The 60,948-nt window shown below is 40.5% G+C and overlaps 4 protein-coding genes across 8 annotated transcripts; 2 read left to right on the top strand and 2 right to left on the bottom strand.

The window, feature by feature from the left end:
- Window positions 1-6,962: 6,962 nt before the first annotated feature.
- selenoi (selenoprotein I) lies at window positions 6,963-19,835 on the bottom strand. The gene is made up of 11 exons (XM_085431362.1): window positions 19,761-19,835; window positions 19,402-19,676; window positions 17,071-17,139; window positions 16,550-16,658; window positions 15,874-15,948; window positions 12,601-12,863; window positions 12,405-12,513; window positions 12,268-12,316; window positions 11,992-12,172; window positions 10,930-11,109; window positions 6,963-10,421 (listed from the first exon to the last, which is right to left on the bottom strand). Exons 2-11 carry the CDS (start codon window positions 19,456-19,458, stop codon window positions 10,314-10,316), a joined length of 1,200 nt encoding a protein of 399 aa, XP_085287488.1. The 5' UTR covers window positions 19,459-19,676; window positions 19,761-19,835; the 3' UTR covers window positions 6,963-10,313.
- Window positions 19,836-19,896: 61 nt separating this feature from the next.
- Window positions 19,897-21,338, top strand: ost4 (oligosaccharyltransferase complex subunit 4 (non-catalytic)). Of its 2 annotated transcripts, none has more exons than XM_085431364.1 (3): window positions 19,897-19,979; window positions 20,600-20,746; window positions 21,210-21,338. In XM_085431364.1, the coding sequence occupies exon 2, from the start codon at window positions 20,601-20,603 to the stop codon at window positions 20,712-20,714; it is 114 nt and encodes a 37-aa protein (XP_085287490.1). In that variant the 5' UTR covers window positions 19,897-19,979; window position 20,600; the 3' UTR covers window positions 20,715-20,746; window positions 21,210-21,338. The 2 variants fall into 2 exon arrangements, with proteins under 2 accessions (XP_085287490.1, XP_085287489.1); XM_085431363.1 differs by having other exon boundaries at window positions 19,898-19,979; window positions 20,600-20,737.
- A 488-nt stretch (window positions 21,339-21,826) lies between these two features.
- On the bottom strand, window positions 21,827-39,868 carry agbl5 (AGBL carboxypeptidase 5). Of its 3 annotated transcripts, none has more exons than XM_085431357.1 (17): window positions 39,810-39,868; window positions 37,494-37,778; window positions 37,236-37,407; window positions 36,936-37,102; window positions 36,625-36,802; window positions 35,715-35,893; window positions 32,851-33,382; window positions 32,495-32,664; window positions 32,113-32,248; window positions 31,077-31,294; window positions 30,785-30,978; window positions 28,409-28,588; window positions 24,829-24,971; window positions 24,655-24,707; window positions 24,293-24,480; window positions 22,642-22,775; window positions 21,827-22,532 (listed from the first exon to the last, which is right to left on the bottom strand). In XM_085431357.1, the coding sequence occupies exons 2-17, from the start codon at window positions 37,706-37,708 to the stop codon at window positions 22,458-22,460; spliced, it is 2,934 nt and encodes a 977-aa protein (XP_085287483.1). In that variant the 5' UTR covers window positions 37,709-37,778; window positions 39,810-39,868; the 3' UTR covers window positions 21,827-22,457. The 3 variants fall into 3 exon arrangements, with proteins under 3 accessions (XP_085287483.1, XP_085287482.1, XP_085287485.1); XM_085431356.1 differs by lacking the exon at window positions 39,810-39,868 and adding an exon at window positions 38,519-38,674; XM_085431359.1 differs by lacking the exons at window positions 28,409-28,588; window positions 39,810-39,868 and adding an exon at window positions 38,519-38,673.
- Window positions 39,869-39,912: 44 nt separating this feature from the next.
- On the top strand, window positions 39,913-48,961 carry LOC146691534 (poly(A) polymerase type 3-like). 2 transcript variants are annotated; one of them, XM_085431361.1, is made up of 18 exons: window positions 39,913-39,971; window positions 40,224-40,385; window positions 40,513-40,579; window positions 40,684-40,765; window positions 40,932-41,041; window positions 41,125-41,178; window positions 41,306-41,390; window positions 41,513-41,602; window positions 41,982-42,120; window positions 42,228-42,300; window positions 42,405-42,525; window positions 42,737-42,821; window positions 44,406-44,459; window positions 44,628-44,747; window positions 44,840-44,946; window positions 45,021-45,250; window positions 45,818-45,915; window positions 48,880-48,961. In XM_085431361.1, exons 1-18 carry the CDS (start codon window positions 39,964-39,966, stop codon window positions 48,890-48,892), a joined length of 1,698 nt encoding a protein of 565 aa, XP_085287487.1. In that variant the 5' UTR covers window positions 39,913-39,963; the 3' UTR covers window positions 48,893-48,961. The 2 variants fall into 2 exon arrangements, with proteins under 2 accessions (XP_085287487.1, XP_085287486.1); XM_085431360.1 differs by having other exon boundaries at window positions 41,276-41,390.
- Window positions 48,962-60,948: the final 11,987 nt, after the last annotated feature.

The raw sequence follows: 60,948 nt of genomic DNA, 5'->3' as shown, positions 1-60,948 counted from the left end.
ATGTGAAGCGAAATCTGAAGCGCAGTTTTGGATCGTCTTTGGCTGCTGGTTCAATCAGTTTTGGTTGGAGAGTGATAAAACCTGCAGCTTCAGACTCGAGCACAAAAAAGTCGTAAACACAAAGCGCGAACCCGCCGACGCATCAGAATCAGTGAGCTGTCGGCCCCGACGGCGTGTCCGTGTACCTGCCGTCGGGTGAGAAAGCGTCGGGTCCGCGCTTTGTGTTTACGTCTGATTACGTCTGACACCCGATTTAGCTGTTTAGTGGTTGTCGAAATTTAGTGAGGTTTAACCTGAGATTCTCGTGTTTCGGGCAAAATAAATGTATATTTAAAAAGTCAGCAATGTTTTCTCCCCAAATCTCTGGCTTGTGCCACCCCAAGTCTAGGATCTGCGGATCATTAATATTCAGGACAAAGATGTAGAAGAATCTGGTTGCTGCTTGGTGGCTCTCAATAATTCAGGGACCGTCATCTGATACTTTTGTTTGCGAGTGTGTGTATTGGTGAGGTGGATGTTCTGTGTGTGCCCACTATGGACAGATTGAACCCACTGAGCTGGATACATTTCGAACTCCAGTTACCTCTCTGGCTACTTAACAGTGATATGAACCAGTAAGCTCTGATACTGTTATCAGACATGAGCACACATTCAAGCTGTACAATAGTAGAGTAACAGTAAAGCTGCCAAGTAAAGTAAGCCTATGTAAATAAAGGTGCATAACATTGAAAACAAAATATGTTATTTCAGTATAACTCTATAATGAAACTATATTAGCTCTTTGGATTAAATTAACATAAAAAGATCCATAATGCTTGTTTTGGATGCTGGAAATGTTGGTGTGAGTAAACAAGCATTGGTAACCCTCACCCGTTTAGAAATGACTTCAGTCACACTGATTCTGAATAAACCATGCGCACAACAATTTGGATGAACGTGGTATGGAAATTCAATTAAAAATGCATGCTGCACCTACAGATGTATCCATAGCTACTGGAACGTTGCATTTGCATGCATGCCACAGGAAATGTCATGTGATGAGCATCATGCCATTAACAAAGGCTTTCAAAGATGTTAGAGAACATAGAGTTCAAGCTCTACTGGCTTCATGCAGGAAAAGTTAGACTTTCCACAACCAGTGGTATAAAAGGGTCCATTTAGGTCAGAATGACATCCGAGGGTCAACGTGAAGCTCTGTGAGGTCTTTTGCACTAACTACACACACTTTCTGAAAGTGGAATGGGAAATAGTAAAAGATCAGGATTATACATGCTTTATGGACAGCTGTAATATAAGGTCTCTGAGACATTTACATCTGTTGGATACGGTGGCCCGGAGAGGCCAAACAGACTGCAACTTAATAAAACACCAGCAATAAGAAAAACGCTGCAAAAGCACACAAAACACAACGGAAATAGGGAAAAACAGATTGCCAATAGCACAAGGGAAGTGTTTATGGGGAAACAATAACCCGACGGACCAGTTGCAGGAACCAAAATATGCTAAGAATTGCGCTGGGAGACACTTAAAAGAAGTGGAGGATCTATCACTCTTGTGAGGAAAGAAAAGATGAGAGGTAAGTGTGTTAGCCTAACTATTAGCCTAAAAATCCATCATCAGTATTTTATGAATCATGATAAAACACACCTACCATGTTTTGGGTTCCTGCAATTGCTCCGTCGGGTTATTGTCTCCCCAGAAACACTTCCCTAGTGTTTTTTCCTATTTCTGTTTTCGTTTTTCCAATTTCCGTTGTGTTTTGTGTGCTTTTGCAGCGTTTTTCTTATTGCTGGTGTCTTAAGTTGCAGTCCGTTTGGCCTCTCAGGGCCACCGGACCCAAGCAGATGCTTACATACTGCTGATGAAGAGGGTGAGTACCCACAAAAAGATGCTATTCAGCTGCTGTTCAGTGATATTTAAAGCTGTCTGTAAACACATCTGCAAGCACAGTCGTGAGAACAAGAACGTTTTCTCAGGACTCTGTGCAGTCCCAAGAAAAGTAAAATCCATGATTCAATAACTTGTAGAACCACCTTTAGCAGCGATTGCTGAGATGCAGCTCCTGAGTTTTTAAAAAGCATTGCATAATCTGACCTTGAAGTGAGTTTGCTGGGACGTCCAATCCTGGGAATATCTGAGATAACACACACCTGAAGGTTATGGCCCATTTGGTAAGATGCTATAGGGATGGTTGCTTGTGGTCAAGGGCAGTTAGTCATGTGTGCTCATTTAGTTAAAATTGTTCAGACATCAAACATGCCTGGACTTGTCTCCCTGCAACTTCTTTTGATGTTTGCTGTTTTTTGTTAAGTTAGTTAAATATTAGAGAAGCATTAGAAACAGCAGCCGTGAGCTTTCTGAACCCAGCAGATGTGTCTTAAATCTTTTTTTCACTCATTATTTCCCTCCAGTCTCCCTTCTTTCCTCATTTGTCTTTGTACCCATTTATAAAGTCATTGTAAATTTCTTGTCTTAACTAGCATTTGTTCACACCACCCTCTGTGGATCAGTGTCTTTGTCTTTACTAAATTGCTATGCAACAATGTGGTCTCGTTAGATTGCTTTTGATTGTCTGTGCACAAAAAGTTGTCTCCGTGCAGACTAATCCTGAGGGAGAATCGTGTATTTAAAAGCTGCAGAAAAGAGCCCACAAAAAAACCTAACGTACCCTGATTGTACTTGTAAGCTGAAGCCTTCATGTCTGCGTATGTGTGTGCGCCTGCGTGCGCCTGCGTGCGCGTACACTGTGAACGCATAATGCCACCGTCTACAGTCTACAGCTCAGTTCATCTGTTAATGACTGATGAGAGATGTCCCCAGATGATCCCAGAACAAATGCAGGATTAAGAGCTGATACAAAACCACAAATATGTACAATAGACAAGAATATTGTATCGCTATCATGTATGAAAGAGAAGAACTCATCCACTCAGCTACCCCCCCTCGAATATCATGATATGACACAGATTTTTAAATTGCTAGTAACGATGACACTGATATGGAAAATACTAACTGGTGGTGAGCTGGAGGCCACAGGGGTTACAGGTGCAGTGCTTATGGAATGAAATGGATGGTGTTACTCCATTAGCACTTCAATAGTCTTGGGTGTCTCTGAGCATAATCGCTGTGTCCATCACGGTGTTTGCGTGCGCGCCTGTGTGTGCCAGTCTGGGTAACCCTGTGTTCCGGCGTGTCTAGTTTCTAATGATGGTCATCCATAATTGAGAGTCACCTCGCAGTGGAGGGCCGGGAACAGTCCAGGGTGGCGCGGTGGTTAACTGGGCTCCAGCTGCTCACCGTGAGCGTCCGTATATGAGTCACGGGGGGTCAGCGGTGCACAAAACGCCCAGCACCGCAGGGCAGTAACCTGAGCCCAGGGCAGTTTAATTGATGCCACCTCTGATTAACTGTCAGTTGGGCATCAACACCAGCTAATTCACTAAAGGACGTCCTGACCAGAGACGTTTTAACCTCGGCGCGTGGGAGCCGCCCTCAGCTTAAACACACGTCGACTTTCAAAGCGCGGTAGATCATCGGAGAATGGGGAGAAAATCCTGTTTGTCCATGAAGCACATCAAAATCCTACAGTACAGCACTGTAAAAGTTTAAGGTCAGGGATGGATGGACAGACACCTTTAATATCTGAATTGGGTTCAGTGAGAATCACTTCAGTCTTTTAACTTCTCTCTGCCATGTAAAGCTTCGCTTATCTTTCCTGCAATGAAAATAAAGGCTAATGAAATCTTTTTACTAAAGTGTCTCATCATCTACATAACAAAACATGACATGAAAAAAGCTTCCTCTCTAGAGGTCGTCATTTACATTTATATTCACTAAACATTCAAACTTACTAACATTTTATCACATCTAAGCCAATAAAAACAATATTTTAAGTGAACTGTTCATTATAAAATATTATTGGCACTCATAAACAGTAAGAGATGCCGCTACAGGTGCACAGTTTATGTCAACCTAGTAAAAGTCCATACATTTGTTTCTAATAAGCAGACAGTTAAAATTAGTCAGTTATCTGTTTTACATGTTCCTGGGTGGATTTGAGAACAATCAAGTGTGCAGTTGTAATTGTTACTCATTCATTAGCAAATATAATTAAAGACAAAGTTTTTTCCACCTGGTCCCACAGAAGCTGTGCTGTTTAATGGATTAGAGCTCAGCTCAGTCTAAAAGAATTCTTCACTGAAAATGATTTTAAAATTCATGGCTTCAGAAAGTGGCCCCAAGGACTCACGTTTTGACAATATTAATAATGTGACTGGAAGACTGAGCACATGGATCGACCCAGCAGAAGTCCCCTGCTTTAGGATTAGGTTCAGGAAACTAAAGCTTCTTTCTTTGTGACTTCTTGGTCTTTTTTGGGGCGATTGTGGCTCAAGAGTTGGGAGTTCGCCTTGTAATCGGAAGGTTGCCGGTTCGAGCCCCGGCTCGGACAGTCTCGGTCGTTGTGTCCTTGGGCAAGACACTTCACCCGTTGCCTACTGGTGGTGGTCAGAGGGCCCGGTGGCGCCAGTGTCCGGCAGCCTCGCCTCTGTCAGTGCGCCCCAGGGTGGCTGTGGCTACAATGTAGCTTGCCATCACCAGTGTGTGAATGTGTGTGTGAATGGGTGGATGACTGGATATGTAAAGCGCTTTGGGGTCCTTAGGGACTAGTAAAGCGCTATATAAATACAGGCCATTTACCATTTCAGTTTGCTAATGCTGTGAATCCACCACAGCTATCAAAGAGGCCAGCTTTAAACTTTTTTAGCATTTCAAGCAAAAAGACTGTGAGATTTTAAAGGATTAATATATTTCTCCATAAAGTGTGGAACTCGTTTGGTGCACAGATGTTAATAGGTATAAATGATCGACTGAAAATGAGTGATCATCTGTAATTTATTCCCCCCCACTCTTCTGTAACACTTCTGCAACCAGGCCGTTGTTCCCAGACAATCAAGTTGATCTCGTGTTTAATGTGCCAACAGTCCCCCGGCTTGCTCTTTGTTTGAATGAATCATTGCTTCGTGAAAAAGATCTTGGGGAGCTGCCAGCTGTTTTGACAGGCAGGACTCAGCACCTATGCACAATGGAGAGGCCGGCCCGACGCGCCTCCACATTCAAACATACAGCTCTGTGAGCTACAAGCATTTATTAAAGGCAAACTTGCCACAGACTCTGCCTCTTTGATGTTCTCTGGCAGCTGCCCTAATGACTTGAAGCATTTCAGATTTCTCTTTGTTTGAAAGTTTTCATTCATTTTCAATCAGTACTCTGCCTCTTAAACTTCCCCGTGAGATTTATTTTTACAGTCTTTCTGTGAGCGCAAAGCTGATAAAAACCAAAAACACACAAACTTTTTGCTATCAGACAAACTTGCATGCAAGGACACATCAATTACTAATGAAGTCTGTTAGAGAGAGCAGAGCCACATAAGTCAGGGGTGTTGAGTTCGGCACATTTTGTTCATACTACGAAGAAGACTTTAAAATGCCAACGTGTGAAGCTCATTTTGTGGAGAACTGTGTGCTGAAACAATTCTTTTATAGTTCTCAACTGTCTGGTCCACTCTACGCAAGTAAAACTGCAACATCTGCTGAGCTACAGCGCCATCTGCTGGATGAGCTGCATAATGCACAAGGATGGGCCAGTTCCTACCTTTGATATTTCATCTCTGAGGCACACACAGCGCTAGAAATGTGCAATGAATTGAACTCACTTGAACAGCATAGCTCCCAGGTATTAACCAGGGTATGTTTAATTGTTTTCCTTATTCCACTCAAATGTAATTGTGTTGCAGATTGTCGGAGTTCATTCGACCACAGTTTGACTGGAGAACAGCTGCAGACATGTTGAATTCATTGCATGGGCAAAACTGTGGATGATTTAATCCACATATTAGTTCATTCCACTTCTTAACTTTTAGTTTCACTATTTTTCTTTCCACATGTGACTCAGCAGTGTAGCGATTTACACATCTGCCTGTCAAGCGACCGATCGCTGGTTTAATCCAAGGAGGAGATGCAGATTTCTTGGGCGTTGTGTCAAAAAAAAAGCATGTGGTATAAAAATCTGCCACGCATGTGCTGTGGTGACCCCTTGCGACAAAGGGAGCGACTAAAAGTAGCTTCTTCCGTTCGTGTAAATAGGTTCAACAGTATATTCCATTTTAAAGCAATTTCATTATTTAAATGAGTGAAACTGAAATAAATGATGTGGTAAAATGCTCATTTTAATGTGGCGCAATAATGGAAGCATTTTTCTACAACTGAGGTCTTGTTAGATTTTTATTTATATTTTCTTATTTTAGCATAAGACACTTGAATATCAGTAATTATCAATTTTAGTAGTGTATTTTTTTTTTGTCAGATTAGATCTGTTGCAAAGGTCAAGTGCTTCCCATTTCTGATAATATATACTATATATACTATGAAATGCAGATATATTTTTCTAAAGTTACAATATATACTACCCTAAGTTGTGAAAATTGGAGTGTGCAGTTTGCCCTTAAAAAGTTCAGGGAACTGGACAACTGGAGCACTAAATGACTGCTACGCCTAAAAAGATATCTACAGCATCTGAAAGTCATGTCTTTAAGAAAACATGTCACTTTGTTCCACCATACAATACGTTCTGCAAAGACCGATTGCCAGTTCCTTCATTTTTCAGCATGACAATGATCCCAAACACGCTGCCAATGCACTAAAAGCATCTTGATTGAAAAACACACAGTGGAACATTGTGAGACATGGATTGGCCTCCACCAGAGCCCGGACCTCAGCATTGCTGAAGCAGTGTGGGAGCATTTTGACAGAGAACAGACCAAAAGGCAGAAACGTCCAAAGAAGAGCTTTGAATGTCCTTCAAGAAGCCTGGAGAACTATTCCTGAATACTTAAACAAAAGACAAGAAGGCTCGACTGGTGAAGAAAAAAAAGCACTCACACCAAATATTGAGTTCCAAGCTCATTAAAATTGTACAAAGTCTTTTTTTGCTTCAATAAATCATAGCAACTATTTCCATTTTCCTAACAAAATATAAAGAAATGACCGGTGGTCTGAGACTCTTGCACACTACTGTGTGCAAAGAGGATTGGCACATATATTAAAACAACAGTGTATGAGGTGCTGCTCAAATCTGTTAGATGGGTCAGCTGTAATATTCACTGCTTTTAACCAATCAAACTTGCGCTGACACCCAAAAGCTTCAAAGACAACAGTCGGGATACTGTGGAAAGTTTCTCTGAATATTCTGCATGCAGCTAATAACATAGTGCTGTATGTAATCACAGTGCAGCACTCTTACTACACGAGGTGAGTGAATGCTGCTCTCTGCTACCCTCAGGAGGACACTTAAGAAATGACAGGCTTCCAAGCCCTGAAGTTCAAACCTCAGTCAACAGCAAAATGTTAAAGAAATCTATTTTTATTTGTTTCCGTACAGTCCTTCTTCTACTGGTTAAGTACAACATCACAAGAAGCCACACTGAGGCTCTGGAGCGTTTGCCAGAGCAGCATTATACAACAGCTTGGTTCATCTGAGGGTGGGTGGTTAAGACTTGCTAAGGAAGCAGCATGACAATTTTTTGTTTCCTTCTTTAAATAATAATTTTAAAAAATCCCAGATAACATTTTCTCTGATATGAATTCCCTGTTTGGATTGAGTTTGTAGTGTCTGCAACCTGGAGAGGAAATCCTACTGCTCCTTTCCACAGGATCCCAAAGACCTGGAGGTGATCTCATCAGCTGGTAAAGCAGCACACATAAAAAAAAATAAAATCCTACAATTGTTAAAAACAAACAAACAAAACCAAAAAACCTTAACATTGACACATTTAAACACTGTTCCATAGACCATTTTGTGTTTTGTGCTGCTGACTGGCATCACACCCCATCACGAACTGTCAGACAGTCAACAATCCCACTTAGTTTTAAAAAAAAAAAAAGGAAGAAGAAATAATAATATGTATTTACAGAGATATTCACACATACAGCGTATACACCCATACTTAAACAGACATGTACTCATGGAGCTGTACATACCCAGACAGTGCACAAACCCACCAGAGACACAGTTAGCTCACTGTGCCGGGCTTAAATCAGTCACAGTTGTTGCCATATTACTACAATCTACTTCATGAAGCGGGGCTCCATAAACATCATTTATTAAAACAAAAACTGTCCTATCAGTGTCAACTGTTATAATGCGATAATGACTGAAAAACAGGTACTGCGAATCACAATCACCTACTTAGCTGTCCATGTTCCTCCCAGCCATACAGGGACAGTAACTAGGTTGTGTTGTGGTCTCAGTGTTCAGTGATGCTCAGTAACAGTTTACGTACAAAACTTCTGCACAAGTGGTAAAACTGCAGAGATGATACCAGCGTTGTTTATATATCCCCAGTGCATGTTACCTATGTATCCTTAAAATAAAGAAGACTGTATAAAGAGATGATGCTTACTATGACTGTAAATCGTATTCAGTCAGATAACAAACAAACATTAACTCCTGACCGGCCTGACTGTTCCTGAGCCCAGTCCAAGGTTTTCCTATAATTCTTATTCAGTGTTGAGTTTTGTCCTTTTATTTTCAGCTTATTGGTTCTTCCTGTCCCACCTTTCAATAAAGACTGAGGTACCCCAAGTAAACAAGAACTTTACATACATACTGGTTTTCTTCTGGTTTGGCTGGTTTTCAAAAACGGTGAAGCTCAAACTGGTGAAACTAACAACCTGAGCTGAACTACAACAAGCCTGCCCTTCTTCTCTCGGCATGCTTTAAAAACCAGTTTGATGAAAATCCAAGTACCGAGGCCATGACTGAATGGCTATCACACTGGATCCATAGTTACAATCACAAGAGAGGAACAGTGTTTTACAGGACCGGAAAAAGCAACGAGAAGTTATCAGACACACTGCTGAGAAAAAACAAAAATAGAGGCGCTGACAGTATCAGTGCGAGGAGGGACCACGGAGCCAGGCGGTGCTGTGGAGTTCGCGGTGTCCCGTGCGACGACTTGTTCCCTCAGAGTGAGCCCGCTCCGTTAGCGGTTTTTGGACCCACTCTTCATTCAAGTGCTGCGCAACTTTACCACACACCATTGCCATAGCAACAGTTGAATCAACCCCCCCCCCAAAAGACGTGATGTATGTTAAAAAATGTTAAAAACTACAACCAAAACACAGTTTTAAAAAAAGTGTTTAAAAAAAAGAAGAAGAAAAGAACGAATCAGCATGAAGACACGACACCTCAGATAGTAGGTAGAGTTGGGAAGCCAGTGCTCAGAGGTCAAAGTGGAAAGTTAGTAAAAGTCACCTGGGTTTGCTCTATAGTCAACTCTGTTCTAAGACGACAGCGCAGACAGTGAACTTCAGAGGGAAATTTGTACAATGTTTTACAGTTTCATTTAAGTTAGAAAAAAAGGATGCCCCAAATCCCCCTGACACATACCATTTATATATATATAAGTCATCTCATTAAAAAAAAAAGGTGACAGAACCTTAAACACTGGACCCAGCTGTGAAGCCACATGTGGCCAGAGTTTGATGGTTTGGTCACGTTCAAGAACAACACTACTTGAGGCATTCCTGTTAATATAATAAAACTGAAATGGCATTTCCCCAAGGCATACGATACATTCATAATACTTTTAAGAGTACACGTGTGTGTGTTTGTGGCTGTGTCTATAATCAAATATCTGCCACAAAGTATTTATTCATCTGCATTAAAACAGAATAATGCATCTTCCTGTGTCAATTAGCTTGTACATCTATCTTATAAGTGAGGGGAATTTCTGCCTTTCCTCACTTTGAGTCGGAACTTAGAAGACAGGCTGTGTGAGGTGGAGGCCTGGAGTAGAAACGTGTGCGGTTAAGGGTTAGGCATTGACTTGTTATGGACAATATAAGAGGGGGGCGGTCTGGGCACTGCGCTGGGACAATGAGGGCCCTCACGAAAGATAGCAGAACAAACGATGCGAGTGTTTATCTTTGCATGGCTCGTCTGGGCTCCTGTCCTCGCGACTGAAGCACATTTCCGTAGGAAACAATTGCACCTCATTGGCTCAACCAAGTTGGCCAATCATCAGTGACGGAAGCCAGAGCCCCTGGGCCCACCACACCGCTGACACCAGAGTTTGGTTGGTGGATAGGTTAGGGGAAGTGTGAGCGTGCGTGCTCAGAGTGACTGTGTGTTTTTGAAGACACTGGAAAAAGAAAACCCTAGTCCTTTCCACTTGCAGTGTTGTCATGGATGGAGGGGATGCAGTTTCCGCGGTGATGAAAGTGAAGTGTCGGTAAGCAGAGGAGGAGAGAAGCTTAAACCTCTGCTCCTTTCAAGCCGATTCGTTCCTCCTCCTGTCAGTCGCTGTTGGGCTTCTTGAGGGAGAAGGCAAAGATGTTGAAGTGGTTACTGAGCTGTTTTACCTAGCAACGAAAAAGGTAAAAACAGCAGTTAATTCAAATTCAAAGGCCTTCATATATTCTGTTTCAGTTCAGTTTTGCATTGAATGCAAAGTTTAGGAACAGGAAAATTACTGGTCTCCTCAGGGTTCAGGTTTTGGGCCATTGCTCTTTAACATGCACATTTTCTCTCCAAGTTAAATCATATAGGACAGAAGCATTATTCATTACAGCTATACAGGCCATGCAGTAAGATGTATTATGTATAAAATGGCTACATAAATGAAGACCTTTTGGAATTTGGTGGTTTAACGTCTATAAGTTTTGATCTAAATGAACACAATCACTGTTTTGGGGGGCTTTTTAAGTGTCTTCTTAGCCTCAGTTGGCTGCGTGTTACTGGCACTGCTGCAGTGCTGGTAATCAGGATAAAGGCAGAGCTACAGCAACAAACACATCTTTGTCTTTGGAACAGCTGCAGCCTCTTTGCACAGCAGGGAATCAAACATGTTCTTTGCATATGTGCTCTTACCACAGACACGCCGTAGTGTATGTGCGCTAATACGACAGCAGCTGTCCACAAATAAAGCAGAAGCGTCTCGTTGGTGAAGACCCTGGTGATGGCTAACACCACCACCGCTGTCATGGGCAGTAACAGTATGCTCAGTGGCTGGCAGCGTGTGTTACTCATTTGACACACAATCAACTTACACTGAAAGACAAACACATTCACAAAAAACACGTGAAAAAGCATTAACTATGTACTTCATCAAAAGTAATATGTATGGCATGTTTTGATTTCCAAAAACACGATAGTACCCGTTTGTTTTTTGATTTTCTAAAATAGATACTCAGCATCTTACAGACCGACGCCCTTCTATTTCTGAGGAATTCCATGAGGTCAGTAAAGCTACTGTTTCACCAACACTCAAGTATTAAACATAAATGTTAACCAGGCTGACATACACATTACTGTTAGCCTATATACTGTTTTAACAGTCACATTAAACCATAACTTAACAGATGGCTAAGGCAACAGCTAGTAACTGTGGCTACTTGATAAAAGGATAACATTATTGTGGGAGTTAGGCAGCAAATGCTATTAGTCTTGCCCCTCTGTGAGGTTAACAGACAGCATTACTTAACAGAAAAACACAATAAGGGTCTAAAAAGTGTTGTGTTGCTCCTAAAGTCTCACACTGAAGTTGAAAAGTCCTGAGTTGAAGTTCACCAGCAGCTAAACAGAAACAGTGGCAGGCCACCTTAACAACTCATTTTAGAAAGAAAAATACGGTGCCAAGTAGGGGTGGGCGATACATCGAATAAACTCGATGTATCTCAAGTTTTTCCACGTACGATGGTTAAAATGGCTTTATTGTAACCATCCAGTATAAGTCGCCATGGAATTATTAAGCTGTCTGAATGTAACTCACTCTAAATTTTCTTTTCTCCCACATGCTGCGAATGCATCAGTACAGAGTTTGAAATTCTAGTGAGAAATTCTGACTGAGGAAACTACATTGCAGAGATGAAGGAAAAAAACAACACACAAAAAAAAAAGAAAAAGAAAGAAAAAGAAAAATCACACACTTACCGTGACGTTGGCAAAAGCTGTCCCCACCATGAGGTAGAAGATCCTGGGCTGCAGCACCAGGATGTTGGATGGAGAGTAGATCACCCAAATGGTGGACAGGACAAACAGAAGAAACGGCGAGAGGAAAGGCAGTAAACCTTCATACAGGCTGCTGTGCTTCAGTGTGTTATTCCTGTAACCCCTGCAAAAGCACCGTGGGAAAACAGTTAAGAACAGAATTAGCAATGGCAAGAGAAAAAAGAAAATATGATCTAAACTGATATAAGTTGTGCTTACTTGAGGACGTTGTAGAGGCTCATAGGTAAGGTCACAGTGAAGGAACAAGCTGGAAATCAGCAGAAATTAGTTTCAGTTTCACTGCTTTGGCTAATGAATGAACATATTTAGTAACTGAGTAATTAAACACAGCTCACCAATGATCATAAAGGTGAAGAGGTCTCTGTAGAGAAGGTGAAAAATAACTGGCTGGTACCAGGTTTCCACACCCACAGCAGCAGTAACCAAGTAAACAAGGGAGATTGTCTGCAAGGAGACAGGACACAAGACAGATGTTTAGAAGTCTAGAGTAGTGTCTCACACTGTCAATCAACCAAATGCCCAAAAACTTACCACTTGGCTGATATCATATCCCCAAGGCAGAAACAAGATGCCAGTGTTATATTTCTCCCAGTGGGACAGTATGAAGGAGAACAGCACCACCCACAGTATGTAAAAAAGTGTGACCACACCAACACCACTCTCCGCACGCCCAAATATAGAGTATACAGTGGCCACAAAGAAGACACAGGCCCAGCTGTCCAGACCGTGGTCAAAAAGCTCCCCTAGCGGTGTGGAAGAGTTGGTGCGACGTGCCTGTTTGCCATCAACACCATCTATAAAAAGCACAGACAGACACAGATCAGCACATACAGTACAAGTTTATGGGGATATGTATATATGATGACATCTCTGCTCAGCTAAGGCTGAGCATAACTGTTCAAAGGGAGCAACATTCCTACTTCCCACTTCACTGTTACACCAACACAGCTGGGCTTCATTCAGTTCACTCAGGAGCACAGCCTCACATGAAACATCACGGTTGCTTCACTTTAATGGTTCACAGAGTATGACGGAAGGATAGATAAGAAGGGATCAGTATAACTAACACAGATCATGTCAGTGGGAGAGCAACAGAGAATTATAAAAAGATATTTATCATAAACTGCAATGAGAAAGTCAAAACTGAAAGTATGCCCAGAGATAAGAGGCTTTGTTCATGTCTAAACGTTCACATTTAATGTTACACGCAGTGATTACTGAGGTCATCAGTCATTAGGGCTGTGTGATATGACCAAAATCTCATATCCCGATATAAGAATTTTATCGTCCGATAACGATATAAATCACAAAAATGTAACATTTCCTGTAAATTCTGTGAATCTCGGGCAGCTCGACTTGCATGAAGTGTTTCCAGCTGGGCGTCGTGGACCTGGAGTCGAATGTTTTAACCGATGCATGAAACGATACATTTTTAGACATAAGTTGTAACAGCCGCCGTTTTCTTTGTGAGTATTTATTACACGGCGTGCTGCGGGGAAAAGCCTGCTCTAACGTTTGAGTCTAAGGTTTATTTTTTAGCACCTGGCGGCTCTTTTTTGCTTCTCATCCGTAAATACTCTGCATCTTTCACGTGATTCAGTTTATTTTGAAAAGTCTCAACAGGATCTTGAGCTTTATTGTGAAACGTTTATGTGGAAAATAAACAAGTGGACACGCGGTGATTTTACGGTCCTTGTTGCTAACAACAACGCATAAAAACAAGCGCTTGTCCGTCCGTAGTGTGGTTATATTAAATATAAGAGAAAGAGAGAACTTTAAGAAATTAATATAGCCACTACAGTGACCATCAAAATGATGAAAAATATTGCCGTAAAGTTTATTTTGCGACACCACGAAACAAACAATAGCGTAAAATGAAACGATAGACGTTTTTATATCGTCATCCGATACATATCGTTATATCGAACAGCCCTATCAGTCATTCACTAATGGTGTTCAGGACAAACAGAAGAAACGGAGAGAGGATTCAACTCTAACCTAACTCTGCAGTCTAGCAGGAATGGCTTACGTTTCAGGATGCTGCAGTGTGACCCTTCTCTACAGTCAGGGAATGAAGCTGCTTCAAAGTGTGAGATTATTATATTATCTTATGCCACGTTAGACCCCTAATTAAAGATTGTGAAATCATTATGTAGTTTTAGTTTGCATTATTCTCCTGAAGAGGTGATAACTATCACAGTTATTAAACTGATTTGTATTACATTAGACTGCTCATTTATTGTGAATGAATGATATTGTTTTATGATGCATTATACTGCTGAGTTATAAGAAATACTGTTTTCAGAGAGTCATCACCTTATTTGCCTGATTAGAAAAGAACAGAACATACTGCACAGGAAGCCAAGGTCATAACATAAATGTGTGGAACGCTCAGACACTTCAAGATCAGGCGGACACCTTCCCGCGCTCATCTCTCCTCCGGATGGTCTCGGCTCATAAAGTGTTGAATTGTACGGAATAAACGATTGTTGATTGAGCATTTATACACCGAGTATTGTCCTTCCTTCAGCCCAAAGACCAAACAGAATTGGGAGAATTTAACAAAAGGCAATTACAGTGGTCCCTCGTTTATCGCGGTACTTACGTTCTAAAAATAACCCACGGTAGGTGAAATCCACTAAGTAGCTAACTTTTTTTTTTTACAATTATTATAGATGTTTTATGCCTGTAAAACCCCTCACTACACACTTTCTACACTTTACTCTGACAGGCATGAACATTTTCCCACTTTTCTTTATGGTTTAAACACTCTAAAAGTAAAAATAAGTCCAGTGTTACAGAATAACACCAAAGGCACCCGTGATTGCCTTTGACGGTGCGAAACGTTTCATCGACATTTTTTTGTTTGTTGGAGAAAACTTACAAACATACAATACAGCACTTCAGAGTCACACCGCTAGCGATCAAAGATTTAGATAAATTTTACAAGCTGAACGTGTTCTGTACTGTACAAGAGACACGGCACGAGATTGATTGACAGTGGTCTACAGCCAATCAGAACACATTACACAATGCGCTGTTTAAAAATGTGTTGTTGGTTGTTTTTTTAAAAGCATGCAAAATTGCACACACAAAAAATCAGCGAAACAGCAAGACCGTGAAAGGTGAACCGCATTATAGCGAGGGACCACTGTACTTATGTTATAGCTATTAAGTGGGCAGCCATATGTACTGAAACCTATTTCCCCAATGACATTTTCCAGCCTGGATTTCCCCCACCTTGCTACTTGTCAGAAGATACGTCTCTTTTTTTCAGCCTTGACAACCACACATCATACTGAATATCAGACAACAATTTTATTTCAAATATGCTTTCCTTCAAGTTTTGTTTTTTTAAATAAAATATATAGATATCAGAATTGGGAGTGCAATATATTTACTCTTATAATGTTGTTGCAATGGTGGTTGGTCCCTTATATTTCATACACATACCTCCAGGATGTCATGCATAGCTTTAGACAGACAAGTGCAGCTTTATCTGATTCAAGTTACAAATAGTCTGATAACTTTTATGATTTCAGTTAGAGATACTTCTAAAAAATGAAAATGTAATGCTATGAGATGTAACATGAGTGCATATAAACAATCCAGAAAAACAGGTGTCTGCGTGCCTCATTCTATAAAGTAAGCATCCGAAACAAAAACAGAATAGGGGCCTTTAAGCTTTCGAGGGGCACTGCACTTCCCTGTGAGTTTCTCTACTTCCCATGAGTACGAAGGGGGAAAAAAATGTACAATAAAAATAAAAACAAGCCACATGGAGTTGCAGAGGTCAGAACTCACCAAGTGTATAGGCTAAGAAGTTGAAGATCCCCGCTGCAACCCAGACCCAACTAGGCACGTGTTGGTATCCTGCAGCTGAGAAACAAACATTGTGAGTATATGGCACGACACACGGAGATCATGAAAAACTTAGACTAGAGTAATTTTCCACATTACTGATTCCACTCACTAGACCAATGTTATCCAATCTAAAAAAGTCAATATTTTAGGACAACTGTTAATATGTGTGCAGTGTTTGGATTAGCTATTCCTCTAAGAGCTCAGTACTGACAGATAAAATCCTGACCGGCCCTCTTATTGACTGTAGAGGTCAGCCTTTTGTCCATGAGTGTTTCATTTATGTGTGTATAAGGTAACCACTTAGATTGGACAGCAGACACGCCAGAGCAAAGTATCTTATTTGCAATACAGAGATGTAGTCTGGGCATGTAAACAGGAACAGCTCCCTGGGTGTTGTTGCCTGTGTTAATGACGTAACGGGTTAGTGATTACCATGAGCCACCATAGGCAGTCGATCGCTGGACTTTGCCTTCCATAAACAAACTTGCACATGCCTGAATCTCTCTTCCTACTCTAGACAACAGCGATGGATTCAACCCACGTCTAGTCTGTTTGAGGGAAAACAAACTGAGCAACCCTCCCCAGTTTAAGAAAAAGGAAAAAGTGAATGACCTACAAGATGCATTGAAGTCAAAGTCGTAGAAGGCCAACATGAGGAAGTTCAATACAAGGAACATAAAGCCTGTAAATGTAATGAGGTTTGGTGCCAACCATGTGGGTAGAAACTGTTGAGAAAAGAGTGAGAGAGAAAAAAAAAAAAAAACAGAGGCTGTGAGAACAACAATTCATGATCATGGCACTCAGCTCTCACACACAGTTTTCTCATCATAGTAATGGCATATTGAATAACTGGAATTTAATTAGTAGTGCTGAATAGAAGATTTATGTATATTAATATGAACCTTTTCAAATGACTGTCTGGTTAAATGACAGCATTAAAAACAACAACAACAAAAAATCCTCCCAAATCTAAAACAAACCATTACAATCAGTGACTGATGTGTTCTGACACTGGCAGAAAAATGCGCGCTGGTAATGCATCAGGTCGCCTCGCTACTGTATCACAGCACACGGCTGGAAATCTCATTAATGATGTAGCCTGCAACTGACACATTAAGCTGGACGGGTCTTCCTCACCTTCACAACAAGGTTCCAGAAAGGATGCATGACGTAGATGGACAGGGGATTCGAGTCCACTGCGCTGTACTGCAAAGAGGCACAGAGGTGTGATCACAAACAGGTCTTTAATTCTGCATTTCATTGCAGATAAAGCAAAGCAACTGCCTTGTTAACTGGACCGTCTTGATACTAAATAAGAATAAAACTGATTGCAGTGTGCACCTTTTTCCATTGTAGGACCCAATGTAAAAGCTATATTGCATTGGACTGTGCGTTTTATTTTAGTAGGCTTTCCTATTAGGAGTAGATATTGAATCTTTGATATCTATCCTTTGGCACACCCATCTCCTGCGATAGACTTTGATCACACTGTCACTCTTAGATACTTGGAAGAAGGGTGGGATCTTCATTTTTAGGGGACTACACAAAACTATTGTTTTTTTGTTTTGCTTTGTTTTTGTTAAATACACTGTTCTTACAAAAGCTGGGCTCCCCAGTCTTCACTTTCCAAGTTCACTGTGAATACAGTGCAGCACTTAATACTGCAACAGCCAACTAAGGACACAGGCTAATTTTACTACACAGTGCTCTCACTCAAGCCTACACAATGATTTATCTAACCTAATATGAAAATGTTTATCTATTGCTGCAATACTGACAGCGTGTTCACTGCAGATAATGATGATTATAATATGTGATGACATAATAGGTTGTTTGTGTAATCACCTGTGTGATTAATTATAACCATACATGGAAAAACAGGCACTATAATCATAGTCTGTGTGCATTAACAGATACACAAGTATGTCACTTTCACACCAACTAGGGGCGATCGTGGCTCAAGAGTTGGGCGTTCGCCTTGTAATCGGAAGGTTGCCGGTTCGAGCCCCGGCTTGAACAGTCTCGGTCGTTGTGTCTATGGGCAAGACACTTTACCCCTTGCCTACTGGTGGTGGTCAGAGGGCCCGGTGGCGCCAGTGTCCGGCAGCCTCGCCTCTGTCAGTGCGCCCCAGGGTGGCTGTGGCTACAATGTAGCTGCCATCACCAGTGTGTGAAAATGTGTGTGAATGGGTGGATGACTGGATATGTAAAGCGCTTTGGGGTTCTTAGGGACTAGTAAAGCGCTATATAAATACAGGCCATTTACCATTTACCATTTACCAACTAAGGTGGCCCTGCAGTCTGTGACCTGTTACAAATGAATGTGAGAAGTGGAGTGACAGAAAAAAAAGTGAACTGATCAGCTGAGCAATCTCCACGCTCTTGTGTTCTTCCCACTTAAAGCTCATCTATATGCATCTTTATTCCCCTTTTGAGAAAGCAACCTCTGTTTTCAAGGAGAGCCACAATCCCCTCATTTGCTCTCATTTGTCCTTCTCTGCTGCCTGCTAGAAACCAGTGCTTGGGTTACGGCTGCTATTAGACAGGGGAAGCCACTTACAAGGAAAAAACTGGGAAAAAATGGTTTCTTGTGACAATCAGAGATATATGACGACTCTTGCTTTTGCTTCAGTCTGAAGCATTAAAAGCATGAGGTATTAGGAAGGAGCCTGAGTACCCACACTAGGGTTTCAAAGGAAGAAGAAACTTGACTGAAATAATGCAAAACATATAGAAAAAGTTGTAATGTTATAGCACATGTTAACAAAATGAAGATATTCAAAGATCAACTTACTACTTAAAATACTCCATGACTTCCATGCCCTTACAGATGAGCGCACTGGTAATAGCCCAGTGAAGCGCATCCTTATGGGAATTAACTAACAACTAAAATGCTATTAGTTGGCAAACACAAAGTGTGATTCCGTTCAAAACCCATCAAAAGACAATGTTGCACACCCCAGGATTTTTTACAATTAATTTAGACGTTTTTAATGTGCTTCTTTGTTTCTCATATCCTACTGGTGTTCGTTAGCAGTTTTATTCCTTACAGTGGCTGAAATAAAAAAAATATTAACAGCTGGAGTCCAATAAAAAGGAAATAGATAAAGTCTCTGAATTGTGCTGTCAAAGCAAAGAAGCCTCCATTCAAATACAACATAAGCAGAGGAGTCGCCGCTAGCTGTTAGCGCATATGCACCAAATGTAAAGTAAAATACAGAAAATAAGGACACTTCCGAGCAGAAATTTCAAACTAAAAACGTACCATTGGTGAATATGAGATGAGCTACTTTGCGGCTTTTATTTTCAACAGGAAAAATGGCAAACATCCGGTATCGTTCCGTAAACTCTGAGTACCTTTACACATTTTTCAGGGGAAGCACCCTGCAGATCGTGACAACTAGCTGCTAAACGTACAGAGCCTGTCCGCTCAGCGGCTAGCATGCCATTGTAACCTATAAATCATACCTTATATTTGTCGAAGCCCGCAAGCTGCTCCTGAGTGACATATTCGTAAAGAGCCATGGCGGTAGGGTCTGGCTCAAAGACGAGATAACTAAATATCTCTTCCTTTGGAAATGCAAATCTCCAATGTTAGCTGCCGTGTTCAAGTACCATCTAGCTTGGCCGCCTTCGTTTACGCCGGGTGAGGCGATGTCGAACCATAGGGGCCACTCCTACGGAGCGCAACCCCCTTCCCGGTTAAACAGTAGCTCACTACCGCCACGCAGGCCTGGAGGACCCTGAAAAAATAAACCACACAAAATTCCATGAAATTCTGTTGACTGGGTCCCTCTTCCACTATGGTATGGTGATTGTGGTCTCACCTGATAAAAAAGAATGCTAAAATAACTTTTAAAGTGCCGGAAACAGTTTTGACTCCTGTTAATTGCTCACCAACTCCATCAATCAAACAGCTTCTATGGCGCTCCTAGATGTGACGTGGCTTTCCTCTTTGACCGGAAGAAACGTCACTGCGCTTACCTGCTGTTGGAGAGCTGGAGTATTGCTCGAACTGGGAGTTAAAAAGCAATTTAACAGAAAATGTGAGTGATAACATTTGGTAAACGTGATTGCACTTGGATAAAATTTGTAATTTTGCTGAAATATAATATGAAACGTTACTTATTTTACTTAGTTCAGTTCGTGGGGGTGTTAGTAGTTAGCATGCTTAGCATCGCTAAAGCTACGTTGATTGTCCACTTAGAAATTTTACTAAAATATGATAATTTGGCGGATTATTTTGAAACTATCCGATCACTCCTATCTGTTATTATCACTCTGTTGATTCACATAAAAATCCTAATATGCAAACTGCGGCAACGTGCAAAATGTCGGCACTTAATTGTAACATTACATGAAGTTGTGCATGATCTCGCTACTATTTCATTTTTTCCCAACTTTCTGTGTTAATTTGTGACATAATTGTCATGCCTTACCTTCAAGTCGCTAGTGAAAGAGAATGACATTTATTTGAAACTGGTGAAAGGTCCTGAAATGCATTCAGATATCTGCCAAAGCTGTAAAAATAAGCACAGAATATACAAAATAAACATGACTTTATTTTAACCCTTTGAAAATGCCTCTTCTCCTACTACCCACTGATGTAACACACTTTTTCTTCACCCCAGCACCTGCCTAATCTTGCCTCTGTGTCCTTTTGCAGAATGGTGACAGACGTGCAGCTGGCCATATTTGCCAACATGCTTGGCGTCTCCTTGTTCCTGCTAGTGGTGTTATACCACTACGTTGCTGTGAATAACCCCAAGAAGCAGGAGTAGAGTTGTACAGTATGACTGCAGAGGTCAGTGAGGTCAGACACTGTTTGCGTTTTTTTCTTTTAACATTGTCATTTCTGATGTTGATCATCATAAAATAACAAATTGGACAAAAGCAGGTTCTTTCAGTTTTTCTTTTTATTGTGTTTCTATTATGTATACCCCCATGTATTAAAAAACATGACTCAAATCCATCTATAACTGTTTTATAGTATGGCAGCTTTTACATTTAGTTAGTATAATTTTGGTGCTGCCAGTGCTACATTATTCTATTATTGAAGAAAAGTCTCTTCTACAGTTTTCAGTAAGTGTCATTAATAAAGGAAAATGCACAGAAATAAAGGTTATTGGGCTACATATATAGAGTTAATTTGTTCCATCCTAGTTCATGGCTGATCACTGAGCACTACTAAAAATCTGGAGGAATAATTACAAACAAACAGGATTTTAAGGTTTAACAACTGTGAAACGACTGAGGCTTTCTTTTCCTCCCCACAGATGAGATGGATGTCAAAACCACCACCTTGATTACATCATCCCCCTCATCATCTCCTCTTTCTAAGAGGTGTAATTTCTGTTTGCACAAGGATCTTTTTTCTTTTTCTAATAAACATGTTTGAATTTGAATTTCTACAGTCTTTGAATTTTTTCACCTGCTCTGTACACATGTAAACATTTGTTATGCAACTTTAAAATACATGGAGTTTATTGCAGGTTATTTATACTTCCAAATTTAAACACAGTTTTGTTCATCACAATCTTTGCAAAAAAACCCAAAACACGAACGCTAAATGAATAAATATACACATGTACATATAAAAGGAAGAAAAGTTAAAAGTTAATTCAGTACAAACGGGTTACTATTTAGGTGTTCACTCCATTTGGATGCATCACGTTTCCTTCATTAACCTCACTGAGTGCATTTTGCAGCATTAACTTAACCCTCGACTTCCATAAGCCTCACACAAAGCTTGTTTTAGCTTCAGCAATTTTGGTTTCTTATACACATAATACATTATTTTAAACCTGCACGCAGGAGGATTTTATAATGTGACATTTACTTTTATGGTGAGTAGAATCACAAAAACTAAAAAAAAAAAAAAAAAAAGGCCAAGTAGGTGAAAACCATTTTATGAACAGTATGTGCAAATCACAAAAGTGGAATAAATACACTCATCTCACATTTGTTAAACATCCACAATAGAGATAATGAGATTATAAAGTTGCTATTGTGCTTATGAGTCTAAATAAAAATCAGCCCTTCCCTGTAATTGTACAAGTGGCTGCCTAATAAAATATTTAGCAGTGCATAACAGTATTGGTCGGTATCTGAGGGGAGCAGCAAGGACCAGAAAAATGCAACTTAAATCACAAAAACAGGAAATGTGAGGTACAATTATGGTAGCTGAAATGTTCAAGGATGTTTCAAGTCTGCATTCTTGAGCAGCTGGAAAAATTTGAAAAGATTGAACCACTCCCCCAATACAGCTGCTAATGTAATGTCATAGAGCAAGGCACTTAACCTTCAGCTATTCCAGTAAAAACAAAAGCTGCTCAGTAGTTGTAACAGGTAATTCTAGGTTCTAAATGTTGCCCAAAAAGGCTAAAAACAATACGATTAAACATAAAAAAATTTATTTATATTGCACATCATCATGCCCCAACCAATCCTCCACTGGTGACAAGCCCCTCTCACATTTTGAAGTATTCAATTGCTCAATATGATATTTTTAGGCTGTCGGTTTCCTAGGCTTCTCCACACAGGGTTACTGTCTCACACATGTTCACAGTGTCAGGCACAGTCACTGGAGTTTCCTCCGCCTTTAAAGACAACATCACACAGCCTAGTCATCTTTTAGTTATTCATATTAAATTATAGCTTCAATCTAAATGTACATTAACAACAAGAAGTGTGCACATCGGTTTTCACCTGTTGTTGTGTTCCCATGTCCTCTGCTGCACTTTCTATGATAGCACTTTCTTTGCACGTGATACTTCTGTCTGTGCTTTTCTTCATTAAAGCTTTAGAGGCCAGCTGTATGGCAGCTTCTTTCTCAGATACACCTGCAGAATGGAATAACAGAGGGAAGCAAAGAATATGTGAGATGTCCACTGTAATAAGGGAAATGGGAGTATTAAGTAAAACTTGATGGTGACATTGTGGATTTAAGGACCAGTACTTCAGAAATTGTTACATTTTAGTGGACACAAAATTATGTAGTGCAGTAATAAAATGCTCCAGCAGGAGGCAGTTTATTAAAGTCCATTTCTGAGTCTAAAGACTGCTGGGTTCCATCTGTTTATTTTTACCCTTTTCAATTCAATTTTATTTATACAGCGCCAAATCACAACAACAGTCGCCTCAAGACGCTTTATATTGTACAGTAGATTGTACAATAATAGATACAGAGAAAAACCCAACAATCATATGACCCCCTATGAGCAAGCACTTAGGCGACAGTGGGAAGGAAAAACTCCCCTTTAACAGGAAGACTCTTGTGTCTGGTTGATGTGAATGAGAGGGGATTGCAGTGTATGGTCACAGATAGCGTGTTCCTTGGATTAAACAAGACCAGTTACACTCAGTTCAGCTCCATATTCCAAAGTTTTGAAGCTGAAATTAATCTTTATTTATGTCATGCTGGGCCTTGGCGCAGCTCTTCAGTTCACTACATCACAGAAATCAGCTCACGCCCCTTCCTTAAGCTGACTTTCTTCTGACTGGCTGCTGATTGCAAACAAAAGATCTGAGCAGCAAGTGGGTAGGGCTTTCTTGCTCAGAGCCAGAGCTATGTGCCTGGGTTGACCATCATAAATTATATATTTTTCCATTCTCATATATATATCACTCTTACATACATGGGCCTCAGAGAAAGTTTTACTTATATTTATTACAAGCATTCGGCACTGTAGCGGTAAAACATGTTGTTTAAGATGGTGGATAACCTGAGGGACTGTGTCAAGGTGTCACTAAAATAAGCATGTGTATCATTCAAAACTTGTAGCAGAGCTCAAGAATAAAAACATTAAGCTAATGTGCCTAATAGGTCCACTCTGAAGCATCACTATGCTAACATATGCTAATTACCACTAAAGTAACTTCTACATCTGCAGATCAAAGCCAGGTGGCAAACACCATAGTAATTAGAAGGGGGAAATGTATGACTGCACCAAAAACAGCTGTTGAAATATTTCACTTAAAATCAGAAATGTCCACCTCATATTAGCCAGTGTCAAAATCAGGGGGTGACTGAAGTCATTCTACCACTTGGGGATCCTGAATGTGTGTCCTTTATATGGATGTACAGATCTGAGCTTCAAAAGTGGTATCTGAAAATTCTCTGGATGTCATTCAAAGTTATCTCATTACATTTCATGCACACTGTGGTCAGATGCACAAATAAGCACAATCATGAGTTCTATGTTGTTGTTTTAGAAACGATTCTCCTTTAATATCAAGTAAAACATACTTTTATGAGATGCCTTCATGTCACTTATCCCCATTTTTAACTGATCATTGGTCAGCTCATCTCTGTAATCTATGTCATAAACAGCCCAGAGCAACAAGCAGGTGTACATGCCTGACAATGACAGGTGTCTGTGGAGGCCAGGTCTGAGCAGCTTCCACACCTTCATGGTAGCAGACACCTCTTTACCTCCTGGTGGGTTATTGCTAGATGGAGATGCTTTATTGTTGTGTTTGGGAGGTGCGTCAGTCGACCCCATCCTTCGGATGGGAATGCGGCTGACGTGGGGCTGCAGCTCACACCTGGGCAGGCGACAGAGAGGTTAACATTTTCGCTATTCAAGAAAGAAAATATCAGCATGAAGAAGGGGTTTCCAGTGTGGTTTTCATTTCATTTTTCAGATCCCAGCCTTTGTTGACTGTTTTGGATTCAAATTATTACAATGCAAAAAAAAAAAGAAAAAAGATAGGGCTTACTTGCTAAATTTGATGGAGGAAAGGATGTGTTCAGGCCCCTGGTCTTTAGCAGTCTGTGACACATGGAGACATTACAACAACACATCATAGTCTAAGTGTATATTAATACGGGACAAAGTGTTAATAATGGAAATGTGAATTTGCTCAGTGAGTGAGCCAGCAAGGTAACCTAACCTCTCTACCAGCTTCTGTGGGAGGATGAGTGATTGTAAGAGTTCGGCACCCTCTCCCTATGTGCCCAGGACGTACAGGTAGAGGCATTCTGGACCAGACCGCAGAACTGGGTCCACCAGTCTCAAGGTCCGGGCAGCTAATGCCTGTCAACCACATGAAGACACATAAATAAACAGAACAAAGAGAAGAAAGGAGAAACAAAGAGTGGAAGATGAAACACTAAGAATCTGATTTATAAAACTTAAGATTTAAGCCATTTAGTGTGTGTATGTTTAAAGTATCACAATTATGCTGGCAAAAACCAAATATGTTGAAATAACTGAATGTCCTGTAATATCTCATAATCTACATATACTCCTAACTAAGTTTAAGTGGTGAGAGTTTTGGTGTTGATCTTTTCCTTGACGTGAAAGTTGAAAAATAAAGATCACAATCAGAGTCAAAAGAGAGCAAAAGGACCCACACTCTGTAGCTGCTTGACAAACGGATAGTTTTTATTCCAGAGGTTAAACAGAGAGGCGCTAAAAGACAGCGGCACATTCAAGAAAGGTGACAATTGTAGAGACGTTACAAGGACAAACACATAACTGTAGTCTGGTATAGAAGGTTAGCACCACATTGAAGGAAACGGCACAATTCTCATAAGGAGTATAAAGCCGAAAGACCTACTGAGAATGTGACTATGCATACAGTGTTTTCACCTAAAGCTGAGTTCGTCATTTTCAATGAAGACGTAGACGCTTTAAGGCTGAAACAACTGGGACACAGAACATCATAGCTCACAGTGAGAAAGCAGGAAAAAAACAACAACTACAGAACACTCCTTCACCATTTAGCAGGGCACTGATCTAAACTGATAGATCGTAACTCCACTGAGCTGAGGCTACACTAAAACCTTTAGTACAGTAATATTAGATGAGACTACTGTCCAGTAAGCACAAGACAACCATCAGATTTGCAGGGTTTTCTGAGCTTCTCTAACTTAAGAGAGCTGACATTTGAAGCTAATGCCGTGTTCAGACTATACGATACCAGGCTGGTCAGATCTGAGTCACGTAAAGCATCGATTGGAGGTTGGGAACAAAAATGAGAGTAACGCATGCCAATAGGGTGTCATGATAGACAAAAAAAAAAGCTATGTGCCAACAAAAGGGCTAGCATATAAGGTAGGTGTACTATTGCATACATTACAAAAGAGAGAATGATGTTCCAGTATAGTTAGGAAGAAGTGTGAGAAGCAGTAACACAAGATAGCCAGCGTCATAGACACTCCTTTGTTTGCTGTTCTGTTGACACTCTTATTTAAAATCAACTGTACCTCCAATGATATCACACTGATTGTGAAAGAAGAGATGAACAAGATTTTATAACTCTTAACCACCTGACACATCGACCACTGCGACAGACTGAAGTATCATGTAGTCTGAGCCCAGCGTGAGTATTAAGGACTGTTTCTACAAGAGCTTTTTATTTGGCTTAACAACGCTTGAATTCGCAAGAAATTTATGTTGTGAGATCACTGCAACTTAGGCAAGTCACACTGAATATGAAAGACAGATGAAGAAGAAGGATATATACCCTATAAGATCACAATAGGAGCAGGACCTTCAAAACCTACTGCTTACAACAAAGCAAGGCACAGCTTAACTACAATGTGTAACAGCACTGGATCAGACAGTAGCTACAGTGAGCAAAGGCCAGATATTCTGAAAGCTATTTTGATCCCTTAATGGTCTGGTTTGTTTGCTCCTTCTAAAAAAGAAGAAAAAATAAATAAATAATAATTCACTTCTGCATGTTCAGTGCAACATAAACGGCCGGTCCTAAAACACAGACCATCATCAAGTACTTGGATAACAGCACGCAAAAAACGAATTACAGACAAGTTACTATAATTCCACAATAGATGAGTAAAATCTTAGACAACATGGCAGCTTCTCATGACTGCTTACCACAAGATATATTAACTCTAGCCGTCGACAGCCTACTACACACCTGCCACGATCGATTTACACAAGGAACATGTCTATCTGCTTGAACAAATTAGGATAAATATTATCTTCATCGGTTTAAGGAAACATATAATACATAAACAAACAAAAAGTCTTCACCATATTTACACCAGACCAGTGTTAGTGTCATATTAAAAAAACAATAAACACCTGCCAGTCAAACTGGTTATAAGCTAAACTCATTCTTTTCATATAATACTACTTGCTGGCAAATAGCCCCACAAATCAACCGTAGTTATCCCAAAGCAGCTACAAGATTGCAAAATCCATAATGAGGTCTCCACACAGGAAGTGAGTGACATGGTGACCAAAGTCAACGATAATCAGAGAAATTGTAGCTATCACCAATGAGAGGGAAGGATGCTGTTTACTGATGTATGAGGATGGTAAATGCCAACGAATGAGCCGCACAACGTTTCCTGTGTGGGTGCCCCTTAAGGACTTAAGCTAATGAGGGTACACAGTTTCTGGCAGTAGGCTATGCTGTGATTATAACGTCATGACCAATGTTGGTCCGACATTGGAATGATGCAGGTTTTTGTTTTTATTTATTTTTAATGGTATTTAGATAATGAAAAACTGACTTGTGTACAAAAATCTAAAAGCAAACCTTTGAATGTCACTTTGAATCATAAGAAATTAAAAAAAGCTATTTAAATGTTTAGCCTCAAATGACAGTATAATGTGATCGACTTGTGACATCGTTTTACAAATCAACATTAAAGTGAAACCCAAAGACAACAGAACAGATCAGAGGGTGCTTTGGAAGGCTTTTAAAGAAAATAAAGTCTGACTGTGTTCAGTCTATAAAAATATGTCTCAAAAGTCAAATAAAACCAATAAATAATTCAAACATTAAACGCATCACAAAAGCAACTGTGCGAATAAAGAAGAAAATCTCCCGGCTACTTTCAAATGGTGAGCAGAGTAACGTGGTAATTAGCTTTAGCTTATTATTGTATACAGAAAAAGCTTCGTCTGGATCCATATTATAATATTATGATGTCTACGGATAACATCTACTGTGTGCTCTGAACGTCTTATAGGACAGCAGATATTAGGTACCCAAGCAAATATCCCCATTTACTAACCAGTCTGCTATGTTTATCAAAGAGCCAGAGGACAGTGCGGCAACCAGCACTTGATTCAAGGTCGGTGAGAAAAAGCATTTCAGTCATAGCTGAGATCTGAGGAACACATTCGCTCTCAAGTGAAAGTGTTATTTACCTTAAGGTGCTAAAACTGTAGACATGTAATTACTGTGCAGAAAGAAAAAAAATTATTTACTAGCACCAGTGATGTTTTGCACGCACGCTTTGACCTACATGGACTACCAGGCTGGTTTCTGAAAAGACAATCTCACTCAATCATCTCGCACAAGGACATGTGCCCAGTGTTTCATGGTTTAAGTCAGATTCAGTCCGGGGTGGGCCCAGTTGGACTGCTGGCGGCCGGCGGTAAGCTCTGAAGGAGCAGGGGACTCAGTTTGGAGAGCAGCCCAGGGCGGGGCAGGGCCTGCAGGGATGGGAGCAAGGTGGAGAGGCTGGGGGGCTGGAGGGAGTACAGACCTGTCATACTGACGGAGGCCGGGAGGGGACAGGAGCCTGCTGCACACACTGAGGAAGATGAGGAGGACGAGGAGGAAGGGGGTGAGAGTGGGGGACGAGCGGGTGTGTGGCTGTTGCTGGGAGACCGGAGGATGAAGCGGTGGTGATGGGGGGGGCGTCTCTTCTCCTGGGGCTTAGTGTCTACAGAGAGGGAGACACATACACCTGCTCAGAGACGTGCAGGGACCGTAGGGATACACAAAGTGGCTGAAACTACCCTGCATGCACTGAGAACAAAGTCATTACAGGTAACGCAAAGTAAATGCAAAAAAACTCATGAAAGCAAACTGAAATTCTTTTGGTACACAGGGTTTCTGCCAGGAAAGAGAAAAGGAAGACAATCGCTATATCTTTTTTCACACTTCCAGCATGAAGAGAAAGTAAAAAGCATGTAGGTGCGATATAACCAAAATCTCATATCCCGATATAAGACCTTTATCGTCCCGACAACGATATATGTCACAAAAATTTTACATTTTCTGTAAATTCTGTAGTACAGTTTTCTGGTCCGTGTCAGACTTTTCATAACCAAACCATGTCCATGCTACAGAGGTAGCCCCTCGTTTAGGAATAAGGTCCTCGATTTGTTTTGACTGGTCCTTCTGTTTGTCATCATTTCAGTTTATTTTGAAAAATCTCAACAGATCTTCAGCTTTATTGTGAAAGGTTAATGTGGAAAAATAAACAAGCAGACAGCGGAGCCACAAGCTGGGTTTACCGTCATTGCCGCTAACGACAACGCATAAAAAAAGTTGCTTATCCATCTGTAGTGTGGTTATTTTAAATGTAAGAGAAAGAGGGAACGTAAAGAAATTAATATAGCCACTACAGTGACCATCAAAACGATGAAAAAACATTGCCGTAAACAGTTTATTTTGTGACACCACGAAACAAACGATAGCGTAAAATGAAACGATAGATGTTTTTATATCGTCATCCGACATATATCATTATATTGAACAGACCTAAAAGCATGCATGCATATACAAGCTGGAGAAAACCAAAACATATTCAACTCTATTGAAATAAAGTGATGAAGGATATATCTTACAGTGATTAATGGACCGAAATGGATGAATATGAGCAGAGTAAGTAAAACAGAATAAAGTCATAACATTTGCCAGGTTCTTTAATGCCCTTTAATAATTGTGGATCTCCTTTTTCTCAGAGACAAAAATCAGGTAAAAAACAAAAAAATGTAATTCTTTGTTTTTACATTCATCAGGTCCCAATCAGCCCAAATAGCAAGGAGAAATTAAAAATACATGCCACGAAAGAGTTGGGGTCTTAGGAGGTTAAAAATGTAATTAACTTATAATTGTTAAATTGTTTATCTGATGCCTTTATCTGCCAACTTTATTTTCATATTCTTCTATCTGAAACAACAGGAAAGCGGTTAAAAAGATTTTTTTTCTGTCTCTGATGATTGCTGCACCCAACCATGTAGCACAGGGGTGGGCAACTCCAGGCCTCGAGGGCCGGTGTCCTGCAGGTTTTAGATGTGTCCTTGATCCAACACAGCTGATTTAAATGGCTAAATGACCTCCTCAACATGTCTTTAGGTTCTCCAGAGGCCTGGTAATGAACTAATCATTTGATTCAGGTGTGCTGACCCAGGGTGAGATCTAAAACCTGCAGGACACCGGCCCTCAGGGCCTGGAGTTGCCCACCCCTGATGTAGCAGAATACAGGCATTGTGAGGAGCCAAAAAAGTAGTGATGCTTATCACGTCCAATATAGCGGACAGCTCGACATGCCCATGATGTCACGTGCAAACCCTTTATACACTGGTGGAAACCCTGGTACATGTGTTATTGAGACAGGGACGCGTGTCTATTCTGCACTCATCATATTTCTTTAAAAGGAGAAAAGAAACTTGATAACTCTAACTAACTCTAAACATCATGTTAGAATACTGTATTATCCATACTGTGAGAAAGATTTCTTTAGGGTAAGGACACAGCAGCAGGAAAAGGGGTCATGCAAAGGTCATGCGGGGGTAATGTGGGGGATGTTACAGGTCGTTAACATCCAGGACACCAAGCTCATCCCAAACCTTGCTGCCAGTTTCACGTCACGCGCAGCAAACCAGAAACTAACATTCACGCAGACAATAACACATCAGCCAGCCTTTCTGAACGGCTCCAACAGCAACGAACAAGAGGTTGAAGAAAAGGAAAGAGAAGAAAATGAGAAAGAGAGAGACCATAAGAGAGGATTTGTGATACAGAGAGAGAGAGAGTGGAGCAGAGGACCACTAAAGGAGATGTGACTTAAGAAAAAAAAAAGAAAAAAAGGCAGCCACAGCACAGGCAGATAGTTGGGAATTCAACTTACCTCTGACTGGCCCGAGTGTTTTGTTGCCTCCACGTCCGCTGCTGTTGTGCTGTGTATGAGTTCGGGGTGGGGGGCACCCGAAAGTAAAACTTGGGGAATTGTGCATCTTCGGCGAGGGTGTTTGGCTGCTGCTACTTTGGCTGTTGCAGCGGACGCGGCTGAAGGTGTTCTCCGATGCAGATCCAGACAGACAGCTAGTAGGAAAATGAAGAAATCACAGAAATCCATGACCCAGCTGTTATCTTTGGACAAACTAAAGGCATCCAAGTTAAAAAAATGTGTGGGAACTCACTTGTTAAAGCTCTTTGGTGGTGACACCTTGCTGCCATTGTGGTGTATTCGTGGGGGAGGGTTGGCATGGATGTGAGTGTTCAGTCCTTTGGTGTTGCGGACGTGCTTGAGGATCCAGGCTCGCAGATTTGTCAGACAGGTGTGCTCAGAAAGCACCAGTCGCGGCCAAGGGTTACACTCTGCCATGTCCAGGGCAGAGATCGCCACAGCACGCCCCACCTGATGGCATCACCCAAATTTATTTCAGAACTGATATAGATGGGCACACTTTGTTTACATAAATTGCCAAATTTCTTTAACATGTCAGGGTAGGTGTACAGTACTGTCTTGAGACACATCTCATTTCTTTATATTTTGTAGAAAAATGGGAAACAGGTGCAATGATTTATTAAAATGTGCAAATATAGATCCGGGTTCTGGGGAGGCCAGTCAATGACTGACAGTGTTCCACTGTGTTTTTCTGTCCAGATATGTTTTTCCTACACTTTCCAGATGGTATTGATTTAGGTCATAGATTTAGGTTCTATTTGTTGGAGGAGGAGGGTCGGTGCATACAAGTGCTTTATCGGTCATTAGCAACATAGTTTCTCTTTCTAAATATTTGATTTGCCAAATACTTTGTAACAACATCTAAGTAATATAATCTGCTCTCTAGTGAGTCTTTCATCCTGCCGAATAACTCTAACTCCATTGTCTTGATGTCAAGGTAACCCTCGTTTTGCTCTATAGCTTCAGTGAGCTCATCACATGTGTCTTAACCGGTTCCACATAAAGTATGCTGCAGGCTGTGGTTAGTGTGCTTTCAAAATAAGAGCAAGTAGGCCTTGTCTTTGAGATGTTGCTCTCACTAATCAATAAAAAAAATGAAAATAGAAAATTCTAATGTGAGGTGACAAGTATGCTTGAAGGGGATGGTAATACACTTGGACATACCTCCCAAGTAAAGTCTATGGGTGGGAAATAATTCAAAGAAAAGTGGAGCATAATATGATATGATATGATATGATATGCATGTGTGTTATATATGCGCTTCCTACCTGCTCAAATATTTCTGGAGTGTATTTTGGAGGGAAGGATGGAGGTGGAGGGGGGGTAGCTCTTCCGTTGTCATGGCAGGCAGGTGGGATTGTATTCATGGTTTTTCCTGTGTTATAGTTGCACTCCAGAGTGTAACTGGTCGGTACCCAGTTGCAGAAGCAAGATAAAATATAAAATTACAACACAAAAGCATTACTGTGTTTCCAAGGCTTTTTGCAACTTAATTTGTACTGGGCCCACAAAATCTGCACTTGGTCATTATGGCTAATTCGAAACTGAGTAAAAATTCTGGAAATCACACTTTAAACACCTGAAAAATGACTACATAAACTTCCTACACCGAACACAGATTGCAGCAATGTCATAAATCTAATGTCTGACCTGTGAAGCAGCCCTATTGCCTTGTGAATGGCAACCCGACCGCTGCCTTCTTTAGATTGGCCATCTCTCTTGTCTCGTGCGTACATGTTTTTCTCAGAGAAGTTACAGCCCAGAAAATCAAAGTGGGCAGAATTCACAGCGATCAGCCTTGGATACAGCATGTTCTCGACCTGCGGCAAGAAAATCACAGCAATTCAGACACACGTGACAGAAAGTATTACAAATGTAATGTAGAAAATGTTTTTCTAAAAAAAAAAAAAATTTCAATGAAAGAAAAGTAAAAAACAAATTTGAATGTTATTTGACAATTTTGCAAAAGTACTGCAAAGTAATGGATAAAATGCATTCATTATTACCTGCTGGCTCTCATCAGGAAGGCTATTTCCATACATGAAACACCCACGTTTAGACGCGTGCCCATGCAAGTCGACATAATATGCCACACCCCCCTCCTGTGGTGGCACCGACTCCTGTTCCTCCACCTGTGGTACTGCTAAATCTCCAGCACCTGGAACTACAGTCTCTGTGGAGCTCGATGAGCTGTTCTGATCTCCCTTCTCCGCCTCTGAGGTAGCCCAGGCGTTTTCCTCCATCATCATGGGGACCTCTGGCTGCGCAGGATTTGCATCTTTCTCAGCGTTCCGTTGGTTTAAGGTGACTTCGAGGGCAGTGAGGGGAGGTGCTTCATGCTGATTTGCAGGTTTTGTTTTAGCAGCTGGGGGCTCTGTATGGGTGGGGCCGTTAGAACGAGTGCTTGGCTGTGTTTTGTGCAAGCGGTTGTGTGTGTGGTGGTAGAGCAACAGTGTTTTGGCTGCATAGATGGACGGGTGTAACTCGGGGCTGGGGTTCAAGTATTGTCTATTCAGGTTCACACCCCTGGAATCCGTCCTTTAAAAAAAAAAGAGAAAGTAAAGAATCTTTTATTGTCGACAAGTCTAAACCCAGCAGAGAGTATTTTGTACACTTCACCTCTGCTATATTTAACATGTGAGCTATTTTATACATTATTACACGGTGATGTTTAGATTGTACAGAGGAACACAGGTCTGGGAATCAAAAGAAGAGGCAGCATACCACTAACATGCCAAGAAAGCAGCGTCACCATTTACTGACACCTCAGTGCATCATTCTCTGAGACACAGGGACATCTGGTAAAAAGGTCACCACATCTCACCTCTGCTGGCTCTTCTAACCTCCTTATGACTAGTAGCAGTGATGAGCCTAAACTAAACTCAGCTGTGGTAGACTTTCCCTTCCAGTTTGATTTCCAGAATCTTATCATTTGTACCAAATGCAGTTTCCATAACCAGAATAGAGCCAGGGTTTCCATCACTGTATTTTAAGTTGTCACATCTTGAAAGATATTGCTTTTTTATTTATTTAACGCAAGCAATTTATCGTCTGTACACAATAATTAAACATAAAACCTCAAAACTGAAAAAAGTTAAAATATTAAAGAAGAACCAGGCTAAAACCAGATTATGACTTAATGATATTTTACTCTGTCTTCCTGTGTCCACTAGGTCTACCATGATTTGGTGCTCTCTCATTGGTGTAGTCTAAATTATTGCTGGGAATGTGAAAAAAACTCTCCAGTGTCTCTTATTCTCTCACCCCTGTGTCAGCATATACATATCTTCACAGTGTTACAGCAGATAGCAGGTGGGCAGCTTTCCATTAACTGAGTGCAAATGCGCCTGCATTAAATTGCACGTAATTTCTGAGTAGGTCGTAGTCACTGGGCTTTTTTCCCCCTGAGTGATAACTGCATAGGGCTTGCAGAAACCTAATTTTTCCAGCTGGATTTCTTGATTTCTCCTAAAACGAGCAGGTTCATTGGCCACACACATGCATAAATTAGTTCTTATATAAGTTTTAAATGTATGCACATGTTAGCAGAGACATTCAGTTGATATTGACAATGAATGTTGTGAAGTAGGGCTGCACGATTTTGCATAAAATGAGAATCACGATTTTTTGGCTTAGAATTGAGATCACGATTCTCTCACGATTTTCTTTTCCAGTATAAATATTTATTGCACTTATTAACTGCACATCAACTTCGTAACAGTTGAGACTGAACATAAAAACAATAAATAAACATAAAAACAACAAATGTCTCACGTTTTGTCGTTGCCGCAAAATGTTGTACTGCTTGAAATTCCGTCTCCATCGTTGCTCGACGCTGCGTGTACAGAGCAGGTAGTGCAACAATAGAAAAATAGTTGCGGGACAGCACTGTGTAGCGTTTGTCTAGGGTGTTGATCATTTTCCTAAATCCCTCGTTTTGCACAGTGTTGATGGGAGCCATATCTTTGGTCAGGTGATAAGTGATAGCCTCCGTAATTTCTTTGTGCCTGCGGAAGTTCGACGGGTATAGGAAAGTGCTGTATAAGGTTCCCGTTATTGGTGTTTGGGTGGTTGACCGGGACGGATTTTCTCCTGTCACTTTCTCGTCATCCCTGACGTGCTCTCCATTGTTTTTCCCCCTGATAATTTTAGCATCACACGGCACAGCTTCTATATCACGTGGTATAAGGCTCCGCCCTTGTCATTTGTTGAGCAGGAAGAGTGAGCGCTTGTTTTCATGCAGATTACGTCCCGGATCAAAATGCGGTACAATCGTGGTTGTCGTTTTAATCGTTGTCATTTGGAAATGAGATCGCACATAAGTATGAATCGAGATCGCGATTTTCTAACGATTAATCGTGCAGCCCTATTGTGAAGGCAAAGTAAGAGGAAGATATGCACATAGTAATACAAAAACTAATGGTCATTGTAAAAATTCAGACACATTTGCACTGTAGCATCAGGTGCCATATCCCCATTGGTTGCCTGGTCTTCAGACAAACTTTCCATTCAAATCAAAATTTCATTAGGAAGCCAAAAAACAAAGATTTTGAACACACAGAATGCTTATTTTTAATAGGATATATCCATTGTATTTGCAGTACATATGGGTCTACAGTTGTAAGACTTCCTATGCAGAAACACAGAGCTAATCATCTTATACTAGCAACTGTTAACTGCTGTGTAGCCTTTTAACAGGCTCAACATCAAACCAACTTGCTTTGTGACAATAATGAAAGAACATTGTAGCACAACAATACATTGTAGCACATTTCCAGACTATAATTGTGGTACACACTACTCACATTATTATTGAGAGGAAACGCTCTCATGTCTCATTTAAGGATGTGGATGAATGTGAAACTCTTACCTGTAGTGTCCACGGACAACCCCGTCTGGGTTCAGCATGGGAATGAGCTTGAACACAAACATGTTGCGCAGCGCATGTGCACGTGGGTCATCTCTTCTCAGGATGAAGTTGAGGAAACCGTTAAACACAAATGATGAGGGAGTCTCCCCAGGGTGCACCCGACTGCTGAGAAAAAACACCTGGGAACACACACAGACACGCAAATACCAAGAGTGAACGTTCCTGTTTAAGGTCAGAGTCTTATAAATTATCATTAAAGGTCCCAATCTACAAAACACTGGAAGTGATTCACAGCCATGTGGCAACTGGAGATCACAGAAAGTCAAGGATATTCAGTGACTTTAAGAATGCCAATAATTGACATTTGTACTGGTAGTAAATACATTAGGGGTTTACCTAGGCAGCCAAAACCTGGAATTTCTGCAAGTGAACAGTCTTCAGCTTAAAAGTAATGCACAATGAGCAACTCACTTCCAGTGTGGATGCAGCTTAACAAAAAGCCAGTTAAGTTTAAATTAAAATGATCATTTCTTTACTTGTGGTAAAACAGTCCTTTCTAAGGTGGGAAAATTGCTGCTGACAATCCACATTATTACATTTAGCATCTATATTAGCAGCATGCTATAACTCGCTACATCAGACTCACCGAGGAAGAAACAAGCAGCTATGGGTTGATTATGTGCGAATGTACTAGTTTACTCTTTTCTTCATGGGGGGAGGCTAACTGCTTGGAGGCGGTCTAGGTGCCCGGTTTCGGAAGAATGTGCATTGTGACTTTGCTTCACAGATCATACTTTACACACGGGAATGTATTTAAAAAAAATCTCATAATGGTCTAAAACTAACTTTCATAATAGGGGACCTTTACAGAATAGTGATTGTTTTGTTTTTGTGTATGATTAAATGATACCCTTTTGCCAGGGAAGCGGTGTGGTCTTGGAGTGTTGGTGTCAGGAAACAGCTTGGGCAGACGGGCTTCCCGTTCATCCTGCATCCCGCTGCAGTTGGTCACAGTGAGAAGGTCCACCCTATTGCCATCTAGAGAGTGGCATAGCAACTCCCTATGATAATACACAGTGCCTGGAGTACTAAGCAGTGGGAGCAGTGCAGGAAAGAGTTTAAGGAAAAAAAATGTTAGAGAACTGTACACATTTAAGGTACTTTGACAAAGAAAAGATTCCAAATTTGTGTGTACATAGTTGTGTCTTTTGTGCGCTTTACCTGGTCGGACTGAGCTGAGCAGCCCTGGGGTAGCTCTGATCCAACTGCTGCAGCATCTCCTGGCACTCTGTGTAAGAGAATGGGTAGCAGAAGGAGAAATAGGTGGTAGCCCCTCTCACCTCCAATAGCCGGTGAGTGAATGAAAGGATGAACTGGTTATCTACAATCTGAAAAGCAGCAGAAGAAAAGAAGAAGAATGATATTTATAGATGGATAATAATAGCCTGACAGGCAGTACTCTGCCTCACTGAGTCCTGTTGCCCACATCCTCTCTGACAGGCTCAGAGAGTGAATATCTACCTCAGATGTTGGTCTGTCTCGTATCCTTTCCCAGCGGATTTTGCCCGGTAAAGTGCGTACGAGAGGAGCCATGCCTTGGCTGTAGAGTTTCCTCTGATTGTTCATGTTCATCACATTGATCTTCAGTAACTTCCCAGGTGCTGCCCCCTTCACACTGAAGTAAAACCATGATCTGAAAAACCACAACATGATACGGGATACTTTAAGTCATCTAATGTGGTAAAGTTGGTGTGGCACGAAAAATTAAATTTTGGTTACCTGTTTCCGTTCTCGTGCTCTGTGCCGGCACAGTCTGGCTGCGTCCACACATTGAACTCATAATCAGGGGTGAGGCTTGACCCAGAGGAGGAGCTTCCACTAGAAGGTGTGTCAGAAGAAAGGCTGGAGTTGCCCTTCTCCACCTTCTCCACACGTGCCAGGTTCCCTGAGTCAAACTTGGAGCTAAACACAATATTCCCAAAGCGAGCCTCCATGGCTCTGAACTCTGGCCTCTTTCACTTTTCTTTTCTGTGAAGTGCCCGTCAGAGTTCTGACACAGATCACCTGTCATGAAATTAGGGTTACAAAAATATGTTAACACTGGGCAAAAACATAAAAGGGAAAGGAGGTATAACCGGCTACAACAGGGGTTTTATGTATATGTAACGTATTTCTCAAAAACATAATAAACAAAGAATTTTATACAGATGTAATATACCATAATACTAGTTTTTGATTGTAAGACTAAACAGCGACATCTCGAGGCCATTACAGAAACTACAACGATGGCCACAACCAACAACACAAAACATTTTCTACAATTACAAGCTTTATACGTGTAGCCATTGCTGTACATTGGTTGCTTACTGTTTCCTTATCATTAACAAAAACGCGAGTGAAAGTCTCTCCAACAAGATGAAATAACGTTTCAGTGTATCAACAACAAGCAATAACAACAACAGCTGACCGAGAAATCGAGGGCAGCGTAAAAAGGGGGAGTGAACTAACGGCTGCAAGCATTACAGTCGGTTCATAAAAAGATTTCACATGATTTAAGGCAAATTAGCAACCGCTAGCTAAAATCGATTACACAGCTAATAGCCAGTGTCCTTCCTTTATTAATGTTCCACACAGCTAGCATACCTTTCTAAGCTACGGAGGCTAACTTAGCAACGGAACTAGCAGTCATTGCTCTGAAGGAATCTGTTTTTTTTTTAATTATTCTACGTTTTTGGTCCACACACTACCTCGACACCTAATCTGCATCAGCGTCTTTATGTGAAAATATAAAATGTCAATTTTACCAGCCTATTTTCGATCGATGTCCATTTTTGTTTCACCGTCCTTCTCAACCCTCAATTCATAGCTCTGTATGCTGCGTTCAGGGTTCTCTGGAGAACTGACACTGCCTGGAAATTTCCTTGTGTCTTAGCCTAACAAATTGCAGGCGAAACGTTTTAAAGTCATTCTGTGCATTTGGTCTGCTTATTACAGTGGACATGCAAAAATATAATCAAAATATAAGTAGATTTATCTTTAAAAAAAACAGCAATTAAAGTTACCAACTTTGTTGTTCTTTTCCTTATGAAACAGCGCAATAAAGAAACGTAATCTTAGTGTAGGCTTACTTTATTTAAAGGTCTCACGCATTATTTGGCTGTAGCATTGCAGTGACATTATGCACCCAGAATATCTCAAACCTGAAAGGCCTGTTCTACAAAGCAGACCTGGGGTTAATGGTCACCACCTCCTTACCTCATATGTGTGTGTGTGGGGGGGGGGAGCTACAAAAAGTCTGAATAGTGCTTATTAATATATGATGGGGTCTAATTAGGATTTTGTAGGTAAGGAGAAGAAATTTTAAATTTAATTTTGGATTTAACAGGGAGCAAATGGAGAGAAGTCAGTATAGGAGAAATATGTCTTTCTTGTCCCTGTCAGAGCTCTCGCTGTAGTGTTTTGTACTACCGGGAGGCTTTTGGGGCTTTTTAGAGCAACCTTATAATAATGAAGCACACTAACTAACAATTAATTCATTAATTCAGACTTATTGCATAAGTTATATGCATAGTTAAACACTTAATGGTATTCAAAGCAACGAGCTTCGTTTGAAATAAAGTAATATTTTTATGTAATACCACAGGTAATAGACAAATATTTTGCTTATATTTAAATATCAAATTCAAACATTTTATATTGATCCTTTAATTGTTTATTTGTTTATTTATTTATTTATTTTTTAACAAAAAAAATTGTTGCAGCCAGGGGTAATAAAATGGATTCTCTTAGGCTGTTTTTATTTATAACAGCCTTCTTTTCCACTCAGTAACGGTTCTGTTATTAGTTAGCTTAGCTATTAACTAATGTTACTCCATAAGCAGCAACCAACCCAGTGAGGTCACTTTCTGTACTGACACAAGAGGGCGCTAAACCTGTTCAAAAAACTTTAGGTTTGTACGCTTATTTCTTAAATCCAGCTTCACGGACAGAGTTAAATTATTACTGTTTATCTATTACAGTGTTTTTTGTGTAAATTACCCTTGATACTTGTCGTGTTTCGTGTGCACTTTAATGCAGCTTTAAAAGCATACATACCTGGGGCTCACGTCACGTGTCACTGTTCTTCTGCGGCTCACCTTCATTGCTGAACATGGAATGTTCAAGGAGCGTGTTATTATTAGCGCTGTTTTGATTTGAGAAAGCAAGCAAGCAAGATATACCTGACTCAACTAAAGAAACAAGTGCAACAATGTTTCTGTAAGTACTTGCGTCCCCCCTTTTTTTGCTGCTTTTTCAGCAATTTAGCTAGCTAAAACACATATATCACTGCTATCCGGTCTTTGTTATGGTTACGGATTTGTTATGGGATTAAAAGGAATCATATTTAAAATTTCGAAACAAAATAGTTGGCGCAAGTACATTTTATGCATATTGTTAGTTTTTTCATAATGTTTTTTATTTTTAAGGTTTCCCATTAGTACACTAGCTTTTTCCTTTTACTCCAAACAGGGGCCAAGCTCCCACGTGGTCAGACATGCCAAGGACCTATGGGCTCACTGGTCCAATCAGCGAGGATCTACCTGAAGAGGAAAACTTGATCCAGACCAGAAAACTGTTAGACACTATGAAGTCCTACAATGTATATGAAAACAACTTAGAGTTGGAGAACAGGTATTATACATAGTTTTTCCAGCCCTGTTTAATGTTTCATCACCTTGAGAAAGAGTCAGTGCAAGCAGTTGACTGCATAGCACCCCTCACTTCGGAGAAATTTAAAAATGCTCTGTTTCATCTGCAGAGAAAGGGTTGTTAAAAGACTGGAGTCCCTCTTTAGGGATTGGCTCAAAGAAATGTGCATAGAAATGGTAAGAATTTATCTAGCATTTTTTTTAAAAAGAATCTCCAAATCTGAAAAACAAAGAGAGTTGCACAGGGTTGATTTTGATAGGTAATGTCATTTGATTTTTAGAATGTACCTAAAGTGGTTACAGAAAAAGTTGGAGGCAAGATCTTCCCATTTGGCTCGTATCATCTGGGAGTTCACTCAAAGGGTAATTACCCAGACATTATTTAATGTTGTTGTGCAATTAAACATTGCACGTCTTTGTGATTATACGGCATCTTTCAGTGCTAACTTTCTGTAAGAACATGGTGAAAGGACAGTAGTTAGCTCTTTCCCTGGCTTTGCTTTTATCTGAAATAGTGGCATTTTGACAGGTGCTGATATTGATGCTCTGTGTGTTGGACCTGGATTCCTTGAGAGAAAAGCCTTCTTCACCTCCTTCTTTGCAAAGCTGAAAGCTCAGAAGGAGGTCAAAGACATACAGGTCAGTCACATCACTGAGTCACTGTACAAAAGTTGAATGACATTTTGCTATTTTGTGCAAGCTGACGGTATCATTGTCCTCAGGCCATCGAAGAGGCTTACGTCCCGGTCATCACACTGTCCTGGGAAGGGATACAGGTAATTTGTTTAGAGAGCAAATTTTTTAATAATGCAGGATGATTCAGTGTTTTTGTATCTGTCTTAATCATGTTTTTGTGTTTGTCTTACTTAAAAGATTGACTTAGTCTTTGCTCTGCTGCCTCAGAGGAGCGTTCCTGATAACCTTGACCTCCTCAATAACAGCATAGTGAAGAACGTCGTAGATGCACGCTGTGTCAGAAGTTTCAACGGTAAGTGTCAGATTAAAATTTGGTAATTAAATTGCTAATTAGCACCTGACAGATCTTCTTGGCCTCCCCCCTTAAAAAATAAATAAATAAAACAAAATTCTACTTTTATTTCTTGTCTGTAGGCTACAGAGTTACAGAAGAGATTCTCAGGCTGGTACCCAATGTTCTCAACTTTAGGGTTGCTTTGAGAGCCATCAAACTATGGGCCAAACGTGAGTGAGTCGAACTTTCAACTTGCAAGATAATTACACATTTATATTCATATTGTTAAGCCATGTTGGCATTTCATTCGAGCACGCGCCTTACATTCTGAAATAAAAAATGTAGACCTTGAGTAGTTTACCTCCTGACACATCTGTTAGTATTTTGACATAGTCTTCTGTCCACAGGCCGAAAAATAAGTCATGATTTATTGTTTAGTGACACAGTGACTAGTACCTGTCCAAGTACCAATTTGAGTATTAGGAATTAGCAGGAGAATTAGGAAGCAGCAGCAATGCAAATTATAAAAGTCTTATCAAATACCTAAAGGGTGCTTTGAGATAATAATATAGATGCTGAAGTCTAATGTTCTCTGTTGTTTCCCTTCAGAGCGTAACATTTACTCCAACAAGCTGGGCTTCTTGGGCGGTGTATCGTGGGCCATAATGGTAGCCAGGATTTGTCAGGTGTACCCAAATGCTACCGCTTCTACCCTGGTGATAAAATTCTTCAAGATCTTCTCCATGTGGTGAGTTGTCTCACTTTTTCCTCATTTCATTGATGAAAAAAAAAAGTGTCAACACCCAATGCAAACAAGGATCAGCTGCCGTGAAACTCTCATATGTTTTGTCTCAGGGTGTGGCCGATCCCAATCCGCTTGATAGAAGTAGAAAAATGCACCTACAACCTTCCTTTTTGGGATACCAAGGTATGCCCAGCTAAAAAAAAAATCTGGTGGAGTCACCACCACCAGACGTTTAATAAATGAACATTTTCAAAAAGCACAAGTAAAACATGCTTCTGCATTTCCAGGTCAATCGATGTGACCGCTATCACCTAATGCCCATCATCACCCCAGCGTACCCGCAGCAGAACACCTCAGTCAGTGTTTCTCGGTCCACGTTTGCCATCTTGAATGAGGAGATTCATCGAGGTTAGAGATTATAAGCGCCATAAATACAAGCGTAATTTAACAGTCTTTGAACCTTTCTGTTTGCTCCAATGTGAAGAAACTGTTCACTGAGTTGAGTTGAACTGTTCAGACTGTTTCACTCACAACATCGGGGATGTTCTTCTGTAAGCAAAGCGAGGGGGTTTAATTATACCTGGACTCTAACCACTTCTATTTCCTTCCTCATCCACAGGTCACGCCATCTGCCTGGAAATAGAGCAGAAAAAAGCAAAGTGGTCTGAACTCTTTGAACCAACTGACTTTTTCAAAAAGTACCAGTATGTATTAAGACATGTAAAGATGAAAATCGACATTGCCACACACAGAACACAACTGTCTTCCCCAATTTCCTTGTATTTTACCACACATCGATGTTTTGCACTCGTGTCTTCTGATTGTTCATTTGTACTTTGACAAAGAAAAGAGCGTTGTATTTGATGATGTTTGACTTTTTAAATTGTAATATTAATAAATTAAATGAAATTAACAGCTAAGGGCAGCACGGTGGCACGGTGGTTAGCACTGTTGTCGCACAGCAAGAAGGTCCTGAGTTCAATTCCACCATCAGGCCGGGGTCTTTCTGTGTGGAGTTTGCATGTTCTCTCCGGGTACTCCGGCTTCCTCCCACCGTCCAAAGATAGGTTAATTGAATAATCCAAATTGCCACTAGGTATGAATGTGAGTATGAATGGTTGTCTGTCCCTGTGTGTTGGCCCTGCGACAGACTAGCGACCTGTCCTGGGTGTACCCCGCCTTTCGCCCTATGACAGCTGGGATAGGCTCCAGCGCCCCCCACGACCCTGAAAAGGATAAGCGAATGGATGGAAATTAACAGCTATTTACATTTTAGTATCTTTACTGTATATAAAGGGCAAAATAAGAATGTTTTGTGCACACATTGTAATCTTACTCTATGTATTGTGTAAATTTAAAGTGGGTGGTTAAGCCGGGCTGTCTTATGTTATTCTTTTTTGAAAATGTCTGGGATGCCGACTGTACGATGATTGTAGAGAAAATGCACTGCTGTTATTCAATTTATATACAGGAAACCTGATTGGTTAAATGTAAAAAGTGGATCAGCTTTTGCCTGATACTGTGACGAATTTACTTTTGTACCTGACTTTACTGAACTGTGGTTGGACAAGTTTGGCTGTTTGCTGTCATGAATTGAAACGCGTTCAGTGAAGTCTGTTTGAGTAATTTGTAGGAAGCGGATCGTCTGTCAGTTTTTGTGGGGATTTTAAATTATTTGTTTGCTTTCTAAACGCTTGGTATGCTGCTTCAGACATACATTTGCATAATGGTGGGTTTGTTGAACAGATTTTGCTGTTTTCTGTCCATGATTCAAATATAAACTGAAACCTGTTGGGGTATTTGTAGTAGTTTCTCATTTATTCATCGCTATATGAGCTGCTGGACGGTTTGAGTCATTTTTGAGCTCCTGATATTCTCTGATTCTTTAATGCTTTCTCTAAACTCTTGTGGAATCTGTAGCTTCTATCATTTCTGCTGCACTTACATCGTCCTGTCTGAATAAATTCACCGTGTGTTCTGATCTTCTGGGTTACTTAATAAAATGGCAAATAAAAGGTTAATGGTGTAATCATCAGCTGTTGCTTTAAAGTGTGGTTTTGCTTGTTTGTTGCAAGGCCTACACCGAGTGCAGTAAAGGGGAAATCATCAGTGCGTCAGTATTCTCTCTGTTATGTGTACAGCGTTGTTACCCACTGTCCTGTTACACTGCCTGACTTGCTTTAAATATTGATTAGACAGTCAATCAGCTTCAAAAACAGGAAGCATGATTAATGTACGATTCCAGCATGTGTGGAGCCTATCGCCATTGTTCTGTCTCATGTTTCAAGGCACTACGCTGTGTTGGAAGCATCTTATACTACAGAAGAGAAGCGTCTCGAATGGTGAGTACATAGCGCAAAGCAAAACTGGAACATCTCATGACTTTGGGTATGAATCCTTCTTATGTGTTCCAGCACTTCTCTTAAAGGCTGAAAACTGTTTAATATTTCATTCCCGACTGCTGTAGCGCTGTCCTCTTTCTGAAAACTCTGTGTTGTTCGCTCTGGCAGGATTGGCCTTGTGGAGTCGAAAATCAGATTACTGGTGTCAGCTTTGGAGAGAAATGAGCCGGTCTCCTTGGCCCATGTTCACCCACACGCCTTTCCTGGGCTCAGAACAGCGAATAAAAAGTAAACACAAGCGATGTTCTGGTTACGTTTAAACCGTGTTTACAAGTAGCGTTGTCTTTGCTAACTCGTGCCTGTTTTTCTGTCTGGTTTAGAGATGGACAGAGCACAATGTGGCTCATTGGACTTGTCTTAAATGGGAAATACTCTGAAAGATGTAAAAAAAATCTAGAGCGCAGCTTCAAAACTTTCACTAATATCAGTAAGTTTTTCTTTTTTTTTAATTAGAAAAAAGTAATTCCTGAAATTATAAAATGTGTTTTTATTTTGTTGCAGTCAACAGCCTGGCCAGGAGCTCTAACATATATGATGAAGGGATGTCCTTATCAGTCGCATGCCTAAGGAGGGAAGACCTCATTTATGAGCCACAGCAGAAAGCTCTCCAAACCTCTGAAACTGAGCCGCCTCGTCTCGTCTCACCTGTCAGCGCTGACAAACAGGGCACGACAAAGAGAAAACTACTCCATAGATCTGAGACACCATCCAAAAAATTCAAAGATGACAAGGTTTGCTCAATCATCCATCCAAATTGCTTGTCTTGGATGTTAGATTGGTTTTCTTTTTTTGTTTTGCTTTCTTAAGTGGTAAAAAAGTAAAAAAAAAATTGGTTTTAAGGTGGATTAGACACTCAGCCATGTCACTTACTAGAATCTGTAGTAGTATTGTACATTACCTTAACCCAGGAGTGTCAAACTGACTTAAGCAAGTTGGCCTGACCGGTGAAACTACATGAAAAACATTTAAAGGTTTTGGTAAATTACTGCTTAGTAAGTTAGTATCCTGTAATTGAGACTATGAAGTTTTAATTAATTCAGAGAAAATATTCTTGTACTTTGGTGTGGCGTGGATGGCAGGGGGTGAGGATCTTTATCAATAGGAAAAGCTTTAAAGGTTATGAAAATACTGTTACAAAATACTGGGCCTCATTGGAGTCTTTGAAGGGCTGATACTGGCCCCCGGGCCCTATGTTTGACACCCCTACCTTAACATAAAGACATCAGACTGTTATCAGTTTTCTTAGACTGTCAGGAGATATTAATATGCTGTGAATAAGTCTGTTCCTTGTTTCTCAGAGTCTGCCCGTCGACCAGCCTCACAACGTCCCTTCAGGTGGCCACGTCGCTGGACCTTCTGCATTTGCAAAACCCGCCGTCAGCCTTACAGCCCCCAGGTACAGAAGAACACGAATGAACAGAAACCTCTCCCTAGTTTCCCCCAGTTCATGTATTCCATGTGCCAAAAATCACATAACATAGCAGCTTTTGTGAGGTTCATGGAAGTCCTGTTGAAAGCGACACTTACAAGATGAATTTCATCTCTTTACCACAAGAGGGCAATGAAGCCTTTCTACTCAACTGCAGTGAAGCAATGTGTGCACAGATCAACTTTTCAGACACCAGTCAGTGGCTGATAAAGAAAAAAAATGCTGCAGATTAGAGTTATGGGAGCAGCTTTGGATTCAGTTATCTCTGCGAATATTCTTCACTTTGAGGAAGGAAATTAAAGAATCCGAATGCTTGCATTTTTCACTTTAGTGTGTTGATTTGGAGACCAGATAATAGTAGTGAGGTGCTAATTAATACATTGGGGGTGGTGATCTATTATGTTGTGCATTTAAAAATAATTTATCGTTTCTTTTTTCTTTTTTCCTGGAAGCCCTGCTCCCAGAGGAAAGTGTTTTGTCTGTTGACCTCTTCCAGCTCTTTGCTAAGTGGTGCTTTTAAGTCATCTGCTGTCTTTGATTAACTGCAATTAATGACGGGGACAAACAAACATCACTTATTATTGGGCTGTAATATATTTGGATAAAGAGGCTAATAGAACTATGCTTAAGAATTTAGTATTGCCAGAAAAAGAAAAAAGTGGGAAAAAACAAAACAAAAAGAAGCTTTCAATTCCTCATAGGCTTTGGAGTTTCGTACTTTCACTTGCATTGAATAGATTTCCTCTCTCATTTCTACACCAAATGCGACATTTGCGGCGTTCAGCTGATGATATGAAACTGATTCCGAGTGATTGAGGGAGAACAGGGCTTAAAAAGTGTGGCTGACCACTTTGTGACCATTTGAGAGCACAAAGTGTCCGTTGTGTGACAACTTGTAAAATTATCATGTGTGATTTTTTTTTTTCTTTTAAAGCTAGCTCAAAAAGGTACTTTTGTTCTTTTTGACATTTAGTCATAATGGATGTTGGAACGTTAATGGTATGATTTGTAATCGCTCAAGTAAAAATTGAACGGGACTAAAAACGGGCCGAGATTTTGATTTTGCAAAAATACCACGAGCTGGCTCTTTTCTCTTTACTGTCTTTTGTTGATATGCAATATGTATCATTTTGGGGGAAGATTTGTGCCAGGCGAGACACTGAGATACTCATCCATAGGGAGCTGTCTCATAACATGGCCTAGTTAAAGGTTTTCTGTTGTTTGCATCCCAATCCGGTCAAAATTTCCCAAGATATTGCTTGTAAGAGTGTGTATGTTGTTGCTAAGGAACAGTTTTTTCTGCACTCTCAGTAGGTGGTCTCTTTATGAATATCATTACATATCCTTATTCAGGGGAGGCAAGGCATGTTTATTCTTTGCTCACCGCGTTTATCACTGTTTTCGTGTTAAAATTTGTGAGGGCTCTGTGTGGCCACTGTTTAGACCTTGATGTATTTCCTAATATCTACAATTGTGATCCAGACTAATCGCTGATGATCTGATATGTTTTTAAATAGGTGTCTGATCTGACTGAAGTTAAAAGCGAGCCTGTTTTTCCCTCACTTGCATTTGTCTGTAATTAATCAAGGACAACATTAGGACTCAATCCAGAGGTGTATCCACGGGAGGTCCAGTTTAAGGTCTGGGGCTCCCCTGTAGTTGTGGCCCTGCTTACTCCTGCCGTGTGCACTCTGTGTGGGGCTGAGGCTCAGGGCACGGCCCCCTGTCTTCCTGCTGGGCCTCCATCTGCTGTGGTGGTGGTTAGGTCCCCGGATTGATGGCAATACAATGATTTTATGACAAGTGTCGCAGTGAGTGACAGAGGGTCTCGTCCTAACCGGGCCTCCCGACGACCACGGCTCCCACATTTGTGGTCGGCTCTTTGCCAAGGCTAATGGGAGGAGTGATCCTCCTGCTGTGGAATGGGACTTGTAGTTTACAGCTGGCTGGTAATTCAGGACAAGGAGTAAATCTCTCCGGCTTCTGTCTCTTCTGGCACCAGCATGTTTTTTTTTCTCAAATAGTAATCTTTGGTAAAAAAAAAAAAAAATAAATAAATCAGCTATTCTTAGAAACTAGCCTTCAGTGCTAACTTCTGATTGGTACATGAGTGTAGTTGCTCTTCTGCCAGAAAGAGTAGCCCACTCTTTTGAGAGACTTTTGTTAAGCCTTCTAAACTGGTCTCTGAAGTTCCCCAGTTGACCCAGCAGCACTCCTTTCACACACCTGTCAACACGCTGTTTCTTTCCACTTTGGTGGGTCCAAGTTAAAAAGAAATTGTTTCCTTCATCTCCCACTACTCTCCTCCTTGCCCAAAAAACAGGATGATAAAAGCTAAGAAAGAGTTTCACATCTGAGCAACAGTAACAACGCTACTGTACCTTCAAAGGGGAAGATGCCACATTGTGAGATGACAGGGTATTGATATGAAAGTGTTGTCTCCTTCCTGGGAGAGATCAGAGGAGGCCTGGTAGATGTGTACTGTTATGTTGCTCTGAGTGATCTGACCAGTGTGGTGGAAGAGAAGTGCCATTCACTGTGAAATGTGCCTGTGTCAGTTTTTCCCTGACAGGATCCAGGGTAATACTTCGGAATAGGCATCGGATTCTTTTTCTTTTTTGCTCTCTTTAAAAAAAAAAAAAAGAAATCTTGGCTTGAGTTTGTTGTTAATCACTTTTTCGGGCTATAAATTACTTTTAATTTCTGGAAACTGACATTTCTGGGGAAGATAACACAGTTGATACCAATAATGAAGATTTTTAATCTGTTACACACATTTTAGTCTTTACTTTGTGTACAAGACAAATCAAACTCCACGAGTTATTTGTTAAATCTTTATGATATCTGTTGTACTTGTGCAGGATTGTTCTGCAGGTGTTGCAGGTGTTACAAGCTTGACCGCTAACTTAGTTCTGCCTGTTTCTCTTACAGGCAGACCACTTAATTGCCACCGGTTGGATTGCTTTCTGCTTGCAAAATAAATACATAAAAATAAAATACTCCATCTCCTTTATTTGCCTGATTTTTGTGTGTGTTAAGCCTATATTGTACTGAAACTATAGTGCTATACACACATGCATCGCTGCATGTAGAAGAAAAAAGCATGTAAGCACATAAATCAGCCCCACAAGCATGCAAGAGCTTCTGCTTTAGAAACTGAAGTGCTGCTTGTGCTAATTGACTGACTGACTTTTGACAGTTACGGGCCGGAAACCAAGGGAGGAACTGGCCTTTTGATGGTCACTCTAACAGCAACGGCACACACACAACCTTCCTGACTGACAGCTCCGGTTAACTGAGTTATGCTGAGTTACAAAGTGGCAGAAAAATGACTTTATATTTGTGTTTGCTCAGTTAACTGAAGCTGTCAGTCAAGAGGTGGGGTTGTGTGCATATTATTTCTTTGAAAGTGATCACTGATAAGAGGGTCAATCCCTCCTTGTCACAGCCCACCCCCACCACCAGGAACTGTCAGATCCACTTTAGCAGCAGTTACCTGTAAAAGCATACAAATCCACAAACTCTCGAACACCTGGTTGCTGCTTAATTCCACACCTGCACCTATTGAATTTGTGCACATATACTGGAATGCCTGACACCTCAGCAAACAAACCTAAATAAGCAAAAAATCTTTACACATGGAAAGCTTTCTAGTTTTAAACAATGTAGTTTTTTGGTTTTGTTCTGTGTTGCAGCATTTAAACGGTTACCTTCAGAAGACTTCATGATAGCAAGGATTCAGAAAATACACAAAGTGTAAATGTAATGCCTTTTGGAAGCCCATTAAAGTTTGGACCAAATCCACATTTTCAGCACCAAAGAAAGTAAATTAATGAAGTAATTAATACTTTATTTAAATGTGAACTCCCCAAAGTCTCAATATGCTTTACAAGAAGAAAATGAGCCCATAAAACACACCGATATCAATAACATATATTCTAAATTGATGCTAATCTTTGCTTTCCAGGTGCTGGTCACAGCGTGCCTCTAATTTATATGAGTCTGAGTCTTTTTTATAAGAAACATTCATGTCTGTCCTCTAAATGTCCCCAAGTAAGGAAATTATAGGACAAAATAGGAAACTTGGATAGATTAAAGCTCAAAAACAGTGAAAGAGAAATAAAAGCATTTGGCTGTTTGTGTTTATGGATTGTAATTTCTGCATTAATGAGAGTAGATATCAGCTTAGTGATTCTGACAGTCAAAATATTGTCTGTTTGTAAAGTGTGACCTGCTTATGCTCCACAAATGAAAACAAGAGTGTTAATAATAGACTAATATCAGGATGTATCTAAATTATTCTGACAGTCGTCTGGAAATTATGGAATTGGAAAACTGTCCTAAAAAGCAAAGAAAACGCTCAGTGTCTGCTTTGCAGCAAAGGCTGACGTATACATCGGGACGAATAACGATCTTTTAAATTAGTCACAGCCTGTGAACTTGTGTCAAGCAAAATTCTTGACAACAGGTGAAGTCAAAAAGTCTGATACAAAGCTCCATTCAGACCTCTTTCTGAAGTCTACTTATTACTGTTGACAATAAACAACTTTCATATGCTCCTCTAAACACTTTTCAGCCACATGTAAATGAGTGCAGCGTAAGACTTAATGTAAATATCCTGGTTTAAAAGGTGGCTTAGTTTTGATCGACACGTGCCAATGACTTTAATTAATATTATTTAATATCATGTAAATGATTTCAGCAATTACTGTACCAGTATCAAAGAGGAACCCTGGCACTAAACACAATGGAATAGAATATAATTAGAATTGAATTCAACTTCATTGTCATTGTACACATCACAGGTACAAGGCAACGAAATGCAGTTTGCATTCATCCAGAAAGTGCTTTAGCCATGATATAGATATATTACAGAATATAGATCTATTATAGATACAATGTACACAGTATGAAGGTATGTTATGAGTATACTATAAGTATGTACAAGCTATGAACATGTTACATGTATGGTTATAAATACAAAAAGCTACAGCAGATCATAGATATAGAATTGCGAGTATTAATAAACAGTTCTAAAACTATAATTATTGTATTGTACAGTATGAATACAGCATTTACAGTAGTGCAGTCGAGATCAGTGAGATCCTACAGCGCCTCCCAGAGGGCAGGAGGGTGCTTTGTTTGATTCAAGCTTAACTGTGTGCCACAGAAAGCCCACAATGTAAATCTGTGCACTTCACCACATTTTTTTAAAGCTGTCCAGTGGGCCAGACTGGAGTCTTTGCAGGGCTGATTCTGGACCCCAAGCCTTATGTTTGACACCCCTGATGTAAACCTTTTGTAAATGAACTTTTCTTATTGACAGAACATCAAACACATTTCAGTAGAAACAGTAGTCTCAAATATAGATATGCAGTTATAGGAGTGCTACTGTATGACTGCTCTTTCTAATGAAGGTTGAAAACGCTAAAAAGAATAAAATAAAGGAGAAAAAAATGAGTAATGAGGTGGGTCTGTCACTCCCAACTCAGTCCTTCATTTAAAGGCACTTGTTAAACACCATTTTCTGATGTGTGTGTTTAATCTTGGGAAGCAGCGTGTTTTAACACAAACTACCATCTTTCCCTCAACCTAAACTAGTAGTTTTTGGTAACCTTTCCAAATATTTCTCAATGGCTAAACCTAACCAGCAAGTGAAAGGGAAAATACCTACCACACTCAAAAAAGGCTCAGGAGTCACAGGTGCAAACGTGACACGAACCACAGCCTGGTGTTGGTTACACACCAAAGCCAAGAGACACCTTGTACTTTTGTCTCATTGGACGTTCCGGGATGACAATGTGTTGCCACCTGTTTAAAATTCTGCGTTTACACCTTTTCACAGCACAAGTCTAGAAACACTGGTTGGTGTTTAAACCTGTAACTGTAATTGGTTCAAATGACCATGTTTAAGCAAAGCTGAAACAAAATAATTGTACCTTTTCAAAGCAACCACGCTTATAAAGATTTCCAGTAGAATGAAGCTCAAATGTGATGGCGGTCATAAAAAAACATCATAAATAAATGTAAAGCTGTCAGGTACGTCCACCGGAGTTCAGTTGAGTTAATGGCACCTCTTTTGGTTCTGCAATGGGATAACGATTCCGCCAAATTAAAACAAACCCTATAGCCAAGTTTCCAGCAGGGCAACAAAGTGGTAACTGAAGTCAATGTCAAGCTCTGAAATGTGTAAGGAGAAAAAGTTAAGCTCAGAGCAAGGCGCTGAACCCACTGGGATTCTCTCAATTCAAAAGCAACCTGAAGGATGTAATTGAGGCCTACGGACACCATAAGCACAACATGGAAGAGCACCTGTTCCTGGATGGCACCCTGCCATTGCTCGCTGTCTGCCTGCTGTGGAGGCTAGCTACCCACTGATAAGGAATTAGAAAGTCATTAAGGAACACAAATAGCAGGATGGCACAGTCGCAACCAACTCCAGACTAAATTTGTGTCTTCATTTGCAGACTTATGAGCGTGGGGGGAAAAAGACTTTTTTCTCAATTCATTATTGATCATATTTACATTTGAAATTCAGACTGTCTCATCAGCTTTGGGCTCTTTATTAAATCTCACTTTCAGATCATTACCAAATTGCTAAAAAAAGATTTTTTTAAAAAAAAGTTCCAATTAAATTCAATATTTGTTTTCCTTGTTTTTTGAAAGGTCACCGTGAAACATGAAACACAGAACTGAAAAATGTTACACTGTTTCTTTTTGGTCATCCATCTGCAAGATTTTTAGTGCAAAAAAAAATCTTCTTTGAAAGCTATTCAAGCATCCTACTCTGCAGAGTAGTTTGGTTTTGTAGAAATTTAATAACAAACCAAAATATTGGATAAACTGAAAATTTGAACAGGTGTTACTATGTCTGGACATTTTCACCTGGAGGTTGGGCCTCTTTCATGATTTGCCTGGAGATAGATGGGCTGTGCGTGACAGAAAAGTGGTAAAAGTTAGCTCTTGTCAGTTATAGCCTCTGGGCCAGCTGTTGAAATGCGACACAGTTACACAAAACTATTTAAATATCCAACGGCTACTATAAGGTTTTCCTCTGGCCCTGCATTTCTTGAGTCTTTGAACTTTAGCTGATTTCCATCTGTTAACACAAACGCAGTCTCATGTCACTTTGTCAAAATACATCCAATATTGAGTCTATTGTTCTTTCTATGTTTATGGACACAAAGATCTCCCATTTTTGGATTGTGCGGATGTGTGTGAGCACATACACACAAATATTCCCTGAGAGCATTAAGTGAGAAAATCATGATATTGAAAATTCTTATCCAATTCTACAAAACAGTAGTATTGTAAGCTCCTTGCTGTTTCACAGTGCTACAAAAACAGCATGAGCTGGCTCATCGCTCATGTTAACATACACTTAAGAGACTTTATGTTCAAATCCCACAGATAGCTGATGGTGTTTATTTATTTATATGACTTTTAGCTTTAAATTTCAGTGTTTTCATTCACTGTTTACCAACTTTATTACCCTGGACTGATAAATGTCATGGGGGCAAACAAGTTAATTGCTGCCCATTTACATGATCAAACAGACTGCCTTACTAGTTCAGGTTTTTCCCACGCCGTGTCCTCTGGGGCCGAGAATGAAGTCAATTCAGAAGGGACAGAAACTGCCCTTTCTGGATTAACCACACGAGTGTTTAGCACAAAAAGCTGGTCTTCACGGGGAGCATCTGTCTAGAAAAACATCGACTAAACCAACAAAAACAGTTAACTAACTCATTTCTAATAACTGACATGTTTGGATTTTGTTAAAGCCTCGAGCTAAGGGTGTGGTCTAATTTGGTGCTTTATTAGCATTAGCTGATGACTCATTATTTTATGTGCTTACCTATGTATGGTCACTTCTGTCTCTAAAAAGCCCAACATGGCGGTGGGAAAGTAATAATAATAATAATAAAATAAAGAAACCAAGTTGCCAAGTTGAGAACGCCTTTTTATAGAGGCTATGGTTTTCTTATGCTTCTTTAACTTTCGATTTAATGACACTTCAAAGACTTTGACTGTAGTCTTTTTTAAACTGTTGTCTCTATATATTCAAGCAGAATTACCATTTGATATAATATTAATAAAATATTGTATGTCTACTGTTTCATTTAAAATTTTAAACTCAATTTAAAGGTGAATACTTTAATGCCAGAAATTAAATGCAGTTATAAATGTTTCATTGCATGAGGCATGAGAGAGCCTCATACACCTCATTTAACATATTTTGGTTTAGTTCTCATGAACCTTTAAAAAAAAAACAACTGCAGTTTGCGTGGTTAAAGTTTTTATAAAAACACTCTGTATCCTGACTGGCTATTAGCAAAAAGGTGCTGGAAACATGAAGACAAAAGAATGCTAATCCTGCTCTAGGTGTGCTGGATGTGGAAACCCTGGAGGCAAAACTTCTGAGGGGTCAATTCTTTGCCTTTACAACTTGACATTTTATTTGTAAGTAACCAAAATAACATTTAAAAAATGAAAGACTTTTGAAATATTCAATGAATGAAGCATAGTTTCTTGAAAAAAAAGAACTTTGAGAGTCTCTGTGTGTAAAATTGAGTTGTACATCGGACAAGTCAGAGAGAATTTATGTCTGACCTTTGCACGGAGACAGCTGCATGTGCAGACTTGACTGCAACCATCAGTTAAGCCTGCATGTGTAGCTTTAAAGCTGGGGCTTTAAGCTTCACTGTTTTGGCTACACGGTAGCTCGAATTGACCACATGTCCAGTAACTTCAGCAGACTGTGTCTGATGACTACGAGATGAATGTCTGTTTCACTGAGGTCCTCAAATGCGTCAAGTGCACTAAAGCCCATTTCAGGCTGCGCTGCTTGAGAGGTCAAGGCATATGGGAATCTGACAGATATCATGAACATGGCAATAACTCCTATCTTTTGCACTTAAATTCTGGAGCCATAATGCATTGTACTTTGAGAGTTACCCCAAGGCTCACTAGCCGTGTGAGTCATTGACAAACCAGTGACTCTGACTGCACAGTCAATTACCCATCTACCTTTCATGGGACAGGAGTGGAAGACAGGGAATGAGTTCATCCATGCATTCAACCTACAGCAGCCATGCCTATACCAGAGGTGAAACCCATATGCAGACTGAAGAGACAAGAGGATATTGGGTTAGTTTTTTTTTTTCTAAGTGGAGAATAAAGGTTAATAACAGTCCTTTCCTGTGTCATATTTGACATGACCAGTCATCGCAGTAATTACAATCATTACACTCCAAAGGATGTCTAGTTATCCCTCTTAAACACAGGCCGCACAAAGGAAATCAATTATTCAATCAGAGCACTCCCATTCATCCCTGCCTGAGTTCACTTAATTTTGGGCCTGGGTGAATCTGCCGCAAATAAACCCCACGACCAGAGAAGAAAAGACGAACAGGCCCCTAATTTGTACCCTTTCAGACGGTCAATCACTTTTCAAAGGAATGCAAGCTTATTCTGACAATCAGGCCGACGTGAATGGGAATGGGTTTCATCTGCTACTTTACATAAGTTATCTGGTGATAAAGAGGGCAGAAGAAGAGAGGGAGGGGTGAGCTTTCTGTCTACAAGTGCAGCCTGTGGCCCCCTCCGCTTTTGCTCTCAGCCCCCTCTCTCTTTTCTCTCATCCCCCTTTCACCTCATCTCTCACCCATCCTCCGCTCCTCATCTTGCCCGTGCCCACTAGGATTGGCAGCATGTAATTTAAGAGCATGGGCACAAAGACCAAATGCCAAGCCCATAATGGAAGCTGGATGTGTTCTGATTTAAATGGGCTTCTCTGCACAGGGCCCAGGGCCTGTAATTAAGATCACTGGGACAAAGGCGAGGAGACAGTTTCACAATGCAGTCGGGACCTGGTTGAAGACGAGGGAGTGAAAATATCATCTCCTTGCACCAAAAATGGAAAAGAAGTTTTTTTTTATTTTTATAATGGACACTTGAGTAGTTAGAAGAGGAGACGGAAGTTAAAGTTAAAGTTATAGGCGCTGTCTATTTGTTAGTACTTTGTTGCGATGATCTGATAAAGGTACTCGTGCCGGTGCTGTCCATTCATTAAAATGACAACTTGGACACGCACTCGGCTAACTTTCAAGGATCCGCCACAGTACATGCATCTCTTTGATTGCTTATGGAGCATGTCATGTTGCAAAGAGCAGCTTAACTTCATAGAGAATTCCTATTACCAAGCACTGGCTCCATCAGCATTCCTGTAGGGGTATTTGATCAATCTGAATGATGAAAAGACTACGAGAGGCCTTCATATCCGGATGGAGGGTTGGAAGTCTCGTCCTCCATAGCCATACACCCTCCATCACTCTCTCCTGAGCGTTTTTTGTTCCCGAGGACACACTCTAGCTCCTGGTGCTCTGGGTGGTTGTGTGTTCAGACCTTTTTCCGTTTAATTAGATTTGTTAAAACAATTTTTGGAGTGCTTTATTCGGTAAAAGCTCTCAGGGGTTAATATCCGCAGAACACTTCTGTTCAGCTTCTTTTCACCAATGGAGCATAAATTATTTAAATTATTCAGAATTGTGCGACCTTTTATCTCACCCCCTTTGAAGGCAGCAAATTAAAAATGCAAATGGGCTAACTAATTAATATGTAAATGCATTCATTCCCAGTTAACAATTAGCAATTAAACCTGCAGTGTCTAGAAAGAGCACTGACAAAATTAGCAACTTATTTTTTCATTTGAAAAATAGTCAGTTCGAAAAAAAAATTGATTGACTTTTACTGACAACCACCTGCCTCGATATAAACAAAATTAATAGGATGTCATGTTGGAGACACAGAAATCTGAGTAGAGTCATGTCACAAACAACCAAAATGTGTGTCTTTTTTTTTTTTCATAGTTTGGTTCCAAGTCTTGTATATTTCATAGCTCGTTCAGCATTAATTGAAACATTAGAGTCTGAAAGGGATTCTGTGCATGTGTGAGGAGTTTCTATAAGGGCACTGAGACCTGCCACATTGCATAACGCAAATTACTGCAGGTCCTACTTTTTAATAGCTTTAGTCCAGAGCAAAGAGAGACCAACAGGAAACCATAAAACAGCAAAAGCTGTCAAACAGTTTCCCATTTCCTTCAGCATGCTCTTACGCTATCTTACACTTCACACTATCTTCTGTGTTACACTTTATGATAGCTAATGTTACAAACTCGACATCAATCATGCATGCCAAGCCCCGACCGTCTCTCCAGTGTCTGAATTTAACCACATCCAGATCCTTTGATGTGATAGCAGGAAGGTGCGGGGGCCGGGAGGCGTGAACTGCACCTCCTGTAAAGGTTATCTGTGATACACAGACCCGGGGGCACCTGCCTCATGCAGAGTATGCGCACATTTCGGCGGCGAACATACAAAGTGATGTATGTGTGCAGATCACTGTCAGCTGTGGAGCTCTGACAATAGAGGTCAGTCAGCCAGTCAATCAGGAACAGAGAAAAATGATTTGTCCTTTTCTCTCTCTCTCTCTCCACGAGACCTTCTTAAGCTTATATCCTAATAATTACTGTCAGTGTTCAACTTGATCTCTTGTCAGCTGGCAACTTCTGCCAGAGGGCTCAGCAGCACGATCATCACCTTTCGACAAACGCTCAGCAATTGCCGAGCCTTTAAAAGCGATTCTTGTGTTTCATTAACTTGCATTAAGTGCCCACGTCCCCTGATACTTGAGCGCTATATTGCCAAAGAAGGTTCATATTTTATTTATTGCGGTTTAATATTGTTTTTGAATATTTGCGCTGCCTTTTGGCCTGCCTTGCAGTCACATTATGTTCCTTAATTTCTCTTTGGAATTGACTTTCTGTTGCTCGGAGTGACGTGTGATTAAAAACATTTTCTCGCATAAAAATGTAAAACGAACATGAAGTTAGTCTCCACGCTGCAGCTGTTTGCTACAATATCTTTAGATTACGCCCACGTCTTTATTTAAAGCACTTTTTAATTGGGCTGTTTTTTTTTTGTTTATGTTGCACAAACTAGACTCAGCCACTTAAGAGCAACTCACCTTGCTGACCATTTATGCCGATGACAACCTCTAATTCGCTTGCTGGTTTTCATATACATGCTGGTAATATACTAGCAACTGCGTAATTACTGCACTCGACACAAGACACTCCACATGCATCTCTTTATCCACTCATTCGTGGAATAAATAGAACTAAAACACAAGAAATGCAGCAAAGAGCCTCTTTCAAGCAAATAGGCTGGGGGTGGGGTAGATAATTAATTCTGAGATTAATGTACTGTAGCAGTGGTGTGTTATTAAAACGCTATTTTTAAATTACAGCTCAGAAAGCACCCCCTTGGGATTAAGAGTGTTAGCCACTGATCTCTGCTTAAGTTATGGATGGAAAAGGAGGGGTGGTCTATTTTACATGCTCAGGTCTCATCTTATGGCTCATGCTGTGGGCTGACACGGAAAATCTTTTTGGTGTTTGTTCGCCTCAGTGACTCACTGAAAAGCCTCTAGTCCCTTTATCAATGGAGTCAGAACTTGTGCTTTTCAATAAGTCTAAGTGTTTGATAGGCGAGGGCCACTGCTGGCTTACAAGTGACATTTGATTAATGGATCTCGCTGTGCCTATTGTAAAACACTTGTTTGCCGAGCAGGGGAATGTTGGGAGGTTGTTGTAAGATAGAGGACAGATCTTGTGGTAATATGGTGCTTAATAGAAACCAAACTCAGTACAGGACCTATACAGATCAAATGACAGCAGCAGCCAAATGTAGACTTTTAAGGCATTATTTTCCTTACAGTTCATTATAAAAGCTCCTTATGCTGATATTATTGAGATCTATGGCAATGTCACTATAAAGAGGTTTAATTAGCCAAATAGGAAGCTAATTTAAAAATTATATGTTGTAACTGTGGCTTAGATAAGCTTAACTAGTTTATTTTGGAACTGTGCTCTCATGAAATATATATCAAATTGAAATGGAGATCATATGTCAATATTATCAGGAAGATTTGCAAAGAGTTTGTTTACAGCAGTTTATTTTTCCCTTTATCTTGCTTGGGAGTAAGAGGCTTAGCTAAAACTGCTAAATTACACATTTATATCACTGATGTGTTGTGGCTAAAATACCTTTAAATACGAGTAATATTTGCAGTATTCATCTAGTTCTGTTTAGATCATCACAACTGAGGAAAGCAAATGATTATCATTACTATGCTCACCATTTAAGTGCTAACATTGCTGCTGTCTGGTGCTGAGCCGGTAGCATTCAGTTTCTTTATCTGTTTTTAAAAAAGTCCTTGTATTTACTTTATAGTTCAAACCATCAGGGCAATTTTAAAAAGAATGATGGCGAGGCTCCACAAAGTGTACAGCATTTTCACAAAGCGCATACTCATGTAATCCACTGATAATGTGAAAATGTTAACGCTGCTTTAAAACCTCTGCATTTTTCTGTGTCCTTGTATCTGTTTGTTACAGTAATACTGTTTGTAATTTGCCTCTAATGTGCCAGTCACAGCTCTTGTTTTGTGCACCGGTGCTGTGTTCCTCATTTTTGTTGTTGTCTTTTTTAATAGACACAAGTCCTGAAGATTATACAGCTGTCCTTTTGTTAAATGATGTTAATGCATTAAATAACAATTTGTAACACATTGATGTGATAAAAAATTGTTACAATGTTACAATTACAATGTGATGTAGTTAAGGTGTGATACGGATGTCCTCCAATTATCTGAATGGCAGGCTGATAAAAAGGGAAATAAAAAGATTTAACATATATATATATATAACATATATATATGTTATATATATTATATATATGTATATATAAAACACCCACCCAACATTTCTCAAGCTTCTCGTGTTCCTTCTTCCTGATGTTGCTGTCATTCGGAACCGCTACATCGATCACTACGGCCGTCTTCTTCTGTTTGCCTACCACCACTATGTCCGGTTGGTTAGCCACCACCATTTTGTCCGTCTGTATCTGGAAGTCCCACAGGATCTTAGCTCGGTCATTCTCCACCACCCTTGGGGGCGTCTCCCATTTTGACCTCGGGACTTCCAGTTTATACTCGGCACAGATGTTCCTGTACACTATGCCGGCCACTTGGTTATGGCGTTCCATGTATGCCTTGCCTGCTAGCATCTTGCACCCTGCTGTTATGTGCTGGATTGTCTCTGGGGCATCTTTACACAGCCTGCACCTGGGGTCTTGCCTAGTGTGATAGACCCCAGCCTCTATGGATCTTGTACTCAGAGCTTGTTCTTGTGCTGCCATGATTAGTGCCTCTGTGCTGTCTTTCAGTCCAGCTTTGTCCAGCCACTGGTAGGATTTCTGGATATCAGCCACCTCCTCTATCTGCCGGTGGTACATACCGTGCAGGGGCCTGTCCTTCCATGATGGTTCCTCGTCTCCCTCCTCTTTCTTGGGTTTCTGCTGCCTGAGGTATTCACTGAGCACTCGGTCAGTTGGGGCCATCTTTGTGATGTATTCGTGGATGTTCGTTGTCTCATCCTGGACTGTGGTGCTGACACTCACCAGTCCCCGGTCCCCTTCCTTCCGCTTAGCGTACAGCCTCAGGGTGCTGGACTTGGGGTGAAACCCTCCATGCATCGTAAGGAGCTTTCTTGTCTTGATGTCAGTGGCTTCTATCTCCTCTTTTGGCCAGCCTATTACCCCAGCAGGGTACCTGAACTCATATACTGTATATATATATTTATTAGGGGTGCAACAATACTCATATTGATATTGAACCGTTCGATACAGTGCTTTCGGTTCGGTACGCATATGTATGAACAATACAAAATTTTAAATTTATTTGATCAACTTTCCTTCTGACTATGCTGTCTGTGTTGAGCGCTCAGTGGATCTGTGCTCGACAGTGCAGCCTAGGCGGAGTAGTCGAACGCAGATTCACTGAGCGCAGGGCAAGCTAGTGAGACAGAAGCTAAGCTCTCCTTGCAACATGGCAAATTGAACCTCCCCCACCCTCATTCAGATCTGGCGTTTGGAACTA

This window comes from Copadichromis virginalis, linkage group LG15, assembly GCF_057382275.1.
Source record: "Copadichromis virginalis isolate Kocher_CV1m ecotype Utaka linkage group LG15, C_Virginalis_male_GT1.1, whole genome shotgun sequence".
Lineage (NCBI taxonomy): Eukaryota > Metazoa > Chordata > Actinopteri > Cichliformes > Cichlidae > Copadichromis > Copadichromis virginalis.
This window is presented reverse-complemented; position numbering and strand designations above follow the sequence as displayed.

Excerpts from the sequence above, each read along its gene's own strand:
- ost4 (XM_085431364.1), top strand. The coding sequence starts at position 20,601 with ATGGTGACAGACGTGCAGCTGGCCATATTTGCCAACATGCTTGGCGTC.
- agbl5 (XM_085431357.1), bottom strand. The coding sequence starts at position 37,708 with ATGGAGGCTCGCTTTGGGAATATTGTGTTTAGCTCCAAGTTTGACTCA. Across the intron at positions 30,979-31,076 it reads CCACCAAAGAGCTTTAACAA|CTGTCTGTCTGGATCTGCAT; the intron begins GTGAGTTCCCAC and ends TTTTCCTACTAG. Across the intron at positions 22,533-22,641 it reads ACATGGGAACACAACAACAG|GCGGAGGAAACTCCAGTGAC; the intron begins GTGAAAACCGAT and ends TTGTCTTTAAAG.
- LOC146691534 (XM_085431360.1), top strand. Across the intron at positions 40,386-40,512 it reads AACTTAGAGTTGGAGAACAG|AGAAAGGGTTGTTAAAAGAC; the intron begins GTATTATACATA and ends TTTCATCTGCAG. Across the intron at positions 41,179-41,275 it reads TGTCCTGGGAAGGGATACAG|ATTGACTTAGTCTTTGCTCT; the intron begins GTAATTTGTTTA and ends CTTACTTAAAAG.